Genomic DNA, 66260 nt, shown 5'->3' on the forward strand with positions numbered 1-66260 from the left:
TGTCTCGTCTGTATCATGTCTTACCTGTATCTATGTCTTACCTGTAACAATATGTCGTCTGTATCATGTCTTACCTGTATGTATGTCTTACCTGTAATAATATGTCGTCTATATCATGTGTTACCTATTTCAATATCTCACCTGTATCGATATTTCGCCTCTATCCACCACTCATCTGCCTCATCTGTATCTATGTATAAATGTATTCATTTTCACCTGTACCCATTTTTCACCTGTATCCACCGATCACCTGTACCTAATGTGTTTTCAATCTACATTATAGCTTTAAGTTCTTATAACAGGTTTCAAAGAATGTGTTATATGTTGTATTAAATTATGATTTTGATAGTTGTCGTCTGCGCCATGTAGTATTTGCGCTGAAAAGACAGCTAATTAATGTGAACCGTATAAAATATCTACAACACGTACATAATATCTAGACAGACATCTTGTTGTTTAATTTACTGCACAGTACAAGACCCTGATATCATAACAACTTCCATCGCACAAACAATATACTTCATCACTTAATGTAAAAAAAATCTTAAACAGGACTTACCTATGTATATATACCACAATATTTTTCGAAAAGACTGCACAAGTGTCCGCTTCCCCAGAATGATGTGGTGTGTATGCCGGGTAGAACACCTATCGGTTCTCGGTAGATGACCGACCTTGAATAGTGCTCGAGCTCTGTATTTTAGACCCGATAAGGGTCCTAACTGTTGACCTAGATGTAATGCAAATGCGTTGTTACATATGGATACAAAGGTTTACAAGTTCAAGTTTATCCTTTCATATCTGTGCATAAGTGACGTCTGCTGTTGTTTGAATGAAATTACAGAGTTGTGTGATATATCATACACGCTGCATGGCGTTGTGCATACAGAATACAAATTAAACACTTTTAAAAGTTATACTTTTGTGTAGTATTGTTAACTTAATGTTTACTCTCATGTTTTTTTTTTATCACAGACACGTCACGTGATATGGGTAACTACACACGTCACACCTAGCTTCTTCCTTGACACATTTAAATACATTTCCGAGCAGAATAACGACTGTTTTGCTTTCTGTATATTAGGTCGTCCTATTACAGGGGGTAACTATATATGTACGAAAAGCTACAATGGACTTGCCCGTCTTAAAACGAAACGGATAACGGTATTGCGTTGTTTGACTATCCAGGACCTTACCTCCTTCAGATTGCACATACGTTCACTAAACACATATTCCAAAAATGTCGCGTACTAAATTTTATTTGAGCCTTGGTTTTTGGTTTATTTGTGTTTTACGTCCTATTGTTGTGTCATCAACGTCGTCATCATGGACACGTTTTGTACCAATCCTCACACATCCCACCGTCGACTTATCACGAGGTCGTTAATAAACTTTCTACGTACAATATACACCACTGATTAGTTGGGTGTTTGCCAGTCCAGACACGGTTCTAGCTTGACGAACTTCTTGGTACATTACTTAGCCTGCACGATATGCATAGCCTTGTATACATCTTCTCCCTTTATTATAAGTAAAACGTACGGCGCAGATCTATTTGGCAAGGTGAGCGTGTTTACAATCAGGCTCTTATAAAGGAATGCAGCCGCCACAACCGAATACTGGAGCACGGCTAAAACGTACATCTCTTTATTACTGGAACTACGTCTAATAGTGTATACAATCATTACTTTATCATCACTTGAGCACGTCTCAAACGTATATATAATTTAAATTTACTTCTATATTACTGAAACAACGTCTTCTATGTATACATATACATTGTATTACCTTTATGATACTGGAGCACGTTTATGCCACATGTATAAAAGTGACGTGAAGCCCGTCAATTACATTATTACATACATTTGTACTTAAGGTATTTCGCTAACTTACAAAACCGTATTATGCCATGGACTTCACATAAAAGGAAACGTTCGTACTGCCTCCTAATAATGAGGGCAGTTTAATAAGAGCCTTGCTCAAGTCCGAGATAGTATTTTAGTTATATTTCAAAGAATTGGTAGGGGGTGAAGGTGAACGGATATTGAATTTAAAATTAAATAACGTATTTAACTTAGCACCTTCCGATGATATCTTAAAGGTGGGGTCAACATTTGACCCCCACTTTGATTTCATTTAGTCTTTTACCATATGTAGATACATAAAAATGATCAATAACTGCATAAATGATTATTCATAATTAATACCGATTACCGTAGTGGACCTCCTTGCATAACACCAGGTTGAGTGACGGGGGGTATCCTAACAAAATGACAGATATATGGTATGAATGTCATTTTGAAAATGAATTATGATAGTGTATAGTATATTAAATTACTGTTATTTTGATACTAAATATGTCATATTGGTATACATGATGTAAGCGTAGTGATACTTTAATTCGAAAAACATGTAAAATTTTAACAAAATTTAAAATATAACCAGCATTGTCAACTTGGCTATATATAGTTACAATGGTAGTCTATATTTTAAACTTCTTTAAACACTTTATATATATATATATTTTGTCTACAGAATAATTTTTATGTTTTATCAAAACCGGTAAAGTACTTTTTTAGCATGCCAAACATGATCAATGCCCAATTTCATTTAATCATGGAGATTTGATTATCAATGTTTATTATGGTAAATACCGATACAATTTCTGTCTTTGTATCAAACCAAAACACTTACGCATGTTTTAAAGTTATGTGCAGTAATAATAACTCATGTATTCTGCCAAAGTAATCTTTCCTCTGGAGAACTACTTAAGGTTGAGATTGTGTCATAGACAAAGATATGCAATTAGACATTGTGCATCCAGGTAGTATGTTTTCATTCCGACTCTTTAAAAGGAGTTATGGCCCTTTGTTGAAAAAACTACTGGGCCTATTTTATTGGAAGCTCACAGATATGGTAACTACCTCCTGATGTGCACCAGGGTACTATTCTTTCATTTCGATCCTTTTTAAGGAGTTATGGCCCTTTGTTAAAAATCTTTGTCTTGACAACTCTTCCTTTACTACTAGGACGATTTCAGCAAAACTGGTTCATCTGGGCTAACAAGATTTGTTTTGCAAGTATGTTTTGGCATGGGGAAGGAGTACAGGAAGTATGTCAGCGACTTATATACTTACATAACTACTGGAGGGAGACTATGGATTGCTTTGCAATGCTTTGCCTTAGTTACACTTCTTTTTTTATATAGGAGCGGGGGCATTACTTAGCCTTTGGCTTACAGTTCCATTATTATTTTATTTTACCTATTGCCCATTCATTAAACAAAATATGAAGGAATATTGTTTTAAATCGTTAACTATAAACAAATAAAGCAAGGAAAGATATCCTTGTCTGAATCTCCATACAAAAAAATATTTTTTAGCACATTTTATTTTTGTGACCTTGAACGAAGGTCAAGGTCATCAACATTTACAAAACTTAAATCCATTCACATGAACAACCTACATGCCAATTAACAAGACCTAAACACTTTTGGTCATGACAAAAAACAAGTTAAAGGAAAAGTGGAAAGAATGCTATGTTTTTCTTTTTTAAATCAAAGGTGTTATATGACAAACCGGTCTTAATTTTTTTTGAAATTCCTGATGTTAAAAGATAATATTGGTAGCCAACTTTTAAGCAAGTTTAAAAAATAGACTCGTTTTAGAACTATGTAAATTAACGTGTCAAAAATGTAATTTATCGTATTAGTAATGAAATTTCACATTTTTTTCAACTTAAATCTTCAATAAAAAGAACAATTCTTTCTTAAAATAGTGTTAATACTCGGTATTAAAAAACAGTTTGAATACGTTGCACACGATGATGATATAATTTTATAGTAATTGTGTCATTTGAATGCTGTAGGAGGAATTGTGTTACCAAAACTTTAACATCCACACAGGTGTAAGTTAATGAGGTCCCATTTATCAATCAATGAATTCTTAAACTAAATGTTCCTGATTTAAGCTTTCTATACCCATACCTTTTTGGATTGATCTTGTTTTGAAATTCAAAGCGGGGGCCGACGCTAATGTTAAATCTCCATAGGCGTTGACCCTATACCTTTAATCGTTTTATAGCTACACTGCTTAAATACTATTTCACGCTTATTTCATTTCCCGTACACGTTTATATTAATTCTGTTTGGAAAAACCATCACTAGTACGTTGCATACAAATCTGTCACAGAATTGTATACATGTACAAGACATAAACGATCAAAACAATGTCTTTCTTTTTTAACTGGAAATACATACTTGAATATTTGTTTTGTGTAAGGACATTCTTCTGTAAAGTGACGCTAATGAATAACCCTGTTTTATGACTCTAACGAATATTAAAACAAAGCGTTATACAAACTGTTTTTATTGATTAATACAGTAGGGTCCGTCACCAGAAAAAAATGGCTGCAAACCGGAATCTTGAAGAAATACTGATGTCTTTTGTCTTTCTGACTGTTGTAGGATGACTTTTAGCATGGACATGAACATCTTACACACATTTAAAATTGCTCTGCATAATTTTAAAACTAATTTGCAATTAACTAAAAATCAGGATATATATATTACTACTACACTCAATTCCAGTTTCTATGTATGTGCATGTATCTGCATGTGTATGTATAGTGCACTCGGCCCCATTTATACAAATTCATGCCATTCATTGAGAAAAGCTATATAATTCCACTGCCTTGGTATGTAAATGCGCCATAGCACGAAACTGCGAAGATAAGTTTCGTGCGGAGTCTTCTCCAACCGCTCAGCTGATCGATGTAAACAAAACCATGTGACCTGCCATGTGGCATTAACATCGAAACACAACCAGCCAATCAAATTTGACTTAATATTCTCACTAGCCAATAAGCGACCCAGAATGTCATCTCCGCGAAGAATTCCGATACACTTCCTGCAAAACGTAAACAGTTGCGCAAAATCAAAACAAAGGACGAACGTAGATGGAATAAGACATAATTTGGGACAATATGCCGTTTTTAGGACGTGATTGGAGATCGAACGGGGACGAGTGGGTGAAGACACACAATGGATGGGAAAAACTGAAGTTATGGAGAATCAAGGTGTTCGAAAGTTTGAACGAAAACATCCTGGCAAGGTATAGTTTAATGATTGTGTGCACTACTGTGGTTCTTCGGTATGAATCACGCTGCTAATGGTATCCACCATACACACATTTTTATATATATAAATACACACGATGTCATCGTGTGTGAGATAGGTCTGCGTTTGTGACGAGCAACACATTGTATTGTTGTGCTTTAGCAAAGCTATAATACGTGAGTTCACTGAATGTAAAAGCTTGCATAATTTTATCGATTATTTCTGACAGCTGCATGGTCACGTTTCCAAATCATGATTTCAACACATGATGATATAATAAATAACTGGTGTGCGTAGACTGGAATGGCGTAGCAGCTCACAGCTAGCTACCGTGATGTTAAACCATTGTATCAGTACGTTTATTATTACGAACTTGAAACAACACATCATAGCTCTTATATATATACGATCGCGATCTGATACACATGATTGGGCCAACCTTCTCCAGATTCCATTATGTCAGCTGATATATATTTTTTCAGTGTACATTTCAGATGTTCGATGTGTATATACTTATTGTAAGATGATCGTAAGGGTCCCGTTAATAAACGTCACGCTGGACTTCTGTCTTACCTTCAGAAGCGTTGCATATGTGCATTGCACTGTGCATCGATGTATATATGTGGACTGTGACACCTACATTCAGTGTGACACATACATACAGTGTGGTGACACATGCATCGAGATCTATGTTTTTATAAGCTCAAAATAAACAAAAAAGAGACAAATATGTGCTACACATATCGACGTAACAGGAAAGGAAAATGCAGTCGACAAGACTGGGATTTAAACAGACGCTTTAATTAACCAATTGTCAAGGTACCTGGTTGCAGGCTATCGACCCTGTTCACTAAATAGAAATAAGATGATTATGTTCTGAAGTTACCTTTGGTTTCAGTTTTTACTTTACTTTTTGTATAAGATATTACATACTTTTTGATAAAAAGAAGAAAAAATGATAAAACATGATAAGTCTAATAGAAAAAATAGTTTCAGCCAGTTTCAGATTGTATATCTGAAAAATTGAACAACGTACATGATTTATTATATGAAATATGCAAATGATGGCGGTAATATAGTTACTATGTATACAAGAAAATTGTCATTTTCTTAATTTCTTTTAAGTGCAAAGTGTTTTCTGTATTGTTTCAAAATGCTTTTGTATATGTTACAAATCTTTCGTTACCATTATCGCTTTTATAACCATGTGTGGTATGTACTAGGTAATTATAACGCTCCCTTTTGTATCCTTTGTCTACTCTTCGTTCTGTGATGCGCGTGCGTTTCCTGTGCTCTACACGTGTAGCTAGGTTTGAAGTTTGGCCCTATTGGTGGTGTATGGGTAGACTAGTGCTAGCGATACTGATAAGAAACAAAAAGAGGTAACTGGGTTCACTAGTCTGTAAGCTTTCTTCGTTAGGAAACATATCCCAGTTTTCTTATTTGTCATAGAACGTACTTTCCGACATTCTTTTTACAGTATCAAATATTTTCTTAATCTGAAACAACAAATGCCACGGGAACAGAGAGAGAGTGAGAGAGAAAAGTTATCTTAACAAGCACTTCTTGTATTAATTTATATTAAAACATTAACAGTGGCTTCAAAACGAACGAGAAATGATTTATATAGTACCGAACAATGTTGATCCAAATATGTTTAAAAGTTAAAAAGGCTTTGTATAAGGCGGTTCCTTAACTGTCTGCTAGTGTAATAATGTTTTAAAACGTTATATTACATAACCATGACTCATGATCAGTAGTTGGAGATGTCTGACTCGTGCTGTGTAATGAATCTCAGCGAATAGAAAATGATGGGATTAATATGTTAGCCATGCATTTTCAATTTAAAATACACATGTATTTTCAACAAAAATACAACAAACAGACAGTAATAGTTTTAATTACCCCTGATGATTAACAATTTTTGAACTTCGACATATACATTGGTGTTTATAAACTTTGTTTATTTTGTGAGGCTAGATATGAAGGATGGGTTAAATCAAAAGAGTTACACGGAACAGTTAATATTGCTTTTCGTTGGGATATGTCTACGGTCTTTATAAATAGCAAGACTAGTGATATAAAGTTATTTCTTTTCAATTCATTATTCTCTTTTTTTAGTCAGTAGACTTGACGGTAAACTAAAATATATGATGAAAAAGAACAGAATATTTGTTTTTAAATATCTTGATAATTTCGTTTAAATCTAAGGTTGATACGACTGGCCATGACAGAGTTTCACACAAGAGACAATGACTGGTGCAAACACCATCAGCCTTACATACACTACGTCAAGGCCACATCAAGGGAGGTAAGGCAAACATTAATACGTTAAGCACGTAGGAGTTATTGCCCTTGTTGATTTTTTTTCATTTATTTTGTTACAGGGTATAAAATCTTTTCATTTTATATTTTATTCCGATTTCGTTGTCTGAAAACATATAAATCGGAACTACTTTTTAAGTATGCTCAAACTAGATGGAAACACGATTTGTTGGAAGTAATTAAAATAGCTTGGGTCAAATTCTCCAATGTTATTTTCTTTCTTGAAAAATTGTAGCAAAAAACGTTCTAGATTTACACAGAGTGAATTCCCTTTTTTCGAACTATTTGAATTTTAAGATTAAGCATGTATAGCTGTATGGTTTGATACAAAATGTATGTGTCGATTATAAACTACAGCTGGGTATATATACCTGTAGTTAACCCTCTTGATTTAGTTTCATTAGTTTTGAGATTGTGACGGAAATATTAAAACCAATTTTCAACAGATTTACATCATTTCAAAGCAAATATTATCAAAATCACATCAACAAAACCAAAGGGGGAAAAACCCAATATTAATTTGGAATATAGAACAAAGTTCCTTGACTTTTTGTTACTGAGACAGAACGTAGTCCGAATGTCTGTCGACTGAAAAATACTGAGAAGGTAGTCTGAATGTTCCTCGTCTCCAAAAGTAAATTAAGTGACATGTAGATTCATATTTCGTACCGGGAAACTTTCCAAAATTAAGCCCACACAGTGATATGTTGATGACAAGCTTTTAATGAGAGTCCTTATATATACAATTGAAATTGACAAAACTTTGAGAAATTTCATTATCTCGAAAATTAAATATAAATCCTCGCAGACTGGTTTTAGTCAAGAAAGAACCCAAACAGTTAAGCCATAGTTGGGAATAAACCCTTACGCACTTACACGTTATCATAATTACTTGACCTTGACAGAGGAAGAACCCGTACACACCCACACGTTATCACTATTACTTGACCTTGACAGAGGAAGATCCTTACGAGTCTTAGTGAAGCATTCGTCCATCTGGACATGTCCGGAGCCGTCAAGGACATCAGAAGGTTTAACTACGTATGCAAGGTTAGTTCCTACTGGACACTGGTCATTTCTTAATCACGATTATGTAAAAGATAGGGTTGCATATGTGAAGTAAAAATAATGTTACAAACACTGGGGTCATGAAGGGTTGCTATGGTGCCAGGCATGGATGTTTTTATGCAACATTTTACGTTTTTGGTAGAATCATTCATACAATAAGAATGAAAAGATAAATTGATTTTGAAAAAAAATATGCTTCTTTGGGAGTTGACATTTTCCTAATTGAAACCAAAATGCTGTCTGTATCTTAAGATGTTTAATAAGTTAGAGAAGTCTCTTTAAATCTAATAGCACTGAGAAAATTTCATGAAGTTTCTTGAGTATGAATATTTCTCCTGCATTTTGAAAACAGAATTATCCCCATAAGAAGACAAATCGAAAATTCTCGTTATTACACTCAAACATATACTGGATTTCCCGTTACAGGTACTACAGATACTGCTGTGTGGAAAGCTTACAAGCATGAGTGGTACGTCACAGAAACGCATCATCAACATACTGGACGAAATGGTCAACCAGGGTGAGTTTTGATCAATTTCATCACTGTGTAACATACCGTAAACTACTGTCATTTCGTGATATGTAACTTACTGGTACTAAGTATAATATCTATATTCATAATAATAATAATAAAAAATAATAATTACAGGTTCTTATATACCGCAACCTAGTTCGTAGGTCGTCTCATAGCGGTTCACAAATTATTATCCGTGGTTATAGGGCCTTTGCAACCAGCCAATGTCTTCCTCAACTCCCTAGGTAGCATACAGCCGGTGCTGCCATTTCGGCGCTCACAGCTAGCATTCAACAATTCTAGCACAAACCAACAACGTTCTTATTTTCAAGTTTCATGCTGTTGCTGTTAAAATCAGGTCTTCTTTGTAATATTGATAATAATTATAATTCGAGGTTCTTCTATACCGCTTTATCACAACCTATTTTTGGCCATTTTGGCGCTCACAGCCAGCATTCTACAATTCTAGCACTTCCCAACAAAGTTCACATTTTCAGCTGAGTAGACTGGAACAAGCGGAGTAAAGTTTCTTGCTCAAAGATACAACACAGTGCCGTGCCGTGACTCGAACCCACAACCCTTCGGTCACGAGCCCGGCGTCCTACCAATAGACTACCGTGCCTCTTATTCATGAAACCGTTCTAATACTACTGCATGTACCTGTGCCTGCACAAACTCTCTTTTTGCTCGTTTAATCGTGTGAAACGTTAAAACTTTGGGTCTCGTTAAGTCTCTTCAACATTCTTTGCATTGAAGAAATGTGAAAATTATTTATGTACCACCGGACAAGTAATTGGTCTTGAGCACAGTATCAGAGTGGTCTCATGGTTGAAAGGCCCCCGCAGAGCAATATATCTCGATTATAAATGTCTTGTGTTTATTTTATCAAGAATAAAGATATTGTAATATGTATTGTAATTCTCGCGAATTAGTAAAAGAAAAGTGTTTGGAACCACTTTTAGTTTTCTTAAACTTTAAAAACAGACAAAATCTGTTTTTGCATAGCAGTGAAGAGGCAATTCAATGGTCAACTATGGAATCTACTTGTCTTGGACTAGAGGGATTGTACTGTTAGTGCTAAACATTGATGTAGTTCTAAGCCTAATGGGATTCTTCCTCTATCATTTGTAACGTAGAAATTACGACGACATGCTTTATTGGAAGTATCTCACGTGACATAGCACCATATAAAATACCAAAAGAAAAAGAAAATGGAGGCGCATGCCTCGTTTCTTAACTATGAATGTCACGTATACATGCATTGGGTTTGAATGAAACACAAATTAAGCGAACAGATATATTTTCAACAAATACCATTGAATTTGATTTTTTATTTTTTTTTAGTGCTGAAAACGAAGACGAACGTGGCCAGCACGCGCGACCTTGTCAACAGCACGATATGCACGCTACACGAGGGCCAGTACAGTCACATAGGAAGCGAGAGTTTGTGGCACAGACACCTACAGGGCGTACACAAAATGCTCGCAAAACTCGACAGATACAAGGTCGAACCTGTACGTATAAGCTTGGATTATAAGTTCGGTATGAAAGGTTGTGTGGGATATCGTTAGACAATCAATCCAGAATTAAGCTTTTTTCCTCAGTTTAATTTTTATTTTGGAAAATGTGTTAATTACAGGTGACTTAAAACAGAAACGGATCTACATACCAAAGTGTTAAACTTCAATATGCAGGTAAACATCATTGATGTAGAGTTCTTCAAAAGATAGTATTTGTATATAATTTAATCTGGCTTGTAACAAGCATTTTCATTGGATTAAAAATGTATGTTATCAGCCCATAACGTAAAAAATGACGTCGCCGTTTGTAACGTCGCTTTTGATTGGCTTATACAGCAACGCAATAATTTCTAAAAGGAAAGAGTCCATCAATAAAAGTGGATTTCCACAGGGATTGTGTATTGTCTTTTCTGATCAACTTCGAGTTGCTATTTTGTCTTTGTGTTTTGAAGGTGTGGTATATTTTGTCCTTGAATGTGGATGGGGTGGTACATTTTGTCCTTGAATTTGGATGCTGTTGTATCCCTTTTCCTTGCAACTTGATGCTGTTGTGTATTTTGTCCTTTTATGTTGATGCTGTGTTGTATTTTGTCTGTTGGTGTTGACGCTGATGCTGTGGTATATTTTGTCCCTGTATTTTGGCTCAGTGCTACATTTTGTTCTGTGAGCTGATCCGTGGGATTGTTTGTACTCCAGGGGTTGCGCTCTCTGAGCGAATGAGCGTAACCCCTTGATAAGGAGGATGTGTACGTTGACGCTGTGGTACATCTTTGTCTTGGCTACTTTGTAGAGAGCAGACGACGGTATGGCAATGTTCCAGGACCTGCCTCAGGACTGTGTACGGTGTATCCTCGAGCGTCTCTCAGATCACAAGGACGTCCTTCACATAGCCATGACGTCATCATCCAACCTCATCATCGCCGAGGAAAATTCTCTCTGGAAACAGCTCTGCTTCTTCCACTTCACCGACCGTCAGCTCATTACTTTCGTCCCCAAGGAGCTGGAGACAGGACAGAGGTGTATCGACTGGAAGTACATCTACAAACGCAGTGTCAAGTTAGTGTACACACCTTTAATTAACATTATCCCAAAACTGCTATGAAAATTTGCATGTTAGAGATCCCCGTACCACTGTTTAAAGCTGTAATTGCGCACTGGAAACAACTGTCTTTCCCGCATAATTATAGCTTTAATAAATCATTTCAGAAAAAACCTATTGCCTGCTGGACTTTTCTGAAACAACAAAGATCAAATAAACAAAATATAATCAACGAAAACGTTTTGGGTGTAAAAATCGAGCGGAGTTAGACCGGGATTCGAACTCTGGACTTCAGATTGTTGTACTAGCTCTATAACCAACTGAGCTACCTGGTCAATGGAAGTGTCCTGGCCAAACTATGCTACATTAAATCCAAAGAGAAACGAAATTAAAGGAACGTTACTTGTATATACGAAAAACCACAGTGTAATGGGACAGGAATCCTGAATAAATATGCCTGTTTATGATGCATGGACGAGTCCATTTACTTAAACCACAAATATGTATATATATAAATAAACACTCATTCTATAGAAACAGATATACATCATTATATTCAAAAGAATATTCAGTACCGTTACAAGAGTTGTTGGTAATCATTTAGTGAGGACTACGATATTTCGTCCGATACCTGTGTACATACTTAATTGTATCGAAAACGTTTTCCAGTTAGTTCTAGAATAAGATTAAAAGCAAATATTGAGAAAGTCCCTGATCACGGTTTATGGAGAAGTATTTAGTTGGCAACCTGTGTAACGCTGTTGTGTCTGTTGCAAATACACGATTATGTCGACTTTACTGACATCAGTAGAAATTGAAACACGGTGCCTTTCAAATCAGAGTTAAAGACAACGAAGCCTGTATATTTGGACGATAACACGATGTGGTGAGAAATAATCATGTTAGTATGTGGTATCTGGTCTGATGGTTACGTCATCCATGCCACTCCTAGAAAAGGGTTGAAAGTAAACCAGACAGTAGCAATATCAAGTCAACGTTACTGTTAAAAAATAAATAATAATGAATCACTCAATCAGTATACACAAGTAAAAAGTATTCTGAAGTCATAAGTATTACATCAACCGTTCTGAAAGCTTTAAAACAGGAGTGTTTCCTTGGTTTGTAGTAGAACTGTGAAACGGCAATGGTTGAAAACGAGTCTCTTTCACTGTTCTAGATGTCTTTTACTTTTTTTTTCCAGGCGGTTTGGGAAGAAAGATGTATATGCAGATACCCTGGCTATATGCCATCACTGTGATACTCTGTTCTGGCAGGTTTGTAGAATTCTGTTAACTTTCATTATAGATTATCGAAGAAAAGGCGTCTTATTTGAATGGTAACATTTCATAGATTCGCTTATAGATACATACATACTCGTATCAAGAGTGTTCATAGACTTATACATGATACTACTAATAGTAACGCATGCCAAATATCACTTATTTTTTATTAATCTGGACTGCGGGATTTGGAAAATCTACATACGGTGATCTTATATTTACTTTATTTAAAAAAAACACGTTTGTGGTAGTTGTATGAGAACATTCCTTTATTCCAGATCTTTAATCAGAAGAAAACAAGTTGTCTGGATTTATTAAGTTCTTCTGTTTAGTATCGTTATCATTATCTTTGTAGATAAGTATTGTACACGTCCTATGTATAGTATCGTCATCATTTTCTGTGTAGATTAGTATTGTACACTTCCTCTGTATAGTATCGTCATCATTTTCTGTGTAGATTAGTATTGTACGCGTCCTCTGTATAGTATCTTCAACATTTTCTGTGTAGATTAGGATTGTACGCGTCCTCTGTATTGTATCTTCATCATTTTCTGTGTAGATTAGGATTGTACGCGTCCTCTGTATTGTGTCGTCATCATTTTCTGTGTAGATTAGTATTGTACACGTCCTCTGTATAGTATCGTCATCATTGTCTGTGTAGATTAGTATTGTACACATCATCTGTATAGTATCGTCATCATTTTCTGTGTAGATTAGTATTGTACACGTTTTCTGTATAGTTTCGTCACCATTTTCTGTGTAGGTTAATACTGTACACGTCCTCTGTATAGTAGTGTCATCATTATCTGTGTTAACTACTGCTGTAATAACTAGTTTCTATTCCTTTTTATATTGCAGTCCATTGGTCATCCCTGTATCAGTGACCAGGAGGCTAAGTCCCGCCCACTCTCACCAGAGGCTTTCCTGAACCTTTTCTCAATCTAAACCCGTCAGACACACTACTGTTAAACGTTAAAAGATTCACGTAAATGACAGTTTTTACAGTTTAGCTGATCATCATGTTTAATATATTGTCCGTTGTTTGATATGTTAATCACTTAAACAATGCACTGTTATTATTTGTTGTTCAGTAGCGTGATCTATTTGAGATACTGTAGAACGCTTTAATTTTGCGGGATTAAACTTTCGTGGTTTCTTTTCTGGAACAAATTCGCTGGGACGTATTTTAGGTCAACAACGTTACCAGTTAATAACTTTATATCGGCGTGTATATTTTGCACGACGCAAACATATCGAAAATACAATTTCTGTGAAATGCAAGAGCTATTCGGTGTACAAATATTCAAAACTGTCGAGCGTTATACAGTATTAAAATACTCAAAACTTATCGCGCTTTATTCTAAGACAAATTGAAATGCAATTCCAGTTTTCTATTTGTTGAAATGTTATTGAGACTGCTCTTTATTAAAGTAAACGAAATAGAAAATGGAAAGAACCTAGATATGACTGACAGTTAGGTACGAAGTAATACAACTTCTTATACTTTATCAGTTAAAGAATATATTAAATTGATTTTTTATAATATCGGTTTTTTTTTTATACAATTTTAAGTCGCTTGAAGCACAGTCATATATATATATACATACTGTGAGTAACAGTGAAAACACATTGATAAAGTTATCCGTGTCTTAAAAGATAGGTTGTCTGTTGACAGAATGCTATTATAACATTCTAGAATGTCAAAATCGGTAGTTACAGTCAGGTTGTAACTATATTTTTTGCTGTATATGTTATATTAAACTCCGAATTGTTAAGATCACTGCATCCATCCTCCCACCTAGAAACGACATCTATAACGCAAAGTAAACAACGTCTCCATCTTCCCACCTAGAAACGACAACTACAACGCAAAGTAAACAACGTAACGTCACAAGTGTTGCTGTATATGTTTGTTTTCGTTTTTGAGTTGTGCTCAATATTTTGATGACATTGTACAAGTTCCTTCTTGATAACATGCTCTTATGAAAAATAAGTCACAATAGTTCGGAAGATACGGGAAATAAATTTAGGAAATAAAGAAGCTTTATCCAATGCCTTTATTTATTTAAGCTCTTCAGGACATTTGAGGATTAAGATAATACCGATGTATTACATATACTGATAATACCTGTATTTATTGATATATCTGTTATGCTTCTAGTATGTGATACATTGTACATATCCCATTGTTTTTGTAAAGTAATTGTTTTATACCTTGATCGTACATATCCCAATGTTTTTATAAAGTCATTGTTTCATACCTTGTGCTATTGTACGACATTTCATTTGGTTACTTGGCTAACTATTTATAATTCTGACCAGGAGTCAGCTTTAGTAGAAACATGCGTTTGTATTAAGTTCATTTGTAAACGTAAAACTGATCCAGACCGTTCTTTAACTCACTCACCCATGAAAACACATTTGAACTCTTCCAATTCAAAGGTTGGAATAGTTCATTATAAAACTTCAGGAGTGAATGAGTTAACAAACTTTTAAAATAAAATCGTGTTCATCAGATAGTGTCGTGGAAGATTTGACCTGTACGTGGTATGCATTTACTGATTATTGCCGACAGCTGATGTATTTAAACAATTGGTACAGAATCCGTTCTTTTGTATTCATAATGATTTTAGCTATGAGTAATGTTTGTAGCATTCCATATTTCGTTTATACTTTGCAATTTCAATGCAGATCACATTTTTAATATGTGTGTTTGTTTGAAGTAGTATTTAGAATGTTTATTCATTTATTCGTATTTTATTTATCTATGAAACCCTCTTTAAACCTGTTTAATTTTACAAGACCGCACTTACAGAAATGTCATATGAGAAACTTGCTATTTTTTAAAGACATTCTTCGAAAATCATTACTATGACAATCAAAGATGTTCTACCATCTATAAAATTCTCTTAAAATTGATTTTTATGGAGACATATTTGAAACAAAAATTATTATTATAACACAGACTGGATGCAACTTACTTTATAGTTTAATGATTCAAATCGAGGTGTTCATTATACATGCAGAAGTGTATGACAAAGAACAATTGTTTTTTTGTTATGATTTACATGGAAAGCAATCTCAGTATTTAAAAATTCAATCAATGTATTCATTTAAGCATGCAATATCACAATTTATGCTCAATGTTTTGTAAATGTGCCGAGACAGCTATACATATTTTGATGTTAGCTCCCATGAATGTGATGTTGTGTAAAAATAGATTTTCATTTCATTATAGGGAATCGGTATCAGGTTTATTGTTCTGCATGAGATGTTGTCAGTATATCGTGTGATAAAATATATACATATATATGTTCGTTTAATCATATTTAACTTTCACACCTTTCTGTAGATATACAATAGTGTGTGTTATTATTTATTATGCTCATCTGTACTATGTTTAAGCCACGGGACGGAAGTGAAAGGGTCGTAATAATCAATGCATTTCAATGTTTACGTCATAAAAAGTTATTTTTTTCCTGATATTGATCTTACTGTATTTGGTTTGAATCTCAACATTTTTGATATTGAATTTATTATCGATTAAATACAATAATTGCTACTGTAAAACACTTTATTTTCGTAAATATTCATTTAAGCGAGCTTGTTTCATAGAACGCCTTTGCGGGAATTTGAAATCAATTCTTTGACAAAAATCTGATAAATGATATCCGCGAAATATTCCAATCGATGATCGAGTCGCTTTGCAAGTTAACGTAAACATTAATGACTTTGGAAAATATTTGTTTTACGGTAATGTTTTTATAAAATGCTATGACCATGAACTTCTGACAGTTTTTGTTGTGGAAACAGTGTGACAAAAAAACATGTGTTACTTTGTTGACGTATAACGAATTAATTGATATGAGAGCAGGAATGAAATTTTATATCTACTGTTTGAAAGAAATGCAATTTATTCATGTTATGATTCCGCGCAGATTGATGTATAAGTTATTTTTTTCGTTGGATTACTGGAGAGGAAGTTTTTAATATCTGATGTCGATATTCATTGGTTGTTGGTATACAAAACGTTATTATCTATAGAAAATAAGCATACTGGTACAGTATGACTCGTTAATGAGCATCGATATTTCATAGATTGTTTGTGAGATATGACTTGCGTTGATATTGAAAGATGATTTGTTACTGAATTGTTAGTAAATATTTATCTTATTAATGTTGCTGCGATAGATGAATGTACCCACTTTGGTACTAGTACACCATTATGTTCCTATTGTAAGGGAGAACATTGCTTTGTGAACCTGTGTCATATGTTGTCATGATAATGTTGTTTAAAAATGTTCAAGTTTTAGTTTATTATGTATGTAACAGCATGTTACTTCATTAAAGGAAGTATGGTATTATTATGTAGATGAATGTCAAGTAAAATGCGATGTCTTCATGAAGATAAAGATATGTTAATGGTGTTTAAGAGTTTCTAGTAAAATGAATAATATACCAAACAGATATCACATAAAACACAATGAAATAAAATTGGGAAAGGGTCGCTTTTAAGATATGTGCTTCTCAAAACGCTTTACCTGCGATCTGTTAGGATTAGCTCCTTTTAAAATCTTTTTATTAGCATCATTTTACACAGTCCAAATTTTCATATACAAGTATGTTTTATAGAATCTTAATTTAGTAACCTATTCGAGAGAAGATGCATATATTTCAGTGAGGAATCATTTATCTTTAGTGATGTTTTGTTACACTGTAGAATCTGTAGTAAGCTATACTTTGTATTTGGTAGTATTTTGAAAATAATGTGTTATAAAACCATCGCAAGCAATCATTTACATGACATAGATGTTTTTATGGTTTAAATGTTTAGCAATGTTAAATATATCAGATGAATTTGAATTTGCAATCAGAAACTAAATATAACTGCCAATGTTGATCAACTATTCACGTTTGGAAATTATTGAATACTTTGAGATGGAAACTGTTTCACTTTTTTTTGAGTAAATGAAACGTGATGGTTCTTATTCATCTTAGATTGCATTCTAGTCATTTCATGAATGTGGGTGTTTAGGGATAAAGAAAGGAATGTGGGAAGAAATGGACAACCAGAGTGTAAGAATTATTTATTTGTTTGATTTGATTCATACATTGTAAATGTTAATTAAAAAATTGTTTTTAATTGGTAATCTTCTTTGTTTTATTTAAACAAGTAGGAGATATTTGCTACTTGGTGCATACAGTACACTGGGAAATTTTCGTCGCAATTTAACGTTCGCCTTTTTTTGCCCTGTGTATTGAGGGCAAGTATATTAATTTTATTACAGCGAAATAGACAGTATAATATACAATTTAATATAAAGGGTGAAATTAACTCAGGCGAAAGTTGATTTTATGGGTGAAGGGCGAATGATTGACTAGGCGAATGTTTCCCGGTATACAATACTTCATTTTACTACATAAATAAATGAATGTGTTGATAATTGCACGAGTTAATAACACAGATGACCGTTAATTAATTCTTAGGATTGATAATATGTTTCACGTTTTCAATTACGGAGTAAAATGATATGAACGAGAACGTTGCAGTATTGCTGATATTTTACCAAAAGAAAACTTCTAGATTCTTAACCGAGACTCGAAAAAATATCCCGTTGAACACAGATTGTAAGAAAATAAAACAATATGTTAGAATATTGATTAGGAATTTAGGAAAAAAAAATACTATAGCGGCAACAAACAAGGATAAAATCGAATCACAAAGTCGAACAGAAATCCAGCAACATCAGGAAAACTCGATTATAACCCGGTGTCCGGAACGGTAGGCGTGTCCTGTTCCATAATTGACAATGGTTACTTTCAGTACATCCTTTATTTTCATGTAGTATTTTTGATCTTTGGTACTGCTTTATTGTTGTTACATACATTATTTTTTACAGAGACATAATTTTGCAGGTGGGGTGAACTATTGAAATGTAGACTACATTTAAAGACAAAATATAAATATATGAATATATTCTATGGCTTAAATTTTGGAATTGCGTAGGAAGTTTTGTTTTCCAGAAATATAGCTAGACTTATTAATTGTTAATCGAAAGATCTGTCTATACTTAGTTGTCAAATGAACGTATTTGTGTGCAAAAAAAACAACAGTTAACATATTCTAACATTGATGATTGCATTTGTAAACGAAATAATTTACGTGAGAGTTCGTCCCTTAAATTGAAAACGAGCATCTTCATCATCAATGTCATCATCATCAGCATGGAAGAGTTGAGTGAGTGTGGGTCCGGAAATAGCTAATCAAGCTTGTCCTCTAGTCTATATAATCTTCATAAATGCATATTTCCTGACTTTAGACCCTCTATGGTCTTCATAGATAATTTTATTCAACTTTTATTCAAATTAATAACAATGCGGTATAGTCATCATATACACTGTATAATAATGGTATGATATGTCTTTACATAATAAGTCTTTACATGATCTGTTGTATATAATGTACATTTTTTTAATATGCTTGATCATATTGGAGACGCGTCGTTGACTCAATATGTAATCGAGTTTAAATAAAGACTATTATTATTATTACATGTTTCTCAATTTTTTTAAAAATTGAATGACATCACACAGTGGCATAAATCAAAAATTAAATGAATAAATTGAGATGTAAATATTAAACTAAACGATTTTAGTTGTACACTGAGATATTGTATATTCAGGTTACATAGTATGCTTGTCGTCTTTGTGTAATAATAAATTAAAAATAATCTAATTAATACCCTTTTTAATATACTGTAACTTAAAGACGCATTTGATTTCCAGATGTACAAAAACACAGGAAAAAATAAATTATGCATCCGTAGCCTCATGTTCAATTACGTCGACATCATTCATTTGATAAATAGGATTTTTTTTCATTAACAAAATTACGCATTCATACCTAGTAAAAAGGATGTATTTATGTTTTTGGTGAACAATTATACTGTTTCTTAACTCAGTGTTAGTTTTGACAAAAAATACTTCAAATAAAAGCGTAAATAACATTACATGACGTGTTATATAATACATATATTTTTAACCTTAAAGTCAAAATTATTTCAAACTAAATATGATTATTCCTTCTATTTAAATGTGAAGTATTACGAGTTTTCCGTAGTCCGACGCATCTGGACAAACTTTGGTACTCTATGGTGATAGAGTATAGAAGATGCCCCGGCCAAAGTGAAACGGTGCAAGCACATGATCATATTTTATACGCGACACTCTGGCATTACAAAACGTATTTACATAAAACATTAGCAATTGTAGAAGACAGATTATACGATATATGTCACGCACAAAGTAATGCACTATTTTCGAAGGACCACCAATTGTATATAGTTAAACACGATATCCTATTCCGGGATGCAACAGTTACACTCCTCCCATTTCAAGAGGTGCTCTTTGGCAATACTGTCATTGACAAAATTATAACAAATATGCCCTGGGTAAAGGGACGTACGATGAAGAAAGGACCATAACTCTGTATAAACTGGAGTACGAAATATGATTCCGCTACGCCACACTCTGCCATTCTACAAGGGTCTCGGGTACAAAATTTGGAAATTATAGGTACCATGTGATTTGATATTTATTCCCCAAACAAATTTACGCACTGAATGCATTAAGTTCCCTCCGGTATTATCGGGGCAGGACTTATATGATTAAAAGTAACACACCGAGGTAAAAGTAAGTTGACACCAAGCATTCAAATTTGGATTTAGCTTGAACACACCTCAGAACTAACAGTGTCTCAGTAATTAATTCTGCTTCCTCAAACGGGATCTCTGTGGTCTATTCGCTTAACTGATATCACAACAATAAGCAATATTGTGTTTTGTACATGGATTAAGATAAAACATGGTATAACCAGTTCCATTAAAATAATAGTCTAATAATGGACATCGCTATATCGGCCCATTTCAGGACGACACAATAAACACTACTTTAAATAATGCATTTTAAACTAGTTTTTCCGGCATGATTTCAACTTTGATAATTACTTTTCTGAAAACTTAAGCAAACCTCGCGGAACTTACGTGAAAAGAGTTATATATATATATATATATATATATATATATATATATATAAGTAAAAATATCAGCAACAGCGTGCTGAGTGTGAAGTGCTACGAAACAGACTAGGGGTTCGAACCCTGAACCTCCGATCATTAGACAATCGCTCTTACTGATTGAACTACCTTGTCAATGGTAGGACCAGGCCCAGTCACGCTACATTTATAGTCTAAATGAAATTAATGAAAAGCTTATAGGAATTATCTAGTGTTTCAGCTGCAATTGGGCAGCGACCCTTAACCGCAATTTACTTAACTTTCGTGAATACATCAGTATACTGAATTCTTCATAAAAACCTATGTACACTATTTTTGATGATTGATCCGTAATGATCTGTGACGACCTATACAGTAAAGTGGCTAGTGGAATTTTCCAATAGACTGAAATTCTAACGATTGAATGGTTGATCGTTCTTTCGGTATATCCAGTCGAGCTTCGGTCATCTTATGACTATTGCATTACATGGACATCATATAATAGGAAAAAAAACGAACTTGTGTCCCATAAAACACTGACTGGAATCAGTGGTGGCTAAATTATCGAGACTTGACTGTGTCATAGTCCGATTTGTAATTGACGATTGGCTTTGTTTTTGTAAAATCTAATAACACGATTGTGTGATGGTAAAATAATTAAATGTGTGAGGAAAGCTAGAATTAACTCGTTGCATTCGGCAGCCCCTCCGCCAACGCTTCATGTAGACAGATGTACTGGTGCTGAAATACAGAAACATATGGTTAGTATACAATCTGCTGAATTTGTAAATGCACTAGACTTGAACATGCCCTATATTTGTACATGCACTAGACTTGCACATGCCCTATATTTGTACATGCACTAGACTTGCACATGCCCTATATTTGAACATTCCTTAGACTTGTGCATGCCCAAGACTTGTGACAATATCCAGAGAGATTTAACTCATTCACCCCTGAAGACACATTTGAACTCTTCCAAATCAAAGGTTGGAATAGTTCATTATGAAATTTCAGGGGTGAATGAGTTAAACACGAGGTTTAGATTTTGGAGGTCCAGTACCAGCACTACATGCTGTTCTAGTGTTGAGATTTCTAGATCACAGTGATTAATAATTCTTTCACTCCTTCCTACCGTATGAAAAGGTGTAAAAAAGAGCACATTCACCGTGCCTTCAAAGGCGCTTGAAACATGAGCAATACTATTGTGATATTTGATGACGACATACTCTCTTTTTATTAAGTGGTCACATTTTTTACAATATTTTGTACCTCGAAACCGGGAATGTTCCTTTAAAGTGAAGGAAAAAATATTGTTGATAAGACATCAACGCGTCAGGGAAATGCTTATAGGATTTTTTATCATAGACATACATACAAAAAGGAAAAACTGAAAGGGAACACACTGTGCACCCTCATGAATAACCCGAAGGCGAAACTGTCTGATACAGAAAGATACATATTTCCTGCACGACATACAATATGTGGTTTCAATATATCAAATCTTCACAAAAAAATAACAATGTAACAACAAAAATATGAACCACACCCAAAACATATCTTCATAAACAATAATCACATCATGCATAAACAATATTTAAAAAAAGTACCTTATTGACATTTTTTTTTTTACAAACCATACACAAATTTTACGTAAAAAACTATACAGACCAAAACACAAACATCAACCCACAAACTATACAATTATTAATACATGGAAACTTTACACCTCACAAAAACAACAAACTATCTATACACACTATCAATACACGATCCATACTATTATCAATACACGAAAACGTTACACATCACGAAAAAACCCACCAATCCGTGCACACTATCAATACACACAAACTAAACAATAAACAATACACGAAATTTTACAAACCACAAAAACAACAAACAAACCAAACAATTATCAATACACGAAAACTTTACTCCCAACGAAAACTATAAACAATCCATACACACTGTCAATACACAAACCATACAATTATTAACAGTCACAATCCATACACAAAACATAACCTAAACACAATCTATAAACACTAACCATATACACAATCTATAAACACTAACCATACACACAATCTATAAACACTAACCATACACACAATCTATAAACACTAACCATACACACAATCTATAAACACTAACCATACACACATTCTATAAACACTAACCACACACACAGTCTATAAACACTAACCATGCACACAATCTATAAACACTAACCATACACACAATCTATAAACACTTACCTAAACACAATCTATAAACACTAACCTTACACAATCTATAAACACTTACCATACACACAATCTATAAACACTAACCATACACACAATCTATAAACACTAACCACACACACAATCTATAAACACTAACCTTACACACAGTCTATAAACACTAATCATATACACAATCTATAAACACTAACCATACACACAATCTATAAACACTAACCATACACACAATCTATAAACACTAACCACACACACAATCTATAAACACTAACCTTACACACAATCTATAAACACTAACCATATACACAATCTATAAACACTAACCTTACACACAATCTATAAACACTAACCATACACACAATCTGTAAACACTAACCATACACACAATCTATAAACACTAACCATACACACAATCTATAAACACTAACCATACACACAATCATTACAGACAAATCCTATGCAAACCCATACTGACCACTGTCTGTATCATGTTCATTCGGTCTTTTCGCATCTTGAGTGTATACTCGTATACATCTAGAGAGGCAGCATACCGTCCGTGTTTCGTTAACGCGTCCAGGCCGATATAGGTACCAGTCCTACCTACCCCGGCGCTGTTACACAATATAAGACAAATGAAAGGCTTTATACATACTTTTCTCTATTTTGCTAAAGATATAAACGCATCTTTAACTTGGAAAAGTTATGTGTTAAGATAATTTGTTGATATTTAGTTTAGTAGTCACTCAAACAAACAGTATCCTTGTAAGGCTGATACTGTAAGCTTACATGATTTTTAGCGGTAACGTTATTTTAGCACTTTGCGCGCTTTTAATATTTCGTTAGATTATATATGTGCTAGTTTGCATTTTCCATAAACTATCTTCTGTAGCATTTATTTTGGTTGCGCCAATTGATCAATGTGTTTATTTGTTATAAATCAACAATGCGCTAAAATGTGATCGTTTACAGTATACGGTATCGTTCAATGGTATTTATATAGGGCGCTTACAGGCATATTTTCATTACAACTGTATGATAGGGCGCTTACAGACATATTTTGTTTACAAGTGTGTGGTGATGTATAAATTAATGTGAAAATCTGCCAATAGTATGTACTAACATATCAGTGTAAATCATAATCTCCCTCATTAACAAGGCAATATATTATGATGTATGGAATACAAATCATTTGTAAAACAGACCATTCTATTTAGTACATTAGGTTAACGATTTCCGGTTTCTAGTTGTTACCTGCAATGAACTACTTCCGGTCCCTGTAGCGGCGTCTGAATGTTTGTGGAACTGCTATGGAAACTGAGCAGCTGCTCGACAGTGGGGACATCGTGATCTGGCCAGGTCGTGAAGTGTAACTGGTGTATCGTTCTAGTCGTGGTCTTATCCTGATAAACAATAGTCAATACAATGCAAGCTGTCTCAATCCGGACACATGTCAAAATCAGACTTTTAATAAAATTCAAATGAGTATAATTTGTACTTATGCAATAAAAAAGAAAATTAATAAAAACGAAAACAAGATCAAAGTAATCGAAGAAAACATATTTTAGATCCATGAATTTGCATTCATGCCGCTTAACGCAATAATACCCTCATTCGGAACGAAGTTCTAGATATTTCTTGAAAAACAAATCTTTAAATTGATGGACATTTTCCACAATTTCATATTTAAATGACATAATTATGAAATGGAAATCAAAATCAAAATGTTTAGCAAGGGTTTGATTGATTGTAAATCAATAAAAAAAGCGCCAAACAACTACATTAAAATCGTCAACGGCAATGCCTTTAACTGGGGTACGAACTTTCACTCCTTTTTTACGGAAGCCATGTGTAGGACAGTGGCCAGGTGTGGAACAGTGGCCTTATGAGAGGTTGTGACTTGATGTAGGACAATTGCTTGTTGTGGGACAGTGGATTGGTGTGGGGTTGTTGCTTGGTGTTGGACTGTAGATTGACGTGTGACAGTGACCAGGTGTGGGACATTGACCAGGTGTGGGACAGTGACCAGGTGTAGGACAGTGACCAGGTGTGGGACAGTGACCAGGTGTAGGACAGTGACCAGGTGTAGGACAGTGACCAGGTGTGGGACAGTGACCAGGTCTGGGACATTGACCAGGAGTGGTACAGTGACCAGGTGTGGGACAGTGACCAGGTGTGGGACAGTGACCAGGTCTGGAACAGTGACCATGTATGGGACAGTGACCAGGCGTGGGGTTGTGGCTTAATGTTGGACTTTGATCAGGCGTGGGATAGTGTCCAAGTGTGAGGTTGTTGCTTGGTGTAATAATTTGGTTTGTTGTGGGACAATGTTCTAATTGGTTTGTTGCTGGATGCAGTTTGTGGATTTGTGGGAACTAGTCTGGAGTGGTACAGAGGTCTTGCTTTGGGTAGTAGCCTAGGGTGAGGTTGTTGCTCGGTGTGGGGCAGTGGCGACAGTAGTCTGGAGAAGTACGGAAGCCTGGTTTAGGACTTATCTTGGTGTGCGGTTGTTGCTTCGTGTGGAGCAGTGCCTTGTTGTGGGACAGTGGGCTGGCGGGGTACAGTGTCCAGATGTGGGACAACAACCTGGTAAGTAACAATTGGCTGGTATAAACGTACGTACCTGAGCACGCTGTAACTGTATCTCACGAGTAGTAAAACAACTGCTCTCCTTTTCGGACACCGTAGTAACTACGTACGTTCCGAATTGGGTGGTTTCAGACACACTAGGCCAGTACTGGTGACATTTCGGCTGAAATAAATATAAACAAATAAAATTCCAAAGAAAGAACCTGCAAATAAACATACATTATATTAATGCAACCTTTATCTCACCGATGCAAACTTTATGTTAAAAACAAAAGGTCATGTGCATGGGATGAAAATACATATGTAACAGGAGATGATTCATGTACAACTAGAGAAGTATTCGAACCCGGGACCTTCGAACTCTATCCAGACGTTCTACCAAATCGAGCTACGTGGTCGCCGGTGATCGCTACATTGCTCCTCCCTGTTTTGAAGTTTTTGCCCCCGAAGAAAGAGCTATTTACAATCAAGGTTCGGGTATTCTCGTGACAGGTGAACACACAACACTTGAAACAATGGTTGGTAAAAAAAACACACTGTATTAGGAGTGGGAAAATCACACGGCCAGACCGGGATTCGACCACATGACCTCTGATATATAGACGGAGAGTCTCAAAATATTTGAGTTCCCTAGTAACCGGCGATCGACTAAGTTTAGTTCCGCTACACATCAGCAACATTTTTGTATACGTAGAGAGAAAATCATACAAACATCGTTCCCGTTCTCCAATGAGCTATGGTATAAGAAATGCAACTTGTCAAAGTATGATTGTGTGTTTCCAGATATTGCTAGGAAAACAGGGGTAAGTGAGGTACAAAATACGAAAACAGATGGATATGTTGTTCAAACACAAAATATAAGGAACAAAATAAACAGGGATACACTGTATTATTGCTACATTTTTTTGTTGGGCAACTAGTATGATAGTGATTAAGAATAATAAAACATCGATGTAAACCATACCCTGCCCAATTCTGTCAGATTAGCCAACATGATCACTTTCCCACTGTTGTTTTCCCATATCATCTGCCAGAAGGCAGCCACTGTGTCGTCCTTTGGCCCTGAAATAGACATGAAAACGATTGAAATGAGAAAACGAAACAAAGGAGTTTGTATTGATTTACGGCACATCAAACATTTAAGTCATTTAGGGAAAATATATTGGTACAACAATATAATGATCCGACGAAAATTTGAAAGCGAGATATTGCAATTATGCTTGGCACTTAAAATTCATTTATGTTTGAATCATATATTCGAGTTCATGAGACGTACAGTTGAGCAATTAAGAAAAAAACACCAATATATGTGAGGTCTCTATTTGGTTACTTGTTCTTCACAAACCTTGCGTAGCAATGTACTGTCGTTCACTGTCCATTCCCTGTAAAAAAAATCACACAATTTAAAACGGATTCTCAAAATAGGTACTATTATTACATTTCTAACATGGAATAATCATATTCCGATGCATAAAATACAAAGCTTACACTTTGAAACATTGTTGTTGATGATATGTTGTTAATTCATCTTTATTATTATATCTTTATATTTTAAAAAAATCCCTCAAGCTATGGTATTCTTTTCAGGAGCGGTAGCCTTAACCGTTAAAATCAGTTTCAAATGTGTAGTTACAGGTTTAATAATGTGGCAATCACGTTAGAAAGTGATTACACTCATATAATATTGATTTATGCACTACGTCATGTGATATATCCTATCGTTACAGCCTAATGAGGCAGATAATAGCCATAACGCAATCAATTTTAAGAGAACACAGTGACGTTCAATTGAATACAATTTTTGATAAAGTTGTCATAAGATTGCAAAGCTTAAGGTGAAAGGAATACTATTTTGTAGGACTTTTGACAAAACCTGGTGCCTATGTGACAAGAAGGCTCTTGAAAAAAATTCCATTCAATATCATTAAGAAAACAAGTTTCATAAATTCAAATGAAATTGCAACTCCATTATAATTTTGTATTTACCGTTTTCATAATCTTAAAAAAATATTTTGGCAATATTTATTATTGTTTCTAATACACATAGCATTATCTCGAAAATAATATATCTAGAGATAATATTACATCTGATGAAATATTTTGAAAAAAAGAACAACATCTATTTGAATGATATTCGTATTTCCACATTGATAATTATCCGTATTGAACTTACATCAATATAGGTGGCGTTTATATAATCACTTCCGCCGGTGCTTTTCTCCAGTACAACCCTCGAATGGTCATCTTCATTTCAAAAACACACATAATACAAAAATTAAAATATATCATTGTATGTAAATCTGATATGAAATAAGAAAAGAAACAAATCAAGAGACACCAAACGAAAACTCTTGATAATATATACGCTCATATGTAATCGAAAACAAAAACAATCACGCTAGTCACATTGCAAGCCTTAGCAATAACAAACTTTGACTAGTATATAAGTACGGAGGTTCGAAAAAATAAGTTAAATGGCAACCTGTTATTTTATTGAAAGTTGAAACTGAATGTTTCCTAAATTTGCGAGCGAACAGCATAGAACATGCACAAAATACACGGATATATTGATTACACTGATATAACTTACATGGAAGAATGTTTCTGAATCTATTCTTCTCCTTATTTTCCGACTTTTTGCCTTCTGTGACTGGACGCTGAGGACCTTCAGGTAAATTCTGCAGATAGAGAAAGTATCTATTTGCTTCTGGTCATTAAGATATGTGTCAGTTGCCTTGTCTGGTAACGAAAAAGTGTAAGATATTGCCAAACCGCTTCTTTACAGATTAAGTCGTTAGTGGTGTTTGTCATATGTATAGGGTGGATGGTTGTCAAAGTGGTAAATATACAAAATAGATATAGAGGTTCCTCAACGAGTGATGGTTGGTTATCATGTTAACAAGTATCTAACTCGAGTAAATTAATAATATTAATAACTCGAGGTTCTTATATACCGCTTTATCACAACTTAGTTCGTAGGTCGTCGCAAAGCGGTTCACAAATTATTATCCGTGGTTATAGGGCCTTTGCAACCAACCAATATCTTTCTCAACTCTATCCCTGTTGAGTATACAGCCGGTGCTGCCATTCAGGTGCTCACAGCTAGCATTCAACAATTCTAGTACTGCCGAAGCAAGTACTCATTTACAGCTGAGTAGACTGGAACAAGTGGAGTAAAGTATTTTGCTCAAAGATACAACACAGTGCCGTGCCGTGACTCGATCCCCGCAACCCTTCGGTCACGAGCCCGGCGTCCTACAACTAGACTGCCGTGTCTCCTAAAAGAATGATTCGTGGTTCTTATAAACCGCTATATCACAACCTAGTTGTTAGGTCGTCTCAAAGTAAGTTAAATTTCAAAATGTTTCAAGACACGGTTTGTATCGAGTGTCTTTTAACAATTTGAAAATTAACTAACAAATTAACTAGACAAACATGATAATCAACCATCACGAGTATGGGAAACATTTTCTCCAAAAACGTTCAGATATTATATCTATATAAACATAACACCACATGTTTCTCTTGGGAAAACATTACTCCGGTTTCCAGTCAGAGAAACAAACGCCATGAACTATGACGTCACAATAGAAGATGACACCGCAAGTACTGTTACTTGACGTCCTATATAGAAGATTGACTAATGAAATAATGTCCAATGTGTTACCAACTCCAAGCAGGTTTATCCAAGGTGTCGTGGATGAATAATCCCTTATATATTTTTTGCAACGAACACTACGTGATTGATGCACAATATTAATGATGAATTAATAAATGGAAATAAATGCATTTTAAGTATTAACATAGAATAAGGATGTGTCAGTATAAACGGTACATATATGAAAACACGTTTTCTATGACATCATTTGAATGTTTGTTGGAACAATATGAAAATTACTCAAGACATAAAATCGAAGTTACCTTAAATTCATTTGCCAAATTCCCTAACTCCTTCCTGTTTTTAACGGCAGTTACAAATCCTGACAATAAAATCCTTGTTCCAACAATTTCTGGTAACGCAAACCCATGAGTCATTGTAATTGGAGGATCGGAACCCCCTTTAGTTGCAGCTGTTGTCGCCGGTGTTGGGATCAGTGCTGCCGTTGCAACTCCTATACCAGAATCGTTTACATCTGTCTTTCCGACATCACCATCGGGATAGTTTTCATCATTATCGTCCTCAGTTTCTTCGCCGTTGGTATCTGCATCCCTCTCCTCTTTCTCGACTATTATTTCTGTTGGTGGTGGAGCCACTACCTCTGGTGTAGTGTCCACCGAATCGAGTTGATTGTCAACAAGTGCAGCTTGGTCGTCTGTCGGTACGTCATCCAGAGGCGTTTCTGCTATGTTTTCGTTTTCTTGGTCGCCATTAGCTTCGGCAGTTATATCTTGATACGGAATGGTTCCTCCAGCTTGGCAAAAGAATAGCATTATGAAAAGCAGGTTAAAGACAATATTCATAGATTTACATGGTTAACATACCTTAGGTTTATCATGATTATATAGATATAAAAAATACACATTATAACAAATCTTTATAGATCTACATTGTTGACACTAATATGACTCAATGTCAATTGTATTATATATTGTTCTGGTTTATATTTACTCACGCACGCGTGTGAGATGGGTGTATTCACAATCGCATGTTCAGTACATTTAGTACTGAGCAGATTTTGTGTATATATGTATTGACAATAAAACATAAATGTATACTGTATACCTACGCTATGATTGTAGCATGTACATGTATAAATTATCTTTGCGATAAGAACAAATTGGTTGAAGATACTATTTTACATGCTCATATAAATGGAAATTGTGTACTAAGACTGTCAAAATAATACTGCAGCGTCAACAGTCAAGTACAAAATCAAACCTCCAATTCAAAAACACTAGAAATAAAGGAGATATCAAAACAGCACGGAAAGGAGTCGAACACATGTCTTTTGTCTTTAAAGCATTCCTTGTACCATGTAAAGACTTAAATTGATAAATTGATAACGAGATAAATTGGACTTTTAGTGTATCTTAGTTGAAGTACATACACAAATAAACTGTCGATGTGACTATAATACGATCACTGACTTTTTTTCTAAAGCTTCATGATATATCAATAAATATGTTCAGTTTCATCTAAACCTTAAAATATGATTTAAGTTATACAATTAACAAATGATCAGGCTGCAGTATCATAAAAGTCTTTGATTACTGTTCAAGTTTCTAGTCGTGATAAAATATCTTTTAAAAATCTGCTCAAATTTACAGAAAAAAATCATATTTGCAACATCTGAATGACACCTGCTCTTGTAGTCTTACATTTAAAAATTTGCATACAGTCTTAGTACAGATTTCTGAATGTTTTGCATTTTTGTTACAATATTATGAATAAATTTTGTCAGTAAAACGTAATCAATAAAATATAACATAATCTTTTCAAATGATAAAGCTAACAATGCTCCATGTTATTAAAAGCAGTTCTTCTTCAAGTATTTGTCAGCTTAACAACACAAAATTTCATTATTTGTGTGATAAACTTCAAAATCCAAGCAGAACTATTTTGTTCTCTCTTTCGCATCAGATTATGTATAACAATCATTGTTAAGTTTCCAATTTTAATAATGAAGAATCAAGAACATAGATTGAAATCAAACGAAATTTTATGATGAAGCTAAAAGATCTTGACTCACTTGTATATTTCAATACATTTATAAGTAAAAGTATGCTTACCTTTAACAGCGTATTCCTCAATGTCGATCTCCACCGGGTCCGTTTTTCGTTCCTTCAGTGTACGTCTACGGATAGGAATATGACAGTTTGAAAAATGGCCACATCGTGAGATAAAACAATGCTATTGAACGCCTAAAGCCTGTGTACAATATAACAATGTTTCAGATTTAACGATATCCATTGTTAAAAATCATTACATACCCAGACCGGTAAATTGACTCCGCCAATGTATTGTTTTGTTTTGGAATGTACTGCACTAGATATATGTAGACAGGGTCAATATATATGATCCGGGCAGTATACATGTACCGTAGTTTTGAACAATGCACTAATGTTTATACGAAACAATCAATTAAAGTATAGCTTAGCAGTACATGGACGCATGATGAAATCATTTTAGAACTTTCTTTCTGGAATTAAGAGTTCAGATGGTTTTACCTATATTCATTTCTTTAAATAAAAAAGTATTATGCGAGGATGACTAAATTACTTATTTAAGATAATTTGGTGGTAATCTTATTTCACCAAATTTGCGCTAAACTCTGATTGCAACAATTTTATTTGCTGTCTATTCCGTCTTTGCGTATTGCAGAGTTATCTTCTCTTGAGAGCAGGTATTTATTGTTACCTCATTTGTTTGTGAGAGTAACGTCATCAATTTTTGAGAAAGCGACGTACTTTTCTCATACGAACCAATGACGTAACAATCAATACCTGCTCTCAAGAGAAGATAACTCTACAATACGCAAAGACGGAATAGCATTCTATAGCACTTTTGGTGTGAGCATTAATTCATCAATGAAAATAAGGATTTTCACAGAATATGTCACCATTAATAATATTATCCATTGAAAGTACATTTTAGAGTGCAGGGTCAGTATTCGTGAAACTGTTCTCATGCTCAAACATGGATTCTGTGCTCAAGGCAACTTTCTTTACATGCAATTAAACCATGTGATACGGTCAAAAAACCTTCTGTATCTTTGAAAAGAATATTCGGTTTGAAAGTGGGTTTTTTTCTTTTCAAATCCTCAACAAAATGTCTTTTGTTCTAAATTTAACACCGTGACAAGAAAACGGGCTTTAGTACAGAATCCAAACTTGAGAATGAGAACGGTTTCATGAATACAGTCCCAGGTCCCTGAAATCACAGAGCGAGTTTTCCACATTATTAATATTTGAATCCGAAAGATGCATACTTTGTTGAACATCACTTTGCTTGTATTGAAGATATCAAATACAAATTAAAGACACACTGACAACAAAAGCAAGTCGAGAGATTCTTTGTGAAAATATCTTTGAACGGTTCCTACCTTCTGAGACAACACAGGATCACAAGAAAAGCCATCAAGAAAAGAATCCCCGCTATGATGTAGAGAACGAGCTTTGTGTGTTCTCTCCAATAATCTGGAAAAACAACACCATAATACGTAATACGTGTGTTTCAATCAAAGATATGGGTAAGACACACCATGTAAGGTGTAATATTAGACGTTCGTTCTAATTGCTTGGATGAATACGAGTTCACACAAAGGTATGCAGCCTGATTGCTTATGTTGAGTAGTATCGGAACGATAATAGCCGATACATTTCAAATCCATCACACTATTTTCACGTTAGGTGCAAACATCAAATCGCAAAAAACAGGACACATTTACACATTTCTGATGTGATTATTTTATACAACATTTTATACTGTCATGTTAACAAAGACATATTTCTATTAAGGCAATACCATAGACGATATCAAAAACTCAAGTGTATCCCTAATCTTTGGTTGCGTTTCATAACACTTTACTGTGATGAAAAAATACTGGCTCATTTTATGATCGATTTATCGCGATTTTGATATTTATCAACTAATTTTACATCAAATACACAAACTTAAAGTGGTAGATGAGTTTGTATAAAATTGGTCAGTATCAATAGCAATACTGATCTTTCGGTCCATTTTACTTCGCCACTTTAACAGTTAAACCAAAACGACAACCATTTTTTTTTTTAAGGACTTTCCAATGTGCTTTTATTTTCAAATTCGTCCATTTAAACAGTAGCTTCCGTCCATACCACCTAGTATATGATAAAGCAATGCGAAGTATACGGATAATAATTTCATAATTTGGGGTTAATATCATAAGTTATTCGATTTGGTCCCCGATAGAGTTTTTGTTTTTCTCCCTTGAGGGTTCTCGATGTCAATTTCACTTGTCTAAATCGTATGCTCCTACCATCAACTGATCCTATCGGTATCGGCTCGGTGCATGCGTGTCCCTGGTATCCAGGTATACAACCGGAAGTACAGGAGGAGTTGTATCGGTCACATTCCTGATTCACACAGTTCTCTGAGCACAGGGAAAGACATCCCTCACCAAACCTTGTGGAAGGGCATGCTTGGCAACAGAAATACAATCAACAGCATTATAATACAAAGACGGTAATTTAAAAAATAGTGATTTATTATACCAACAAACAGAAGTCATATGTTTGAGCATTTTTCTATTTTTCGAATGGATCTGATTTTCGGTATATCTGTGGTTATCCATTTTACTACAGATATTCATTTCGGCATCAAAGATAGCATGATTAATGTAGAGCCATTCATTCAGGCAAACATCATTAACGAAGGAGATATGAGGGGATCCGTAAAATTAAATGAACAAGATCAACACTGAAAGGAAAGCAAAGATTAAGATGTTGCAATAACGGCAAAGATATACGTTTTAGATTCATAGATGTACCAAATCAATGATACAACTCTGTAAGGTTTATATATACAGTACAAAGGCTAATTATGCCCTTCATTAATACAGAGGAAAACGTAATGACTCGTCTTTTAAACTGGTGGCAATTTATTAGGAAGTTTATTCTTAAGGAATCATTTAGACATATTCATACATTCATCCTACCCTATTACGACTGTATTTTTTCAAGTAACATGTTTTCAGTAAAATTTCAAATGAAAAAAAAATGAAAAAAACCAACAACAAAACATATACAATATGCTTATAAAGTTTCCTACGTGTTGTACATGTGGCTCCACCCCATCCCGTGCTGCACAATCCATTCGGACATACCCCGGTAACGGGATTACATATGGCGTCTCTATAGCAGTAGCCACACCTCAATGTGCAATCCTGTCCGTGCCACCAGTTATCACACGCTGTAACAGAAGAGATCTCTGTAGTCGATTATCACTCGCTGTAACAGAAGAGATATCCGTAGTCAGTGATCACATGCTGTAACAGAAGCGATCTCTGTAGTCAAATATCACACGCTGTAACAGGAGAGATCTCTGTAGTCAAATATCACACGCTGTAACATAAGAAATCTCCGTAGTCAGTTATCACACGCTGTAACAGAAGAGATATCCGTAGTCAGTTATCACATGCTGTAACAGAAGAGATCTCTGTAGTCAATTATCACACGCTGTAACAGAAGAAATCTCCGTAGTCAGTTATCACACGCTGTAACAGAAGAGATCTCCGTAGTCAGTTATCACACGGTGTAACAGAAGAGATCTCTGTAGTCAATTATCACACGATGTAACAGAAGAGATCTCTGTAGTCAGTTATCACACGCTGTAACAGAAGAGATATCTGTAGTCAGTTAGCACACGCTGTAACAGAAGAGATCTCTGTAGTCAAATCGACTGTTTATGGGCTTGGTGATTCCTCTCCACTTGTTTTATATTTTAGCACCATTGGATAAAAGAAAACGCATAAAAAATGAAGTTGACAAAAAGCGTGCGGTTATTAGACACGGTGCATCTACTTAGGTAGACACATATACTAGTATTGGTATATTGTGTTAATCAATACGGTTCGTACCATTGGGACAAAAATACTGGATGCACGCGATGTATACCTAATATTTAAGATCGCGATGTATACCTATGTAAGATTCGATGTATACCTATGTACGATTCGATGTATACCTATGTAAGATTCGATGTATACCTATGTAAGAATGCAATGTTTACATATGTAAGAATGCAATGTATACATATGTAAGAACGCGATGTATACATATTTGAACGCAATGTTTACCATCCATACATCAGACTCGCATCCGTGATCTCTCCTGGCCGCGAATTCTCGTTCTACGTCACATCAGTTACTAGTCCGAATTATTCTGACGTTTTATCGACTTTTTTCATATCGGTCTGTCGTCGATTAACGTCAGAACTCCGGCCCTCTATAATATGCGGGAAATATGCGACCCGCGCCCGGAGCGCACTTCAAACTGATATTTTAGAAACAAATCGTCACTTTCACACACATGTCGCACATGGATCGAAAGATCAATTCTTTATGAACAAGATGAACAAACAGAACATGCCTCAAACAACTAATACAATCACTAAAAACATATTTTTTCAAACTTACTCTGTTTTACTCTAGTTTTTTGATAGCCCCGCCTTCCAATGCCACGTGACTAAAATCTCGCCGGCCTACGTCATAACGTTGGGAAATACCTTCGGTAACGCGAGATCTCGTCAAGTCATGTGACATTTCTCATGGCCTAGTTTCCATAAAAAACATGAGTTGGTAAAGAAAACGTTGGAAAATGCTTTTCGTAATGGTCTTTGAAACATCTTATTGATAACACCTAGTGCATAAAGAATAGATCTTTCGATCCATGTGCGATATGTGTGTGAAAGTGACGATTTGTTTCTAAAATATCAGTTTGAAGTGCGCTCCGGGCGCGGGTCGCATATTTCCCGCATATTATAGAGTTCTGACGTTAATCGACGACAGACCGATATGAAAAAAATCGATAAAACGTCAGAATAATTCGGACTAATCAGTTACATACTGACAAAATCATTGACGATTTGTCACTTTGATCGTGTCGAGAGTATTGAGCTCAACATCAAAACCTCGTTTTCGGTAGCCGCGTCGGTGTAATGGTCAGAGTCGCTTGAATTTCTCGGCTTATTTTTATCTTGTAAATAGTAAAGGAAACACAACACTGAAACACAAATTAGGAATGCAGAGACCTTTAGACTCGTGCCCTGCCCGAGGTACATAGTCACGATCAACAGACTAAAATAGTCTAGCCAATGGATAACATAGACTCAACCTCTCTCAAAAGGGAAAGATGGATGTCGCACTAGTAAGTTATCCGTTATTATCGCCATATTAATTATGTAAGATATTACATAGATGATAGGAGTATCCAAATATATGGTTGCAAATTACAAAACACATTGATATATTCAAGATAAAATTATTGTCCCTTTCTTTTTCATCAACATATTATTTAATAAATAAAGATAACTTGCACCATTGTATTTTACAGCCTGCATTTTAAAACTCAATTGCGATGTTTAAAAGTTGATTTACTCATCTCTAAGTATAGAACTCTTTTTAGAAAGGAGTCAAAATTACAGCAAGGAGACATGCGTCATTAGGTTTCGGACTTCCGGTTGATTGTACAGTCGTTTTCGTGATACGTACTTGAGATGCAAGCTAGTCCGGTGTATCCCGGGGAACATCCGGTTGGACACACACCAGATTTGTGGTCACATGGTTCCTCCCCGAAACAGGCGCCACATGTCCACGTGCACGAGGGGCCGTAGGTTCCATTACGACAAACTGAAATGAATACATCTGACCTTACTGGTGGGGGTTTGAAAAGTGAGTAGTAAGAAATTATAAAATCTGTACAATTCCATTTACACAGGAGTGCAATTAGGGATTTCTTTATACAAACGAAATGAATTGAAGGGTTTTGACGAGTTGGTTCTTCTTTAGGGTAGAAACGGTTTCAGCTTTTTTGTATCTATCTTTTCGCTTTTAAACTTTACAGGAAAAATACGGTCTTATAATCAATCAAATAATTGCTTTACTATTTTTTAAACAGCACCGTTTTAATTCCCCAGTTCATAGTAACAAATCGAGACATCATGTATGTTTTGTCCAATATTGTGATGCATTAGTTTGATTAATACACATATTTGCATGTATTATCATCTTGTCTTTTGAAAAAAGGATCAAGCGAATCCGATTTTCGCTATAATGTTTCTAGCAAATCTCTAACATAATAATCCTCCTCTTCACTTAAATTACTGTGAATCACACCTTTGACGATTAACCTCGACAACGGGTAATTATATTGAAAATTCCTTATTTATCAGAGGATAAATATATCCTTTGTTTACCTTCATTACAAGCACGTCCCGTCCAGCCTGGTAAACATCCTTGAACAGGACATATACCTTCCGGATCCGCAGGATCACAAAATCCCACCAGACAATTGCATGTCTTCTGACAGTTGTATGAGTAAGTACCTAGGAGACAGCCTATCAGACAAAACCAACAGTTTATGTTGACGCTTGACGTTAACTTTGAAATTATTTTAGATATTTACTGTCTGTCAAATTCTTAAATTAATTTTTGTTTTGAATTTTACCTGCTTGAAGTGTTCCAATATCTCCTTTTGTTCTTTGTTATCAAATTATATAACATTTATATACACAGTATTGACGTCCGAACTATCAGTCAATAAAACCGGTCGACATACAAAAATACACACTGTTGATATGTTGTCCTGATCTTGATGTCTTTAATAACTTTCATTTTCCCGTTGACATAGAAATGATAATATTTTTAAATACAATTAAAAGCATGGCACTTACGATCGCCGCACGTGAGGCCAGTCCATCCGTAGTCACACTCGCCGTTCGGGCAAGTACCTACGACTGGGTCGCAAGCCGTATTATTTCTGCAGTTACATATTTGGTTGCAATCTTGTCCATAATATCCAGGGTTACATTCTTCAGGAAAACAATTTTGAAAAAATAGCGTCAACAAACAAGGAAACATACTATACCCCAGCGTCAACAAACAAGGACACATAATATACCACAGCGTCAACAAACCAGGACACACTATATACCACAGCGTTAACAAACAAGGACACATAATATACCACAGCGTCAACAAACAAGGACATAATATACCACAGTGTCAACAAACAAGGACACATAATATACCACAGCATCAACAAACAAGGACACATAATATACCAAAGCGTCAACAAACAAGGACACATAATATACCACAGCGTCAACAAACAAGGCCACAGAATATACCACAGCGTTAACAAACAAGGACATAATATACCACAGCGTCAACAAACAAGGCCACATAATATACCACAGCGTTAACAAACATGGACACATTATATACCACAGCGTTAACAAACAAGGACATAATATACCAAAGCGTCAACAAACAAGGACACGTAATATACCACAGCGTCAACAAACAAGGGCATAATATACCACAGCGTTAACAAACAAGGACATAATATACCACAGCGTCAACAAACAAGGACACATTATATACCACAGCGTTAACAAACAAGCACATAATATACCAAAGCGTCAACAAACAAGGACACGTAATATCCCACAGCGTCAACAAACAAGGGCATAATATACCACAGCGTTAACAAACAAGGACACATACTTTACCACAGCGTCAACAAACAAGGACACCTAATATACCACAGCGTTAACAAACAAGGACATAATATCCCAAAGCGTCAACAAACAAGGACACGTAATATACCACAGCGTCAAAAAAAATGGACACATGATATACCACAGCGTCAACAAACAAGGAAACATAATATACCACAGCGTCAACAAACAAGGACATAATATACCACAGCGTTAACAAACAAGGAAACATAATATAACACAGCGTCAACAAACAAGGAAACATGATATACCACAGCGACAACAAACAAGGACACAAATATACCAAAGCGTCAACAAACAAGGAAACATAATATCCCACAGCGTTAACAAACAACGACAAACTATACCACAGCGTTAACAAACCAGGACATAATATACCACCGCGTCAACAAACAAGGAAACATAATATGCCACAGCGTCAACAACCAAGGACATAATATACCACATCGTTAACAAACAAGGACACATACTATACCACAGCGTCAACAACCAAGGACACATTATATAACACAGTGTTAACAAACAGTGACACATAATATACCACAGCGACAACAAACAAGGAAACATACTATACCCCAGCGTCAACAAACAAGGACAGATTATATACCACAGCGTCAATAAACAAGGACACATTATATAACACAGTGTTAACAAACAGCGACACATAATATACCACAGTGAAAACAAACAAGGAAACATAATATCCCACAGCGTTAACAAACACGGACATAATATACCACAGTGTCAACAAACAAGGACCCATAATATACCACAGCGACAACAAACAAGGACATTATATACCACAGCGTCAACAAACAAGGACACATTATATACCACAGTGTTAACAAACAGGGACACATAATATACCACAGCGTCAACATACAAGGACACATAATATACCACAGCGTCAACAAACAAGGACATAATATACCACAGCGTCAACAAACAAGGACACATAATATACCACAGCGTCAACATACAAGGACACATAATATCCCACAGCGTCAACAAACAAGGACACATTATATAACACAGTGTTAACAAACAGGGACACATAATATACCCCAGCGTCAACAAACAAGGACATAATATACCACAGCGTCACCAAACAAGGACATAATATACCACAGCGTTAACAAACAAGGACATACTATACCACAGCGTCAACAAACAAGGACATAATATACCACAGCGTTAACAAACAAGGACATAATATACCACAGCGTTAACAAACAACGACAAACTATACCACAGCGTTAACAAACAAAGGTGAATTTATATACTTTATTGGAAATACAGATATTTTAAGATTTGTCTCCCTTATCTTATTGATCAAAGAGAGTGACAAGAAACACATGTGCATAAAACAAAACATACACTAAAATAATTCCGTTATGTTCATGATAGGTATGATTTGATAAAGTTAAATATTTTAGATCCATGGCATATAGCTCATATTTATATTACTTCAGAAAAATATTGTCATCTCAGAAATCTGGGATATGACTTTTGCTGAACTCCGCACTAGTTTTGAACCCATTAACATCACACAAAATATGAAATATGCACCCTATGATTTTTTTTTTGATTAGGCAAGGGGCCAAACATCTAAGTTACCTGTTTTGCACAACAGTCCAGTCCAACCAGGCTCACAAGAATCCGGACAGACTCCCGACGCGTGTTCACATGGTATTGAACCCCTACAGGCTCCACAGACTTGAGCGCAGTTCGTTCCGTAGGTGTTGCCACCACATGCTGTTAAAAGAAACATTGATTGTGTGTGAGAGTTGCATATTGTACATCTCTTGCATTTGTAATGCAATATATATTACGTAATTATTCGTTATGTAATGGTTAGACCTAGTTCGATGTCCCATCATTTTGATCATCGATAGCAAGGTTAAATATCCAAATATTTGCAATGGCATGGCAAGACCTAGTTAGATGTCCAATCATGTTGAATGTCAATAGCAGTTCAAAAGAAGAAGTTGATCACTATCATATATTCTAACACGATTCGTTTGCAACACGTGTTTTGATTGGATACGGACCATGTTCTAATCTGCGATAGTACATGTATCATGATCAATCGTGTTAAGCTCCTCCCATCGCACTTCAGCCACGCCCCGTTTCTAACCAAAACAATATGGCGTCAAGCTCGCCTCTTAGCGAAATCCCGCTGATACAGACTAGTAGGCAACAGAACAGAAACGACCGATGAAATGTATTTGTTGAATGAATTAAAATGTAAAAAGTACACNGTCGATAAGCACCGATTGGTATGCATACTGACATGGAAATGTAAGAACTTGTTCAATATTAATCCGAATGTGTCGTATAAACTTTGGTAACAGGACGTTCACGAACAATCCAAATATTCCGCCTCGTCAACATACAGATCGAGCTCTCGCCAGTATGGGCGGGGCTAAATGACCGACTTTTGAAAGCTTCTTTCCGATTGGTCAGTCCGCTGCAGAATGACACGTCGCCAGTTCAGGTCACAAAGTATTTTTGTACAAGGAAATAGGCCTACAATGTTTCTAAACATATTAGCGTAGTTTATTTGTTAAGGTGTGTTAGAATGGGGATAGTACGTTGTTTTTCGTGTCTATACTGGCGATTAGAACATGAAATTTGGTTTAAACTCTCGACCTATCGGTCTCGAGTTCAAACACAAATTTCATGTTCTAAGCGCCAGTATAGCCACTCAAAACAACGTACTATCCCCTAAACAGCAAATATAACTTCCAATACTACTGCAACATTATTTTGTCAGAAATATATTGAATCCACTAACAGATTTAGAAATAACTGTTAATTCCAGTCCCAATGCTAATGTATATATACATGTCTACATGAATACTCCTTCAACACGGCTCCTGCTCTGGATTGTCAATGACTGGGTAAGCACACAGTGGTGGTATGTATGGACATTTTAGTGCTGCCCAGTTATAATTGTTATCTGGAGTAGGAGTGGTGATGGAGGACTAGTTGGTGTTACAATTTTTTCAACTGATACTATTTAATATTTACTGTACTGAATGGAGGTTCCAGTTTTTGATATTGATATATGTTGTAAAATATATAAAATTTGATTATTTACAAATGCAGTATACACACACATACATGGCTTTCCACTTTGAAATATATTTTATATAAACTGGTAACTATGTAAAGAAAAAATTACAAAAAAACCACCAACTGTATTTGTTTCACCTCAGTTATTTTAATTTTTTAATTTTTAATTTTGCTTTGTTAAGAGATAGATAGAGACTATTAACTATTAACTATTAAGTATTAAGTATTTTAAGTACTATTTAATGTTCCAAGCCAGTGCTAATTTGTCAATGTCTAAATTATGATTATGTTATTGTTTGAAATGTATGTAACCCAAGGGAAAAGGGCTTCTATTCCGTCTTTGCGTATTGCAGAGTTATCCTCTCTTGTGAGCAGGTATTAATTGTTACGTCATTGGTTTGTGAGAGTTACGTCATCAATTTTTCAGAAAACGACGTAATTTTCTAACACAAACCAATGACGTAACAATCAATCCCTGCTCCCAAGAGAAGATAACTCTGCAATACGCAAAGACGGAATAGGCATAGCCTGTTGCCCAATTCCCATTGAATTGTTTGATTTAATCAAATATTTTGAATTGAAAAAAAACATTTTTGTACTGCTACTCTAACCTTGCTTGCACAGAGGCTGTTGAAAGCCATCCTCACAGTCTCCCGGACAACGACCGGTTATATGGTCACATGCTGCCCCCATCAGACAATACCCACACTGCTGTGTGCAACCATCTCCAAAAGTTGATGGATCACATTCTGAAATATTTAAACATAAAAAAACGATTTTAAACTCCACCTTGTAGAATAAGATAAATCCCAGTTTAAAACTGCGTGTAGTAAACCCATCAGATTCCGTAACTATTTGACATAATAGATTGTTTCTCCCGTTACCTGTTTCTTCATTCGCACGTCATGGTTTATGTTTTGAATTACTGCAAACTGAAAAAAATAACATCGCCAAGCGGCGCGATGTCCGTATCATCTTTGTGTATGATGGAACGATTAGGATTGATGTCAATTCTGGTGAGTTTCTTTTTCTTGAATTACCTACTCGCTAAAGAGCTCATGTCACACGCGAGAATCGACTTGTTCGATTGGATATTCATCTTACAATCGGCAATGTCTCATCTATATACTACTTTATACCAAATATCAGTGGCATGATAAACTCATTATCACGGGATGTCAGTGTGAGAGTACTCGAGAAGACATTGAGAAGGGACTTTTCCCATTTTGGAAAGTATTTCCTCAAATGTATTCTTGCGCCAAGTGAAGTCATGAAACGGAAATAATATCGACACAAAGTTGTCCGTCACAAAAATATCATCATAAGACTACAAAGAAAATGTGGGAATAACAACATCATTTTAAGCGTAAATATGCATATGGAGAAGCCAATTACGATAATTCTGTGATAATAATTTCTTTCTGCATAGTTTTAAGGTTCATTGTATTCCCACACGCAAACAGATGATAAACTGTTTATCGCACAGTAATATCACTGTTTGGCGTTCGAACACTTTCTTTCATCGCACACGGATAAAATCTCGAGTTCATCGCAGACACCGTGGGATAACCTATGAATATATAACGATGGGATATTACACAAAACTCATGTTAACTGGAATGTTATCACTGATTTTCTTATGTTTAAATGAGTATACCCGTTTTCATTTACGAATGAATATTATCTGCAATAATAAAAAAATGGGATTCAGGAGAATTAAAAAACCCCGGGATAATTGCAATACAACTACCGAAGAGAAACCATATGGAGGGTATAAATGGTATGCGATGTGTGTACAGTACCTTCACTGCACGAGAGGCCCTGCCATCCTGGTTCACACCCGGCGTTCTCGATACACATGCCGTCCGTAGGGAGACAACCGCCAATCAGGCAATGACACGTCATCAGGCAGTTGTTACCAAACTGACCAGGAGGACAAACTGATTAAAAAAACCAGAACCAAACATAATATCGAGCAAATATAATTTTTTGGTGATTTTGAAATAATAACTCCGCAATTGTTCATATTCGAAATCAAACGAAGGATATTTAAAAGTTAAGATTATTCTGCAATGCTAATATTTGGTCTTTCTACTATTGATATCTGAACATAGACACATAAAGAGTTTACACTTTTATTTGACATTTGATGAATTCCAGCCTGTGACTAAACTTTCATTTCAGAACGATGAACTTGTGGCACACACACACACACACACACACACACACACACAACACAACACACATGTGATTGCACCGACAATATTGGACATATATACTGTATGTCAAAAATGAAATACACTGCATCATACAGTTATTTCTTCCTTCTAGGTTCATTGTTGATGCTATAGAGACCACAAAGGTGGACTTCCAATTTGGTCTAAACTACTGTTGAAACAGAAATGGGGAGGGGTGAGGGCGTCAAACTCCTCAAATATATACATTTCATAAGCTAGAGGTATACTGATCAATATCAAATTTAAATTTTGAAAGGTGGAGCATACGATACACACCATACATAAATTGTTTTTAGATAGAATATGCCAAAAATGAAATACACTGCATCTCACAGCTGTTACTTCCTTTTAGGACTCATCGGAAATGCTAGAGTCTAAACTACTGTTGAAACAGAAGGGCAGGTGCGTAAAAAAACCCTCAATTATATGACTTTCAAAAATAAAAGGTGAATTGATTGATTGAAAAAAAAATAATATTGAGTTACTTATGAACTGTGCCACTACTCAAAAAAGCTAACTGTGGCTAACAAAGGTTACGGCAAACATCGGGGACTAAGAAATCCACCTTGTATCATTAATGACGAACACAAGGCACACATGTGATTCTACCTACAATATTTGGTTATAGGTAAAGATTAACAAAAATAAAAATGAGAACGTCATCAAGGTAGTGAACTCTGGCCTGAGCAGTCGACGTCAAAGTATATTAGTAATATATATAACGTATACAGTTTTCAGCATCGCGTTCTGTCCTGTTCTGTTCATATCCAGTGTGAGTGTTTAGACCATCTTATCTTGTGATGACGCTGTGATATATTTTACTCTGTTTTACTTTAAAGTATTATCCATATACCCACAGTGTTAAAAGTATTATCCGTACACCCACAGTGTTAAAAGTATCATCCATACACCCACAGTGTTAAAAGTTTCATCCATACACCCAAAGTGTTAAAGTATTATCAATACACCCACAGTGTTAAAAGTATTATCCATACACAAACAGTGTTAAAAGTATTATCCATACACCCAAAGTGTTAAAAGTATTATCCATACACCCACAGTGTTAAAAGTATTAGCCATACACCCAAATTTAAGTGTTAAAAGTATTATCCATACACCCAGAGTGTTAAAAGTATCATCCATACACCCACAGTGATAAAAGTATCATCCATACACCCACAGTGTTAAAAACAATATCAATACACCCACAGTGTTAAAAGTATTATCCATACACCGACATTTGTGTTAAAAGTATTATCCGTACACCCAAAGTGTTAAAAGTATTATCCGTACACCCACAGTGTTGAAAGCATTATCCATACACCCACAGTGTTAAAAGTACCATCCATACACCCACAGTGTTAAAAGTATTAGCCATACACCCAAATTTAAGGGTTAAAAGTATTATCCATACACCCAGAGTGTTAAAAGTATTATCCATACACCCACAGTGTTAAAAGTATTAGCCATACTCCCAAATTTAAGTGTTAAAAGTATTATCCATACACCCACAGTGTTAAAAGTATTATCCATACACCCAGAGTGTTAAAAGTATCATCCATCCACCCACAGTGTTAAAAACAATATCAATACACCCACAGTGTTGAAAGTATCATCCATACACCCACAGTGTTAAAAGTATTATCCATACACCCACAGTGTTAAAAGCATTATCCATACGCCCATAGTGTTAAAAGTATTATCCATACACCCACAGGGTTAAAAGTATTATCCATACACCCATAGTGTTAAAAGCATTACCCATACACCCAGTGTTAAAAGCATTATCCATACACCCTCAGTGTTAAAAGTATTATCCATACACCCATAGTGTTAAAAGAATTATCCATACAACCACAGTGTTAAAAGTATTATCCATACACTCAGTGTTAAAAGCATTATCCATACACCCAGTGTTAAAAGCATTATCCATACACCCACATTTTTAAAAGTATTATCCATACACCCATAGTGTTAAAAGAATTATCCATACAACCACAGTGTTAAAAGCATTATCCATACACCCGCAGTGTTAAAAGTATTATCCATACACCGACATTTGTGTTAAAAGTATTATCCGTACACCCATAGTGTTAAAAGCAGTATCCATACACCCACAGTGTTAAAAGTATTATCCGTACACCCAAAGTGTTAAAAGCATTATCCATACACCCGCAGTGTTAAAAGTATTATCCATACACCCAGTGTTAAGAGCATTATCCATACACCCATAGTGTTAAAAGCATTACCCATACACCCAGTGTTAAAAGCATTATCCATACACCCTCAGTGTTAAAAGTATTATCCATACACCAATAGTGTTAAAAGTATTATCCATACACCCGTAGTGTTAAAAGCATTATCCATACACCCAAAGTGTTAAAAGCATTATCCATACACCCGCAGTGTTAAAAGTATTATCCATACACCGACATTTGTGTTAAAAGTATTATCCGTACACCCAAAGTGTTAAAAGCATTATCCATACACCCACATTTTTAAAAGTATTATCCATACACCCATAGTGTTAAAAGCATTATCCATACTCCCACAGTGTTAAAAGCATTATCCATACACCAATAGTGTTAAAAGTATTATCCATACACCCAGTGTTAAAAGCATTATCCATACACCCGCAGTGTTAAAAGTATTATCCATACACCCATAGTGTTAAAAGTATTATCCGTACACCCACCGTGTTAAAAGCATTATCCATACACACATAGTGTTAAAAGCATTATCCATACACACATAGTGTTAAAAGCATTATCCATACACACATAGTGTTAAAAGCATTATCCATACACACATAGTGTTAAAAGCATTATCCATACACACATAGTGTTAAAAGCATTATCCATACAACCACAGTGTTAAAAGCATTATCCATACACCCTCAGTGTTAAAAGTATTATCCATACACCGACATTTGTGTTAAAAGTATTATCCGTACACCCAAAGTGTTAAAAGTATTATCCGTACACCCAAAGTGTTAAAAGTATTATCCATACACCCGTAGTGTTAAAAGCATTATCCATACACCCACATTTTTAAAAGTATTATCCATACACCCATAGTGTTAAAAGTATTATCCGTACACCCACCGTGTTAAAAGCATTATCCATACACACACAGTGTTAAAAGTATTATCCATACACTCAGTGTTAAAAGCATTATCCATACACCCACATTTTTAAAAGTATTATCCATACACCCATAGTGTTAAAAGAATTATCCATACAACCACAGTGTTAAAAGCATTATCCATACGCCCATAGTGTTAAAAGTATTATCCATACACCCAGAGTGTTAAAAGTATCATCCATCCACCCACAGGGTGAAAAACAATATCAATACACCCACAGTGTTAAAAGTTTCATCCATACACCCAAAGTGTTAAAGTATTATCAATACACCCACAGTGTTAAAAGTTTCATCCATACACCCAAAGTGTTAAAGTATTATCAATACACCCACAGTGTTAAAAGTTTCATCCATACACCCAAAGTGTTAAAGTATTATCAATACACCCACAGTGTTAAAAGTATTATTCATTCACCCATAGTGTTAAAAGCATTATCCATACCCCCATAGTGTTAAAAGCATTATCCATACAACCACAGTGTTAAAAGCATTATCCATACACCCTCAGTGTTAAAAGTATTATCCATACACCCATAGTGTTAAGAGTATTATCCGTACACCCACAGTGTTAAAAGCATTATCCGTACACCCATAGTGTTAAAAGCATTATCCATACCCCCATAGTGTTAAAAGCATTATCCATACCCCCATAGTGTTAAAAGCATTATCCATACAACCACAGTGTTAAAAGCATTATCCATACACCCACATTTTTAAAAGTATTATCCATACACCCATAGTGTTAAAAGAATTATCCATACAACCACAGTGTTAAAAGCATTATCCATACTCCCACAGTGTTAAAAGCATTATCCATACACCCAAAGTGTTAAAAGTATTATCCATACACCCAGTGTTAAGAGCATTATCCATACACCCATAGTGTTAAAAGTATTATCCATACACCCACAGTGTTAAATGATTTAACTTTGCCGTAGGTATATGCCATCAACATGAAGATAAATGTGAAGACAACAGCTGCATATTCCTGAATATTTTCCGATATTGTTTACGTAAACGCTTTAGAACAATTTGTCAGTATGCACTGACGCGGCTTATATTTACCACAGTGAAGTGCTTCATGAAATGTCTGTTAAAATAACAACAGTAAAAACCCGCAATCCAACCGTGCTAAATGAAAATAATCGTAAATTTGTCATTACTGACATGAGTTCCAAACAAAATGCATTACCAAATATCTCCACAAATTTCTAACCCAGCTGTTACCAAAGCATGTTTTTGTTGTTATCCTTTCTCGCGGTTATATTGTTTTTGTTTTGTATGATTTTGTTGACAGAAAAGTTCTTAAATGACAATCAATATTACACTTACCGTCACTACACGTTGGTCCCATATAGCCTTTTTGACACAGATCCACGTCACATATGCCGGTCACGTGATCACAGTTATCAGTCTCACAGAAACAATTTTGAGAACAGTTTTCACCAAAAGTTCTGAATGAACATTCTGAAATGGAAGATTGTGTTCCGTCAAAGAATTTAAAGCTGACAGTGCAAGACAAGAACCATCAACTTTTCATAAATAGAAGTCGCCTGTATAAACCGGAAGACTGCTTTACTGACAAGCACATGATATTGGCGCTTTATAGACTCGCTGATCACAATGTTTCGGCTATATGATCGTATACAAATGAATGTTTCTTCTTTCATTGGAATTATTTCACCTTTAAAGATACATAACGGCTAAACACAATGCATGTGTGGAATTCAGTCAGGTAATAAATATATAGAAAAAGAATCTAAACCATATCATTGAGACAAATTTTAAGCATAAGTATAGGTTATAGGTTGACAGGAAAATCAATCTAATTACGGTGCTGTGATTGACTTACAGCCGGATTAAATATCAACGACAACTACGCTAATACATTTGAGTTCAGTAGGAGATTACGATAGAGGTAGAAGAAGAAGAAGAAGAAAAGGAGATGAAAAAAAAAGATATTCTAGAAAACTTTGAGTACTTGTGGATTTCTATTGCGTAACAAGTAAGAAATATCACAATATTTGTACATCCTTGGATTTATTTTGATTCATTTTGAAAATATTGTGTTTTGTATTGACATGGAATTAAATATAATACACGATATTTCAAATATAATATAGAGGTTCCCGAACGAGCGCTGGTTGGTTATCATGTTTATTTAACTTGAGTTAACATTTTTTATAAAGACACTAGGCTTACTAATTTTCTTTTATACAAGTAAAGTAATGATGCTTAGATAAATATAACATGGCTTTATGAGTTTTGTGACTTTTTCCAACCATTACGCTCGAATTATATCTAAAAACCCATATGCTTCTCTTAAATACAGGATTCCTGTTTCTGGTCGGGAAAACACTTGCCATAGATTATGACGTCAAATTGAAATATGCTGACTTTTGAAATAAATAGATACATTGAAACAACTCTGTTCAATACCATTATAATTATGCAAATAATTATATTTTTGCATTTATTTCTGTTAAGCTTTTTGAAACAAATAAATCTCGAAATTTCGAGTTATTAACACGAAAAAACGAAAATATTTTTTACGACATGACCCTTATGCTCTTCCGTATGTTTCGGTTCAACAAATATTTGAATTTATTGGGGGGTTCCTCCAGTTTTCTCGATACTAACATTTTTCCAAAAATCGTATGATATTTTTGTGTCAACATTCTCTATTTAACATAATGGTTACAAATTGGTATTCATTTAAAATAGACGTTATGTGATGTTTATATTATAAATAAAAGCTAAAGCGACATATTGTGGTAATTGAAAGGTAAAACGTACGAATTTTTATAAAATGTATATAATATAACTTACCTGTGTCACATTTATCGATTAGGTAACCGGGTTCACAGCCGTTAGGACACACTCCGTCCACGTGGTTACACGTCACATTGTCCTTGCAGTGACCACACGTGGATAAACAGCCGGGTCCGTACTTGTACGTATCACACTCTGTCATAGACATATAGTGTCAGTTACCGAGGTAAAAGTATACAACAAATTCGCTGTAAATCTCTAGCTAATGAAGAAACAGAAATCTGAACGCGATTTGTTTCAAACAGAGGTTCAAATTGATGTATCGATATTTATTGAAAAGTGGTATTCACATTTTCAAAACAATTGCTTTGTACAGCAACAGCTGAAGAACAGCATATTAAAGAAAACTAAATATGTTTCATTTCCTTTTGATTCGAAAATAAATGATGCATTTTCGTTTTGCTTCAAAATAGGAAGCAAAGCAAAGATTGTGCTTTGTTTAGTTGCCTACATGATAAACGGATGATATATGCATGATATATTAATGCATATGTAATGGTTTGTATACAAACTTAATTGGTCGCTGCATCAAAAACATATTTGTTTAAATCATACCTTTATTGCAGAACAAAGTTTGCCATCCAGGTTCACAGCCGTTATTACAGTACTCAAACGGACAACTCTCATTGTTAACACAGTGACAGGTTTCATTGCAGTTGTACGAAAACTGATTCCATGGACACGCTGAAGGGAAAGAACAAAACAATACCAGCAAAAAGTTAAATTAAAATATGCAATTAAATTCAAATACACAATTCAGTTAAAATATCCAATTAGATTGAAATACCCAATTAAATCAAAAAGAAAAATCCAATTAAATTAAAATATCCAATTGAATTAAAATATCCAATTAAATTAAAATATCGCATTAAATCGAAAAGAAAATATTCAATGAAATAAAAAAAAATCAATTAAAGAAAACATCTAATTAAATTAGATTATCAAATTAAAGCTTACGTTAAAGAGTTATTGAACGATTTTGTCTATATCCTTACATTTAAGATAAATTAATATTTTATGACAGAATTCATCTAAAAATAATTGTATAGTAATAGTATAACATTACATAATGTCATAATGTTACAACCATACATACACAAAACAAGTCTTCTGTGGGACGAAAAAATACAGCTGCAGTTAGTTTTCTGTTGTAGGAAACATAAATCTAAAATTATTCTACAGTAGTACGGAACATATGTCTATCGTAAGCCTACTGCGGCAAGAAACATACATTTACAATAAGTCTACTGCGGCAAGAAACATACATCTACAATAAGTCTACTGCGGCACGAAACATACATCTCCAATAAGTCTACTGCGGCCCCAAAAAAACATCTACAATAAGTCTACTGTGGCACGAAACATACATCTACAATAAGTCTACTGCGGCACGAAACATATATCTACAATAAGTCTACTGCGGCCCCAAAAATACATCTACAATAAGTCTACTGCGGTACGAAACCTAAATCTGTAATATGTCTACTGCGGTACGAAACATAAATCTACAATAAGTCTACTGCGGTACGAAACATAAATCTACAATAAGTCTACTGCGGTACGAAACATAAATCTATCATAAGTCTACTGCGGTACGAAATAAACATTTATTGCTAATCTACTGCAGTACGAAATACAAATCAATAAATACAGAATGTAGTTTAGTGTATTACGAACTTAAAACTACAACTTGTCTACTGGAGTACGAAACATAAATGTTAAACTGGGCATAGTTTACAAGTAATGGTGGTAACACTATTACAAGTAATGGTGGTAACACTATTACAAGTAATGGTGGTAACACTGTTACAAGTAATGGTGGTAACACTATTACAAGTAATGGTGGTAACTCTATTACAAGTAATGGTGGTAGCAATATTACAAGTAATGGTGGTAACACTATTACAAGTAATGGTGGTAACACTATTACTTGTTATAGTGTTACCACCATTACTTGTAACAGTGATACCACCATTACTTGTAACAGTGTTACCAACATTACTTGTAATAGTGTTACCACCATTCCTTGTAATAGTGTTACCACCATTACTTATAATAGTGTTACCACCATTACTTGTAATAGGGTTACCACCATTACTTGTAACAGTGTTCCCACCAATACTTGTAATAGTGTTACCACCATTAATTGTAATAGAGTTACCACCATTACTTGTAATATTGTTACCACCATTACTTGTAATAGAGTTACCACCATTGCTTGTAACATTTTTACCACCAGTACTTGTAATAGTGTTACCACCATTACATGTAACAGTGTTACCACCATTACTTGTAACAGTGATACCACCATTACTTGTAACAGTGTTACCATCATTACTTGTAACAGTGTTACCACCATTACTTGTAACAGAGTTACCACCATTAATTGTAATAGTGTTACCACCATTACTTGTAACAGTGTGACCACCATTACTTGTAATAGTGTTACCACCTTTACTTGTAATAGTGTTACCACCATTAGTTGTAACATTGTTACCACCATTACTTGTTATGGTGTTACCACCATTACTTGTAATAGTGTTACCACTCTATTACAAATAATGGTGGTAGCAATATTACAAGTAATGGTGGTAACACTATTATAAGTAATGGTGGTAACACTATTACAAGCAATGGTGGTAACAATATTACAAGTAATAGTGGTAACACTGTTACAAGTAATGGTGATAACACTGTTACAAGTAATGGTGGTAACTCTATTACAATTAATGGTGGTAACACTATTACAAGTATTGGTGGTAACACTGTTACAAGTAATGGTGCTAACACTATTACAAGTAATGGTGGTAACACTGTTACAAGAAATGGTGGAAACAATATTACAAGTAATGGTGGTAACAATGTTACAAGTAATGGGGGTAACACTATTACAAGTAATGGTGGTAACACCATAACAAGTAATGGTGGTAACAATGTTACAAGTAATGGTGTTAACACTATTACAAGTAATGGTGGTAACACCATAACAAGTAATGGTGGTAACAATGTTACAAGTAATGGTGGTAACACTATTATAAGTAATGGTGGTAACACTATTACAAGGAAGGGTGGAAACACTATAACAAGTAATGGTGGTAACACTATTACAGGTAATGGTGGTAACAATGTTACAAGTAATGGCGGTAACACTATAACAAGTAATGGTGGTAACACTATTACAAGGAAGGGTGGAAACACTATAACAAGTAATGGTGGTAACACTATTACAAGCAATGGTGGTAACACTATTACACGTAATGGTGGTAACACTGTTACAAGTAATGATGGTAACACTATTACAAGTAATGCTGGTAACACTGTTACAAGTAATGGTGGTATCACTGTTACAAGTAATGGTGGTAACACTGTTACATGTAATGGTGGTAACACTATTACAAGTACTGGTGGTAAAAATGTTACAAGCAATGGTGGTAACTCTATTACAAGTAATGGTGGTAACAATATTACAAGTAATGGTGGAAACACTGTTACAAGTAATGGTGGTAACCACTATTACAAGTAATGATGGTAACACTATTACAAGTAATGCTGGTAACACTGTTACAAGTAATGGTGGTATCACTGTTACAAGTAATGGTGGTAACACTGTTACAAGTATGGTGGTAACAATGCTACAAGTAATGGTGGTAACACTATTACAAGCAATGGTGGTAACACTATTACACGTAATGGTGGTAACACTGTTACAAGTATGGTGGTAACAATGCTACAAGTAATGGTGGTAACACTATTACAAGGAATGGTGGTAACACTATTACAAGTAATAATGGTAACACTATTACAAGTAATGGTGGGAACACTGTTACAAGTAATGGTGGTAACTCTATTACAATTAATGGTGGTAACACTATTACAAGTATTGGTGGTAACACTATTACAAATAATAGTGGTAACACTATAACAAGTAATGGTGGTAACACTATTACAGGTAATGGTGGTAACAATGTTACAAGTAATGGTGTTAACACTATTACAAGTAATGGTGGTAACGCTATTACAAGTAATGGTGGTAACAATGTTACAAGTAATGGTTGTAACAATGTTACAAGTAATGGTGGTAACAATGTTACAAGTAATGGTGGTAACTCTATTACAAGTAATGGTGGTAACACTATTACAAGTATTGGTGGTAACACTGTTACAAGTAATGGTGGTAGCAATATTACAAGCTACTCCATATAGACAGAAAAATATAGACCATTCTACGCAACATTATAATACCCGAAAACAATATCTTATATAAGAAATGTTGAGGAGAGGCAACTGTTCATGATTTATACAGCATTTCCCATTGTTATGTTCGTTTTTATCAGGGTGACAAAAGATCATGATGGACGTCACAGCACTGAAATAAATGTACTTTTATGTACCAATACCATACGGGGCAAGATGATACCATGAGAAGTAAATCTTTTGACATGGATTTGCTTTCTAGGTGTTACGAAAGTACATCCATTAGAAGATTTCCTGTCCTTTTCACTAATTTTTGTATGCTTCCTAAGTCTTTACCTTGAATATTTTATATTCTTACAAGAAAAAAGTATGGTGGGCAAACCCTATTATACGTAATTACTCATGCAGCTACAGACACAGAGCAACAACCTTTAAAGACAAGTTTAACAGTCATTGACTAAGAAATCGATACACACGTTCACTACACATTGGCCCCATCCATCCTTTGTCACAGTCACCGTTAGGACAATATCCGGTGGCCGGATCACATGTTCCGTTCGTAAGGCAGTGGCAACTTCCCATGCAGTTCACACCAAACATACCATCATCGCAGGCTGTCAGTGGAATAAAAACAATGTATATAGCTGGATGTGATGGAATGAGTACTGGACATGTAGATCGTATATGCAAGAAAGTCAGAGAGACATCTCGAATGCTTAATTTTCAGTAAGACATACATATCCGAAACGATAAAAAAATGTAATATTAGATGATGCAAATGTCCCTTACATCCCCAATGATAGGATCATAATCGCGTGGAGGTTGGTGATTTGTTATATTATCTCGGTCTCACTATTTTTAGAAATAGCATGTTTATATTCACTTTATGACGTCATTGCACTCGTAGCATCACAGTGCTCTGTCAAAGTTTTAAACAATTGAAAATTATCCATAGCATCTAATATAAAAATTAAAGACTTTTATTTCGGTGAATATGTGGTTATATTAACACGAGAAAGTGATATTGACCGAGACGAATAGACCTGAAAATGTGATATCGACCTCGACTTCGTCTTGGTTAATATCACTTTATCAGGTCCTTATAATCACATTAACAGAAGGCTTACAACATTCTTTTATTACGTTTAATAAAATCATATCAATACATCTTTATTAGCAAATTGCTTTGTAATTTTAAGAAAAGACGATATGATTTACATATCACCATGCTCAAATTAATCAGAGTCTGGAATCATACCAATATACTTTATACCGTATACAGATAATTTGTAATTTTGAATAATGGCGCCATTGCATTTTACGTCATAACAATGGCACCTGGTGTTATTTCGTATCGACGTCATATTTGCTCGCTTCAAGTTTTACCACTGCTGTAAAAATGCATTGTTCTGTATCTGGATGAGAGATTTTGTGAAAATTTCTTTAGATTATTCACAGTAGATATCGTCATGGTACTAATTTCATTTAGTTGCTTTAAAAACTAAACCAACATGAAGTTATTGATTTTAGAAGGCACTTTCCCGTGAGGCTTTTATCTTAAAACTTCTATTATTGTTTTGATTTAAAAAAAGCTTTCACTGTATAGCAACATTCACGCGGCAAAACTGAACTGAACTGAGATTTGTGCTGAAATATTATCAGTATGTGAATTAAAATTCATATACATTTGTATTTTACGGTAGAATCATACAGAAAGAATTCCATTGTTTCATAACCACTCAAAATTGACATATTGTTTCGTCATGGATGATTAACCTTTGTTATAAGATATATGGACAATAAACGTACATGACATGCACATTGGGCCTTTCCAGCCCGGTTCACATGGTCCAGGACAGAGGCCAATCTCGGGATCACAAGTACTGTTGTAGCATTTACCACATGTCGAGTTACACCCAGGGCCGAACATATTATTATCACAAACTGAAATAAAACAAAAATCAATAAATAAAATGATAAAAGGATGAAAATGAATAGAAAAAAATAAAAAGCATACAAAGCATACAATATTTTTTTTAAAATTATGCTTTGAATCATTGCAAAATATTTTTTTCCTTTTTAAATCCAAATTTTTCGACCTGGAGTCATGAAGAATGATATTTGATCAAAATGTATAAGTGTTTGTTAACAAGCAAACATGACATTTTATTTGTCTGAAACAATAATGATAACATATACTATGCTACATCTAAAGCAATGTTGTAAAACCCAGTAGCAGTTAGCTGCATTATAATATGACATGTTAAACAAATCCGGACAAAATAAGCTGTGTGTCTAAGGTTTTACATCATTCACAGCCAACGTCATACGAAGACATATACGAGTATGTAATTTTCAGATCCTTGTGTAGCGGACGGCAATTTATGTTAATTCGAGGATTTGAACTTTGACTTTTAACCTTTATTACGTCGTTATTTTCTGTGTGCTACTAACGACTCATCTTTAAACATTTTAATTAATTAAGTAAACAATTATATCTGATAATTGCGAAAAAAATATGACTGAGTCGCCACCAACGCTGAAAAATATGCAACTTTCTAAAACTGTTTCTATGGCAAATATTTCTCATCATTCAAACCTTCGTGACAAGTATTCGGCTTCCAGCCTTCCATGCATAAGCCGTCCGGACATATCCCGGTCTCTGGATTACAAAGCGCCTCGTTGAGACAATTGCAAGTAAGATTGCAAGACGGACCAAAAGTCCACAGATCACACGCTGAAATAGAGACATGAAACATGGTGACTTGTGGTTGTTACTTATATAGAATATGTCTAACTGTGACGTCGCAATGGAAAGTGCATTATCCATGATTTCATAAGTTTTTAGCTATAACAAAATAATGTCATCGCCATCTTGAAAATTAATATAAAAAACCTATGAAGAAGTGTAAGATTTAAGGCCAATGCCACTGTTGTAAATATTAAGGATTCCTGCCCCACCACCGCTTGCAAACAAATCCCCCATGCAGTTTTTCCTATTTACAGTAACCATCCCCCATGCAGTTTTTCGTATTTACAGTAACCTCGACCCCCTCCCCCGCGCGCCTCTTAGTTCATATTTTCGATACAACTGTAGCGCAACAGGGCCAGTATATTGTAAGAGTAACAATATAATGACCTGAGGTCCGGGGTTCGAAACCTGGTCTAGTCCTGTTGTATCCTTACACTCTGTACACGGCTGTCTTTATCTTTTCCTTTCTTTCATCTTTATTTTTCTTTTCTTTTTATAAAACTCTTGCAAGAAATCGTTTTCTTTTCAGAAATGATATACATTAAAGCTGGAGTCATACCGGAAAACTATTTCCAAGTAATAGTTATAAGTTTAAGAAGTTTTAGCAGTGGTATGGGGAACCTTCTATTTAAAAGAAAACGTAGCGGATTGTTTTTCTTTTCAACAATAATGGAAATTCTATTTGTATTTAAGTTATTGTAATGCTTGCTTTGTAAGGATGCCCGGATATCCGTCTACATAATTGTTTTCTCTTTCACACACAAATTACATGGATACTTTGTCATATTTACGTTCATTGCAATTTATTCCCCGCCATCCAGGTCGGCATTTATCTTCTTGACATGCTCCTGTAGATACGTTGCACGTGCCTGTGTCGCAGAAACATGTCTCGTTACACGTGGCGCCCCATGTATCGCTAAAACACGCTTAAAGAGAAAAAAGATATGCGTTGTTTGATAAACATACGTGGATCACTATGACAATTAAACAGTCTTATATATACTGAACACTGACACAGGCTTGGTATTCACCATTTAAAATGAAATATGATACTATTCCGTTATATTAAACCGATCATTTAAAAAAAGGAAAATCTGACGGGCTACGAATATTGTTTCACAAAAAGAATCATCAGTTATTGTATCTTACCTCTCTTTAGACACAGACAGAAACACTTGGTCACCAATTACAACTATTTGTAAATATTTTCGTCAGGTTGGTAAGAATGAATTGTAGAAAAGTTTTGTATCACTACCGGTAAGCGTTTATGCGTGACGTTTCGATGACGAGTACGGCATGTACCTTGTCACATTCATAACACAGAATCTGATTGGTCAAACAGTTTTGTCAGATAAAGAGGACAGGAGAAGGTGACAAGGACACGCATAAACACTTACTGTTTAGCAATAAAAACAGCTGATTTGAGAGATTATATTAACAAAAGTTTACCTTGATCACACTTGTCACCCATCCAGGTTGGTTTACATCCATATACACAGGTTCCATTGTCCGGATAGCATATACCAGCCTCACAGCCTTCCATACAGGAAACATTACAAGCCGGACCGTAATATCCGTTAGCACAACCTTGATATTAGAATAAAAGGTAAGATCAAATGGTATCTAAACGAAAACAATTTGCAAATGTTTCGAATATGATAGTGTTATTGAATAGATTTATATTAAATTAATTACGTTTATATTCGGCTACGGTATGTGTTTCTGAGTACAGCATTGTATTATATTTACGGTGCACAGTAAGTGTTCCCGAGTAGCATTGTGTTATATTTACGGTATACCGTAAGTGTTCCTGAGTAGCATTGTATAATATTTACTGTATACCGTAAGTGTTCCTGGGTAGCATTTTGATATGTTTACGGTGTACGGTAAGTGTTGCTGAGTAGCACTGTATTATATTTACGGTGTACGGTAAGTGTTCCTGAGTACTATTGTATCATATTTTCAGTGTACGGTAAGTGTTCCTGAGTAGCATTGTATTATATTTACGGTGTACGGCAAATGTTCCTGAGTATAACTGTATCATATTTACGGTGTACAGTAAGTGTTCCTGAGTAGCATTGTGTTATATTTACGGTGTACGGTAAGTGTTCCTGAGTATAACTGTATCATATTTACGGTATACGGTAAGTGTTCCTGAGTAGCATTGTATAATATTTACTGTATACCGTAAGTGTTCCTGTGTAGCATTTTGATATATTTACGGTGTACGGTAAGTGTTGCTGAGTAGCACTGTATTATATTTACGGTGTACGGTAAGTGTTCCTGAGTAGAACTGTATCATATTTACGGTGTACGGTAAGTGTTCCTGAGTATAACTGTATCATATTTACGGTGTACAGTAAGTGTTCCTGAGTAGCATTGTATTATATTTACGGTGTACGGGAAGTATTCCTGAGTATAACTGTATCATATTTACAGTATACAGTAAGTGTTCCTGAGTAGCATTGTGTTATATTTTCGGTGTACGGTAAGTGTTCCTGAGTAGCACTGTATCATAGTTACGGTGTACGGTAAGTGTTCCTGAGTAGAACTGTATCATATTTACGGTGTACGGTAAGCGTTCCTGAATAGCATTGTATTATATTTACGGTGTACGGTAAGTATTCCTGAGTATAACTGTATCATATTTACGGTATACAGTAAGTGTTCCTGAGTAGCATTGTGTTATATTTACGGTGTACGGTAAGTGTTCCTGAGTAGCATTGTATTATATTTACGGTGTACGTTAAGTGTTCCTGAGTATAATGTATCATATTTACGGTGTACGGTAAGTGTTCCTGAGTAGCATTGTATTATATTTACGGTGTACGGTAAGTGTTCCTGAGTATAACTGTATCATATTTACGGTGTACAGTAAGTGTTCCTGAGTAGCATTGTGTGATATTTACGGTGTACGGTAAGTGTTCCTGAGTAGCACTGTATCATATTTTTCTTAGTGTACGGTAAGTGTTCCTGAGTAGCATTGTGATATATTTACGGTGTACGGTAAGTGTTTCTGAGTAGCACTGTATCATATTTACGGTGTACGGTAAGTGTTCCTGAGTAGCACTGTATCATATTTTCGGTGTACCGTAAGTGTTCCTGAGTAGCACTGTATCACATTTTCGGTGTACCGTAAGTGTTCCTGAGTAGCACTGTATTATATTTACGGTGTACAGTAAGAGTTCCTGAGTAGCACTGTATCATATTTTCGGTATACCGTAAGTGTTCCAGAGAAGCATTGTGATATATTTACGGTGTAGGTTAGTGTTCCTGAGTAGCATTGTGTTATATTTACGGTGTAGGTTAAGGGTTCCTGAGAAGCATTGTGATATATTTTTGGTGTACCGTAAGTGTTCCTGAGTAGCACTGTATTATATTTACGGTGTACGGTAAGTGTTCCTGAGTAGCACTGTATTATATTTACGGTGTACGGTAAGTGTTCCTGAGAAGCATTGTGATATATTTTCGGTGTACGGTAAGTGTTCCTGAGATGCATTTTGATATATTTACGGTGTACGGTAAGTGTTCCTGAGTAGCACTGTTTTATATTTACGGTGTAGAGTAAGTGTTCCTTGGTAGCATTGTGTTATATTTACGGTGTAGGGTAAGTGTTCCTTACTAGCGATACATGTATATTGCAAAATATTGTGTTAGCGTTATATTGTATCATATTAAGTTCATTGTTCGTTATTGTTACCCAATCTCTTTCTTTTACATACTGTTAATGCTAATAGCATGTAGTATTATACTATGTAAGTCATAGTGTTAATAATGTTCCTAGTATTATATTACTTAGTGTTAATGTTCCTAGTATTATATGGCAGAGTGCTTATGTTCCTTATATTATATAACATACTGGTAATGTTCCTACTATTTTATTACAAAGTGCTAATACTCCTAGTACGATAAATATTCCTGAATAGTATTATATTACAAAGTGCTAATACTCCTAGTACGGTAAATATTCCCGAGTTGTGTTATAATAATTCATACTGCTTTTGCTCCCCTGTGCGGTAACTGTGACTGAGAAGCGTTACAATTTAGAATCTTACCAAACGCCTCCAGTTCGCAGAGCTCAATGATAGGGCCTGGGTCACCTGTCGCCGTGGTAGGATCGTGGTAAGTGACGTAACGTCCGACGACGAAACATTCGATGGCCTGTATGTAGGGAGGATCAGGTCGGGTTTCCTCGTGGCAAAGAGTACCAGAGCCACCTCCCCAGTCATTTGATGAATTGGATACGATGAGCTTAAACCCACTCATACGCGTGGTTTCTGTATTGAAACGAAACTACAATAACCCGTTCACAAATAGACTGTCTTAGAAATTTCATTATTATTGTATCATTATCATTCTATACAATATGACTGCAAAAAATATATAACTTCAGTAAAATATCAAATATCAATAAATGACAGATATATGTTCTTTTCATTAAAAAATATATTAATATTTCCACTCATATTATACATAAATAAATTAATTCTTACAATATTTAATGTGTTTATATAAGTAAAAGTGTTGAAAATTTAGTTAGTTGATTGTAGTCATAGCAAAGAGGTCAAGTTATCTCCCATGTGGCGTACATCATATATGTCGCCACAGTTACATGACTCCAACAGTACGGGCTTCGTCTCAATGACGGATGTCGGTGTTCTGTCGGAGTTGTGTGGCAAACATACTGTAGCATACACTACACATACACAGACGACTCAGTACATGATACTTTAGTTATTGTTTAGACCGTATAGAACTTACACAACTGTACATATAGTGAGTTATAAATATCACACCTGTACAGACATTACTAAAATACCTAAACATATATTGTGTCATAACTGACACACCTGTACAGACATTGCTATAACTGACACACATGTACAGACATTTCTATAACTGATTCAACTGTATATATATTGTGTTATAAATGTCACACCTATACAGACATTACACTAACTAAAACACCTGTACATTTATTGTTTTATTACTTACACACTTGTACAGACATTGCTATAACTGACACACCTGTATAGACATTTCTATAACTGACACACATGTACAGATATTGTTATAACTGACACACCTTTACAGATATTGTTATAACTGAAACACATGTACAAACATTGTTATAACTGACAAACCCGTAGAGACATTTATATAACTGACAAATCTGTACAGACATTGTTATAACTGACACACCTGTATAGACATTGCTTTAACTGGCACATCTGTACAGACATTATTATAACTGGCACACCTGTACAGACATTGTTATAACTGGAACACCTGTACAGCCATTCTTATAACTGACACACATGTACAGACATTGTATTATAATTGACACACCTGTACATATATTGTTTTATAACTGACACAGATGTACAGATATTGTGTTATAACTGACACATATGTACAGACATTGTGGTATAACTGACACACCTGTACAGACATTGTGTTATAACTGACACACCTGTACAGACATGTCTATAAATGACACACCTGTACAGACATTGTTATAACTGACACATCTTTACAGACATTGTGTTATAACTGATACACCTGTACAGACATTGTGTTATAACTGACACACCTGTATAGACATTTCTATAACTGACACACCGGTATAGACATTTCTATAACTGACACACCTGATCAGACATTGCTGTAACTGACACACCTGTACAGACATTGCTGTAACTGACACACCTGTACAGACATTGTGGTATAACTGACACACCTGTACAGACATTGCTGTAACTGACACACCTGTACAGACATTGTTATAACTGGAACACCTGTACAGCCATTCTTATAACTGACACACATGTACAGACATTGTGTTATAACTGATTCTCCTGTACAGACATTTTGTTATAACTGACACACATGTACAGACATTGTGTTATAACTGAGACACCTGTACAGACATGTCTATAAATGACCCACCTGTACAGACATTGTTATAACTGACACATCTTTACAGACATTGTGTTATAACTGATACCCCTGTACAGACATTGTGTTATAACTGACACCCATGTACAGACATTGTGTTATAACTGAGACACCTGTACAGACATGTCTATAAATGACCCACCTGTACAGACATTGTTATAACTGACACATCTTTATAGACATTGTGTTATAACTGATACACATGTACAGACATTGTGTTATAACTGACACCCATGTACAGACATTGTGTTATAACTGATTCTCCTGTACAGACATTTTGTTATAACTGACACACATGTACAGACATTGCTATAACTGACACACATGTATAGACATTGCTATAACTGACACACCTGTACAGACATTGCTATAACTGCCACACTTGTACATACATTGCTCTAACTGACACACAGGTATAGACATTTCTATAACTGACACACCTGTATAGACATTGCTATAACTGACACACCTGTATCGACATTGCTATAACTGACACACCTGTGCAAACATTTCTATAGCTGACACACCTGTACAGACTTTTCTATAACTGACACACCTGTACAGACATTTCTATAACTGACACATCTGTACAGACATTGTGTTATAACTGACACACCTGTATAGACATTTCTATAACTGACACACATGTACAGACATTTCTATAACTGACACACCTGTACAGACATTTCTATAACTGTCACACCTGTACATACATTGTGTTATAACTGACACACCTGTACAGACATTGTGTTATAACTGACACACATGTACAGACATTGTGTTATAACTGACACACCTGTATAGACATTGTGATAACTGATACACCTGTATAGACATTGTTATAACTGGCACACCTGTACAGACATTTCTATAACTGAAACACATGTACAGACATTGTGTTATAACTGACACACATGTACAGACATTGTGTTATAACTGACACACCTGTATAGACATTGTGATAACTGACACACCTGTATAGACATTGTTATAACTGGCACACCTGTACAGACATTTCTATAACTGAAACACATGTACAGACATTGTGTTATAACTGACACACATGTACAGACATTGTGTTATAACTGACACACCTGTATAGACATTGTGATAACTGACACACCTGTACAGACATTGTATTATAACTGACACACCTGTATAGACATTGCTATAACTGACACACCTGTATAGACATTTCTATAACTGACACACCTGTACAGACATATACATAGCTGACACACCTGTACATACATTGCTATAACTGACACACCTGTACAGACATTGCTATAACTGACACACCTGTATAGACATTTCTATAACTGACACACCTGTACAGACATTTCTATAACTGACACACCTGTACAGACATTGCTATAACTGACACACCTGTATAGACATTTCTATAACTGACACACCTGTACAGACATTTCTATAACTGACACACCTGTATAGACATTGCTATAACTGACACACCTGTACAGACATTGCTATAACTGACACACCTGTTCAAACATTTCTATAACTGACACACATGTACAGAAGTATATATAGCTGACACACCTGTACATACATTGCTATAACGTACACACCTGTACAGACATTGCTATAACTGACACACCTGTATAGACATTGCTATAACTGACACACCTGTACAGACATTTCTATAGCTGAGACACCTGTACAGACATTTCTATAACTGACACACCTGATCAGACATTGCTGTAACTGACACACCTGTACAGACATTGCTATAACTGACACACCTGTACATACATTGCTATAACTGACACACCTGTTCAGACATAGCTTTAACTGACACACCTGTTCAAACATTGCTATAACTGACACACCTGTACAGGCATTGCTGTAACTGACACACCTGTACGGACATTTCTGTAACTGACACACCTGTTCAGACATTGCTGTAACTGACACACCTGTACAGACATTGCTGTAACTGACACACCCGTACAGACATTGCTACTGTTGTACTTTATCCAATCAGAACGGTTCTTTCTATTCACTTGTTTTGAAATCGCAGATTTTCTTTTCAGATATAGATAGCGGTATTTGTTGAGTGTCCTTAGTTATCAATTAATATTATATACAACCGATAGATTTATGTCAGCAAATCTTATCAAATATTAGCAATATATGGTATATCGTCCTAAGTAGCACAAATTCGCGAAGTCTTGATGTAAAGCATGACGTCATTTGATAAAGATTTGCCCGTTTAATACCATATGTATTTCACGCCTATGGAAGAACATACCGATATTTTCAGTCGTGCTTCGCACACGCGAAAAATAAATATATTCTGCCATGGAAACAGTTCATTATCCTCTATATAACCGACACACATGTACATGTATTGTGTCCATGTTTAATTCTGGCTATTCCCCCGTTTTAATGCTTTTCAGGTTTTATCATGTAACCTAAAAAAGACAACAGACAAAGTATATGTTTGGCTCGATATTTATAACTCTAACCTCTGATTGGTTGAAATGGTTCGTCGCTGAAATTATAGCCCAATGTAGTGTTTCGTTTGAAGTTTATTTTTATTTTTTATCAGAGATGATTAATTTTATTGATTAACAATGACCTTACAAGTGTTGTCTATCTTTTTTCAATGATTTCAATGATAAGTGATAACAACTATTATGTTTTGTGTCATACAGTTTATACAAAAAAAAAAAAAAAACCTGCTTCGCGGATTTATACAAATCGCACAGAGTATTTTCACTATATATCGCATAACCTACAAATAGAATCCTAGTTATTTCTTAAATAACTGACACACCTGTAGAGATCCTACTTATTTTATCACTGATATAACGTATACTTATTTTATCACTGATATAACGTATACTTATTTTATCACTGATATAACGTATACTTATTTTATCACAGATATAACGTATACTTATTTTTATAACTGATATAGCGTATACTTATTTTTATCACTGATATAGTGTAGACTTATTTTATCACTGATATAACGTATACTTATTTTATCACTGATATAACATATACTTATTTTATCACTGATATAACGTATACTTATTTTATCACTGATATAACGTATACTTATTTTATCAC

General features: G+C 35.0%; 3 protein-coding genes and 1 long non-coding RNA gene across 4 annotated transcripts in view; 1 reads left to right on the forward strand and 3 right to left on the reverse strand.

Moving 5' to 3' along the window:
- The window catches only part of LOC110454539, a 12611-nt gene extending 11581 nt beyond the window's left edge, over positions 1-1030 (reverse strand). The window contains exon 1 of the long non-coding RNA XR_002463385.1: positions 560-1030. This is a non-coding gene — a long non-coding RNA (uncharacterized LOC110454539). The remainder of the gene's footprint in view (positions 1-559) is intronic.
- Positions 1031-4885: 3855 nt separating this feature from the next.
- LOC110454546 (F-box only protein 32-like) lies at positions 4886-18012 on the forward strand. Its single transcript, XM_021504113.1, has 8 exons — positions 4886-5111; positions 7328-7427; positions 8399-8491; positions 8936-9029; positions 10368-10537; positions 11334-11599; positions 12784-12856; positions 13721-18012. The coding sequence occupies exons 1-8, from the start codon at positions 4984-4986 to the stop codon at positions 13805-13807; spliced, it is 1011 nt and encodes a 336-aa protein (XP_021359788.1). The 5' UTR covers positions 4886-4983; the 3' UTR covers positions 13808-18012.
- A 2989-nt stretch (positions 18013-21001) lies between these two features.
- On the reverse strand, positions 21002-57109 carry LOC110454559 (multiple epidermal growth factor-like domains protein 10). Its single transcript, XM_021504130.1, has 25 exons — positions 57051-57109; positions 56261-56395; positions 54928-55065; positions 50813-50941; positions 50222-50392; positions 48758-48892; positions 43847-43984; positions 42656-42793; positions 40584-40721; positions 38118-38255; positions 37641-37781; positions 36937-37074; positions 34497-34637; positions 33706-33867; positions 32791-32884; positions 31478-31542; positions 29669-30159; positions 28338-28425; positions 27921-27991; positions 27093-27129; positions 26712-26809; positions 25782-25910; positions 24413-24561; positions 23637-23772; positions 21002-21656 (listed from the first exon to the last, which is right to left on the reverse strand). Exons 1-25 carry the CDS (start codon positions 57082-57084, stop codon positions 21597-21599), a joined length of 3294 nt encoding a protein of 1097 aa, XP_021359805.1. The 5' UTR covers positions 57085-57109; the 3' UTR covers positions 21002-21596.
- Positions 57110-61193: 4084 nt separating this feature from the next.
- The window catches only part of LOC110454560 (fucolectin-1-like), an 8498-nt gene continuing 3431 nt past the window's right edge, over positions 61194-66260 (reverse strand). Inside the window, exon 3 of the mRNA XM_021504131.1 lies at positions 61194-61480. Coding sequence (XP_021359806.1) covers positions 61194-61480 — 287 coding nt within the window. The remainder of the gene's footprint in view (positions 61481-66260) is intronic.

Source organism: Mizuhopecten yessoensis, unplaced genomic scaffold (assembly GCF_002113885.1).
Source record: "Mizuhopecten yessoensis strain PY_sf001 unplaced genomic scaffold, ASM211388v2 scaffold7907, whole genome shotgun sequence".
Lineage (NCBI taxonomy): Eukaryota > Metazoa > Mollusca > Bivalvia > Pectinida > Pectinidae > Mizuhopecten > Mizuhopecten yessoensis.

Bases quoted from the DNA above. Each gene is read 5' to 3' on its own strand.
- LOC110454546 (XM_021504113.1), top strand. From the start codon at position 4,984: ATGCCGTTTTTAGGACGTGATTGGAGATCGAACGGGGACGAGTGGGTG. The intron at 8,492-8,935 runs GTTAGTTCCTAC...TTCCCGTTACAG, and splicing joins GGTTTAACTACGTATGCAAG to GTACTACAGATACTGCTGTG. The intron at 9,030-10,367 runs GTGAGTTTTGAT...ATTTTTTTTTAG, and splicing joins GGACGAAATGGTCAACCAGG to TGCTGAAAACGAAGACGAAC.
- LOC110454559 (XM_021504130.1), bottom strand. From the start codon at position 57,084: ATGGAAGGCTGGAAGCCGAATACTTGTCACGAAG. The intron at 50,942-54,927 runs GTGTGTATCGAT...CTTTCCCTTCAG, and splicing joins GGGGCCAATGTGTAGTGAAC to CGTGTCCATGGAATCAGTTT. The intron at 31,543-32,790 runs GTAGGAACCGTT...TCCTATCCGTAG, and splicing joins ATCCTGTGTTGTCTCAGAAG to ACGTACACTGAAGGAACGAA.